The 52883-nt window shown below is 47.3% G+C and overlaps 3 protein-coding genes across 11 annotated transcripts; 2 read left to right on the forward strand and 1 right to left on the reverse strand.

The window, feature by feature from the left end:
- Positions 1–2572: 2572 nt before the first annotated feature.
- LOC119961469 (zinc finger protein 79-like) lies at positions 2573–9249 on the forward strand. 2 transcript variants are annotated; one of them, XM_038788842.1, is made up of 2 exons: positions 2573–3258; positions 7182–9249. In XM_038788842.1, the coding sequence occupies exon 2, from the start codon at positions 7494–7496 to the stop codon at positions 8313–8315; it is 822 nt and encodes a 273-aa protein (XP_038644770.1). In that variant the 5' UTR covers positions 2573–3258; positions 7182–7493; the 3' UTR covers positions 8316–9249. The 2 variants fall into 2 exon arrangements, with proteins under 2 accessions (XP_038644770.1, XP_038644772.1); XM_038788844.1 differs by lacking the exon at positions 2573–3258 and adding an exon at positions 6956–7013.
- Positions 9250–13760: 4511 nt separating this feature from the next.
- Positions 13761–32625, reverse strand: LOC119961456 (BTB/POZ domain-containing protein 17-like). Of its 8 annotated transcripts, none has more exons than XR_005459662.1 (3): positions 32308–32559; positions 29308–30806; positions 13761–15444 (listed from the first exon to the last, which is right to left on the reverse strand). XR_005459662.1 is itself a non-coding variant. In XM_038788827.1 (3 exons), the coding sequence occupies exon 3, from the start codon at positions 25641–25643 to the stop codon at positions 24330–24332; it is 1314 nt and encodes a 437-aa protein (XP_038644755.1). In that variant the 5' UTR covers positions 25644–25666; positions 29308–30806; positions 32566–32625; the 3' UTR covers positions 23871–24329. The 8 variants fall into 8 exon arrangements, 6 of the variants coding, with proteins under 6 accessions (XP_038644755.1, XP_038644753.1, XP_038644756.1 ...); XR_005459661.1 differs by having other exon boundaries at positions 13761–15456; XM_038788827.1 differs by lacking the exons at positions 13761–15444; positions 32308–32559 and adding exons at positions 23871–25666; positions 32566–32625.
- LOC119961457 (zinc finger protein 239-like) lies at positions 16354–20670 on the forward strand. The gene is made up of 2 exons (XM_038788831.1): positions 16354–16471; positions 17810–20670. Exon 2 carries the CDS (start codon positions 18169–18171, stop codon positions 19132–19134), a length of 966 nt encoding a protein of 321 aa, XP_038644759.1. The 5' UTR covers positions 16354–16471; positions 17810–18168; the 3' UTR covers positions 19135–20670.
- Positions 32626–52883: the final 20258 nt, after the last annotated feature.

A 52883-nucleotide genomic window follows, 5' to 3' on the forward strand; every position in this document is an offset into this window, starting at 1 on the left:
TCTCTCTGTAGGAAAAGATTTTCTTTTGAAAAAAATAAATTTAGAGTGCCCAATTTTTTTTCCAATTCAGGGGCAATGTAGCCTGGGCAATTTAGCATGACCAATCCAGCTACCCTGTACATCTTTGGGTTGTGGAGGCGAGACCCACACAGACACGGGAAGAATGTGCAACTCCACACAATGACCTGGGGCCGGCATCGATACCAGATCCTCAGCGCCATAGGCAACGCTGCTAAACACTATGTCACCGTGCTGCCCCTAGGGTTGTGCTCCTGACCTGGGTCTCTGCGTGACTGAACAGAGCCGCACATGGGGTCAGATATCCATCGCGTTACTGGGATCCATGGGGCACAATTTGCTTGTTTCTTTACTTCTCTGTTGCTACTCTGATCAACAATTAGATATCTGCGTCTGTGCAAACCGGGGTAAAGGGAGGTCAAGTACCCAGGGCAAAAACTAATGCAGTTTGCTGGCCAGGCTGTCTCCATTCTGAGCAATGTGAAATAAGCTTCTCCCAGTCATTGAAAATGTTGCCCCCAACAAACATGGCGCCCGCACATGCGCTCTGCTGCTCATTGTCCCGAGTAAAGATGGCGGTCGTTACCCCGAACCGATCACTGAACCCTCGCTTCCTCGCTCCGTGAAACGAGAAAACAAGGAAGTGGTTTTTCCGGGTATGGGCTTGCACAATATGTTTAGAAAACTTTTCCACCCACCAGCCAGATCCATCGCTCCCGCGTTCCACAATATTCCTCTTACCCTTTGTGGATCCGAGATGAAAGTTTCTCTCCATCGCCATTACCTGCACTGCGCATGCTTCAGTCGAAGTCCCACCCACCCTCACTCACTCCGATTGGTTGGAGGACCAGCTGCTCCCGCTAGGTCCTCCAGACTCTACCTATTGGTCCGGAGCTGCCGTCAATCACTCCCTGGGCATTGTGATGTGGAGCATGCGCAGTGCGGCTCATGTTCAGGGACAGACGCTTGTTTGTTTCATCTTCAGGCGGGAATGAGGCGGATAAGCGGAGGCAGCGTTAGGGGCAGTGGGTGGGAGGGGAGGCTTCACAAACACCCAGTGGGGGCCTCAACACCCCCAATAACAAACTAGCCGCACCGCCTCAACACCTAACACAACGGCAGCTGCCGCTTTCACCCGGTACAAGGCCCCAGTGGACAAATGTGGCTTCAGGAAGGAAATGCAGCAATGGATTTGTTCAGGAGAAATTATCTTTAACTCACTTTACTGATCCTGGAGCAGGAGGAGAGAATGGGGGCAATTTCTATCCTGCTCTCACACTGATGGATTTGTTAATGCAGATAGTAGAATTTAAATTCAAGGGATAATCTGGAATTCAAAGCTGCACTCTATTAATGACCTTGAAACCATTGTGGTGAGTGTGTGGGAAGGGGAAAGTGTGGGGCTGGGATTTGCAGCTTTAGGAAACGAGAGAAACAATTATTCCCCAGAAACTAGAATTATCTGTTCTGAATTTCTGACCTGTGTAAACTGGTTTTACAGGGTTGCAAGAAGTGGATCGATAAAGAGGAAACTCAAATCAATCATCACATCAAGATCTGACTGTTACTCAATTGATCAGGATCTGAATATCATTGCCTTTTGAATATGGAAGGAGGAATGTTTGTTCTGTCTGTGGGAAAACATTTCAAACATCAGTGTGACTAGAAAAGCACCGAGAGGCACACACACCTGACTGAGAGTGTTCCAGTGAACTGAATGTGGAAAGAGCTTGAACCAGTTACACAGCCTGACAAACACCACACAATTCACAGCGAGGAGAAACTGCACGTACTGTGTGTGGAAGAAGCTTCAACTCATGTCCAACATGAGATTCACAAGGACGCTGGCATCATTGAGAAACCGTGGAAATGTGGGGAATGTGGGAAGGGATTCAGTTACCATTCTGAGCTGGAAACTCATCAACGCAGTCACACCGGGGAGAGAGCATTCACCTGTTCTGAGTGTGGAAAGTGACTCACTTGACTAACACATATGACTGCACACCAACTTGTTCACTCTCACATGAGACCTTTTAAACGTTCAGATTGTGAGAAGAGCTTTTAAAACAAATTTAATCTTCTGACACATCAGCGGGTTCACACTGGGGAGAGGCCGTTCATTTGCTCCGAGTGTGAGAATCAATTCACTCAGTTATCCAGCCTTTCGGCACACCAGCGAATGCACAGCGAGGAGAACCATTCACATGCATTGGCTGTGGGAAGGGATTCGCTAAGTTATCCAACCTTCTGACACACCAGCGACTTCACACTGGAGAGTAACCATTCGCCTGTCCTAGTGTGGGGTGACATTCGCTCAATTCTGCAAACTTGCATCATCAGCGGATTCACACGGGGGAGAGACCATTCACCTGCTGTGTGTGTGGGAAGAGATTCGCTCAGTCATCCACCCTGCTGAGACACCAGCGCATTCACACTGGGGAGAGACCATTCACGTGCTGTGTGTGTGGGAAGAGATTCGCTCAGTCATCCACCCTGCTGAGACACCAGCGCATTCACACTGGGGAGAGACCATTCACCTGCTGTGTGTGTGGGAAGAGATTCGCTCAGTCATCCACCCTGCTGAGACACCAGCACATTCACACTGGGGAGAGACAGTTCACCTGCTCTGAGTGTGGGAAGGGATTCACTCAGTCTGCCCAACTCACTTCACACCATCGTGTTCCCTCCAACACAAGACCTTTTAAATGTTCCTGTGAGAAGAGCCTTAAAGGCAAAATAGATCTGCAGATTTACCAGCGCAGTCACACTGGAAAGAGGCCGTTTACCTGCTCCGTGTGTGGGAATGGTTTTACTCAGCAGTCCCTCCGACTGAAACACCAGCGAATTCATGCCAAAGACACATTACTGAAATGTTCTGTGAGTGGGAAGAGATTCACTCGTTCACTCACCCTGCAGAAACACCAGCGAGTTCACAAGTGATTATAGGGATTGGATTCTGTTACTGCTGCTGTTAATCACATCCAGAACTGAACCGTGTTCATTCTGACAGTTGTCAGAGTTTGTTTCAGTTGATGTTAATCATTCCTGTGACTCGGCCGGAGTTTAATATTCTGTAGATTAATTAAATTAGCTCTATGTTGACGACAGTGTTCCAGTCCTTGATTTCTCTAAGATAAGAGGAGACTGATTGATGTCCTGTTACCGACTTTTCCATTGTTGGATCTTTTCGGATTTGTTTTGGAAGATGTGGTAAAGCAAAGCGTAAGACAAGAGAGAAAGGTAAGAATATGGGAAATGATAAACAGACTGTGGCAGGAAGAGACAGAGAGAACACATTTAAAATTACATCAGATAAACGCTACAAAAAGAATAAAAGGACAAAACTAAAGGATCTGTATGTGAAATTTAGGAAGGCTAGAAATCTAGGAAAAGGTGGAAGAGCGGCTCTGTTAATTATTGATGCTGTTGGCACATTAGACAGGGATGACCTAAGCTCAGGAAACCAGGATGTAGGAGTGGTTTGAATTGAGATAAAAAATGATAAAGGCAAGAATTTACTTCTGGGAGTGGTGTGCAGGCCTCCTAATTATAACGACACAGTAGGACAGAGTGTAAAGGAAGAGATAATGGGAGTTTGTCAGAAAAGGTACAGCGATAATCAAGGGGGATTTTAGTCAACTTATAGACTGGAAAAATCAGATGGTCGAAGGTAGCATAGGTGAGGATTTCACAGAATGTTCTTGCAATAGTTTCTACAATCAGCACATTTTGGAGCCAACCAGAGGTCAGGTTATACCAGATATGTGACATGTGGTGCAGTGGATAGCACTGGGACTGCGGCGCTAAGGACCCAGGTTCGAATCTCGGCCTTAGGTCACTGTCCATGTGGAGTTTGCACATTCTCCCCATGTCTGCGTGGGTTTCACCCCCACAACCCAAAAGATGTGCAGATTAGGTGGATTGGCCATGCTAAATTGCCCCTTAATTGGAAAAAAAAAATTGTGTTCTCTAAATTTAAAAAAAGATTATACCAGACTCGGTATTGTGGAACAAGGAATAATTGATAACCTCACGGTGAAGGCGTTCCCCAGGTAACAGTGATTATAAAATGATTGAATTTGACATGCAGTTTGAGGGGAAGAAGATTGAATCCAAGACGAGTAAGTTAAGATTAAATAAAAGCAATTACTTGGGCATCAATGCAGAGCTAGCTAAAATGAACTTTCAAATTGTCAGGTCAATAGAGATTCAGTAGCAGACATTGAACGGGATATTTCAGTATACACAGAATAGATACATTCTCGTAAGAATGGAAAATGCCAAGGTGAGGACACAGCATCTGGCTTTAACTAAAAAAGTTAAAGACATAGCAATGTTTTTTAAAAAGCACGTAACAGCGCAAAGGCAGATTTCAGGTCAGAACATTAGGCAGAATATAAAGAATAAAATATAAACACAAAAATAATAATAAGACGGGAATAATTAGAGTGCCAGAGAAAGCTGGCTAGAAATATAAAGACAGATAGAGTTTCAATAAATTACAATCACCAGGGAAGTGTTAATGAGCAATGTTTGAGTCTGCAGGCTGATAAAACCCTGGATTCGGGTCGACTTCACCATAAGATCTTGAAAGAAGCAATGAATGAGAGAGTTGATGCACCCGTTTCAGTGTTCAAAATTTGCTCGATACAGGGAGGAATCCATTAAATTGGAAAATAACAAAAGTAACTCCTTTATTCACAAAGGGAATAGCTGGACAAAGCAGATAGCTGGAAACGACAGGCCAGTCAGCAAAACATCTGTCATAGGGAACATGTTAGAAAAATTCAAGGTAATCAGGCAGATTATGGTTTTGTGAAAGGGAAATCATATTTACCCAATTTATCAGAGTTATTTGATGGAGTCACATGTACTGTGGCTAAAAGGGAACAGGTGAATGTACTGTCCTTAGATTTCCAGAAGGCATTTGATAGGTTGTCATATCAAAGGTTATTGTAGAAAATAAAAACTCAGGATCTAACACCATAAGATATAGGAGCAGAATTAGGCCACTCGCCCCATAGAGTCTGCTCTACCATTCAATCATGGCTGATATTTTTTCATCCCCATTCTTCTGCCTTCTCCCCAGAACACCTGATCCCCTAATTAATCAAGAATCTATCTATCTCTGTCTTAAAGACACTCAGTGATTTGTCCTCCACAGCTTTCTGCGGCAAAGTGCCACAAATTCACCACCCTCTGGCTGAAGAAATTCCTAAATCTCTGTTTTCAAGAATGGTACCTTTAGTCTGAGATTGAGCCCTCTGGTTCTAGTTTTTCCTGCAAGTGGAAACATCCTCTCCACATCCACTCTATCCAGGACTCACAGTATCCTGTACGTTTCAGTAAAATCCCCCCCCCCCCCCCCCCCCCGCCCCCCCCAATCCTTCTGAACTCTCAACTAGTGCAGACCCAGAATCCTCATACGACAAGTTCTTCATTCCAGGGATCATTCTTGTGAACCTCCTATGGACCCTTTCCCAAGGCTGGCACATTGTTCCTTTGATACGGGGCCCAAAACTCCAAACGTTACCTGCCTTATACAGCCTCAGAAGTACAGCCCTGCTTTTGTATTCGAGCCCTCTCGACATGAGTGTTAACATTGCATTTGCCTTCCTTGGGCAGCACAGTAGCACAAGTGGATAGCACTGTGGCTTCACAGCGCCAGGGTCCCAGGATCGATTCCCCGCTGGGTCACTAAGCGGAGTCTGCACGTTCTCCCTGTGTCTGTGTGAGTTTTCCCTGGGTGCTCAGGTTTCCTCCCACAGTCCAAAGACATGCAGGTGAGGTGGATTACCCTTGCCATGATAAATTGCCCTTAATGACCAAAAAGGATCGGTGAGGCTATTGGGTGATGGGGATAGGGTGGAGTGAGGGCTTAAGTGGGTCGGTGCAGGCTCAGTGGGCCAATCGGTAGGCTTCATTGAAGGGTTTATTTTAAGTCACAAGCTTTCGGAGCGCTGCTCCTTCAAAAGTTTCTGATTTGAAATAAACCTGTTGTACTTTAAGCTGCAGTTGTGACTTAGAAAAGGGGCAAACGTGGATTTCCTCCGATACAATCTCCGCATTGTGACGTCATAATGTAACCTTCCTGAATCAGCCAATAGGAATCACTCTGTTCCGCGGCGACGTCTGCGGCTTGCAGAGCGCAGGGCCGGGACTCGGAGATAGGAGCCCCGCCCCTCTGAGACAGTGGCCTCGCCACTCGGAGCCAGGAGCACCGCCCCCCGCAGACGGCCGGGGGGGGGGGGGGGGGGGGGGGGGGGGGTGCGGGGCGGGGGGGGGGGCGGGGCGGGGGGGGCGGGGCGGGGGGGGGGGCGGGGCGGGGGGGGCGGGCGGGGGGCGGGGGGGGCAGGGATCAGAAAGGCGCGAGGATGCATGCGCCACCATTCAGGCTCAGAAATCAGGAAGAGAGAAATTTGCGAATTGATTCCTGGACATTTTTTAAATTCGTTGTTGGGATGTGGACGTCGCAGTCTGTGCCAGCATTTGTTGTCCGTCCCTAATTGCCCTTGAGGGAGCATTTAAAGGTCAACCATATTGCTGTGGGTCTGGAGTCACATATAGGCCAGACAAAAATGGCAGATTTCCTTCCTTAAATGACATTCGTGAACCAGATGTTTTTTTTTTATAACAATCATCAATGGTTTCATGGTCACCATTAACCTTTTAATTCCAGATTTTTATTGAATTCAAATTTCACCATCTGCAGTGGCAAGATTTGAACCTGGGAACCCCAGAGCATTGTTCTGGGGGACAATACCATTACGCCACCACCGCCATTAACTAACATGGATTCTGGAAACTCCTATACAGGTTGAGAAGGGGAAAAGATGTGCACACAGCAAACTGAAACCAAGAAGAATTTTGGTCTTTTCTGAATGTCTATCTGGGACTGACAGAACTTCCTTTTTCAGGGTGTTTTGGAGAACTTAACTCAGGCAGAGGAGAGAGAGGGAGAAAACTTGGAGTTGAGGAAAGTAACGGAGAAGATGGTGAGATGGGTTTGGATTTCAGCCCAAGGAGGAGGGAGAGTGTGCGGGGCGGGGATTTACTGTTTTGGGGGAACAAGAGAGGGAAAAATATACCAGAGAAATTAAAATTGTCTGTTTAGAATTTCTATCCTGGACTGACAGTGATGACTTTTGTAACACCTTTTACAGGATATTAGAAGGTGAGGAGAATTTGCCATCGGAAATCTCAAACAAAACATCAGATCAACATTCAACAGAATAACTCTATTCTTCAGGACCTGAATATCATCAGCTTCTGAATGTGGAAAGAAGAAGGTTCTCATTTGGAAAAAGATTTAAAATATCAGTGTGACTGGAAGAACACCAAGAAACACTAACACCCAAATGTGTGTTCCTGAAAACTGACTGTAGCACTTACACAGCTTGAAAAAATATAACTTAATTGCTCTGGGAAGAAACTGTACACTTGTCTGTGTGGAGAGACACAAGGACACTGGCACCATGGAGAAACTGTGGAAATGTGGGGAGGTATTCACATTCCCCTCCCAGCTGGTAACTCATCGACGCACTCACAGTGGGGACAGGCCGTTCACCTGCTCCTTGTGTGGGAAGGGATTCACTCGGTCGTCAAACTTAGCAATACACCAGCGGGTTCATACTGGGGAGAGGCCATTCACCTGCTCTGTATGTGGGAAGGGATTCGCTCGGTCAACACACTTAGCATTACACAAGCGGGTTCACACTGGGGAGAGGCCATTCACCTGCTCTGTGTGTGGGAAGGGATTCATTAACTCATCCAACCTAGTGTCACACCAGCGAATTCACACTGGGGAGAAACCATTCAGCTGCACTGACTGTGGAATGAGCTTTAGGCTTTCATCCACCCTGCAGAAACACCAGCGAGTTCACACTGGGGAGAAACCATTCAGCTGCACTGACTGTGGAAAGAGCTTCAGGCATTCTAGCAGCTTCATCGTACACCAACGAATTCACAGAGGGGAGCAACCATTCACCTGCTCTTTGTGTGGGAGGGGATTCACTCAGTCATCTAACCTAGCATTACACCAGCGGGTTCACAGTGGGGAGAGGCCGTTCACCTGCTCCGAGTGTGGGAAGGGATTCACTGATTCATGCCAGTTGCTGAGACATGAACAAGTTCACACTGGGGAAAGGCCATTCACCTGCTCCGAGTGTGGGAAGGGATTCACTGATTCATCCCAACTGCTGAGACATGAACGGGTTCACACTGGGGAGAGGCCGTTCACCTGCCCCGAGTGTGGGAAGGGGTTCATTGATTCATCCCAATTGTTGAAACACCAGTGACGTCACAAGTGACTCAGGGATTGGATTCTGCTGTTATTGCAGCTGCTACTGACAACCAGGCCCGAATAACATTTGTTCTAACAGATGGGGTTTGTTTCTGCTAATGTTAATCCACTGTTTAACTGAGCTGGAATTAATTATTCTGGATCTATAGCTGATTGTGTTCTCGGGGCTGCAGAATTCTGGAAACGCTGTCTGATCTTTCCCCATAATTCAGAAACTCTCATTGGAAATTAGTTCACAACAATGTTCTGGACTTTTCCTTCAATCACAAAATGACCTTTGGTACAATGATTTGTTCCACTGATTAACATTTCCGATTAGAAAGTGCTGATCAGCCCTTGCTGCCAATTCTCAGTGATTTGTACATTACACACAGTGAAGCCTCCGTTATCGCCCAGAAAGGGAATGGGAATTGGTGGAGAATTGAGAGTTCAGAATGTTATCCTTCCCATCTCCCATCTTGTCCAGAAATCCCCTCAGACCGGGAATGGAGACAAGTTCAATCCAAGTAATAGATTGTAAGAAATCACAGTTTAATCGACTTATGTAAAATCATCAGAAATTTATGGCATATTCCAGAAATAGCTCTCCCTCTGTATTCTGCAGAAAGCTTCTCTGTCAACTTGCTGACTGACAAACACAGGACAGACCTGTTATCTCAGCCAAGGACAATGTCTTGAGCATAGCCCCTGAAAGAAGACATTTTTAACACTTATACAATTGGACATTATGAGCCAGTCGTTACCCAACTGTGTGCAACAATTAACAATGGCTCTCAAGAACAAGGAGATTTCAAAGTGATTGGCTTCATCCAAACATCGAAATCTGGCTCACACCAGTGAACCGTTCAGAGGAGACGGCAGCCACCAGCCATAGACACCAACACGAGTGAACCGTTCAGAGGGCACTGCAGCCACCAGCCATTGACACCAACACCAGTGAACCGTTCAGAGGAGTCGGCAGCCACCAGCCATGGACACCGACACCAGGGAACCGTTCAGAGGACACAGCAGCCACCAGCTATGGACACCAACACCAGTGAACCGTTAAGAGGAGGCGGCAGCCACCAGCCATGGACACCAACACCAGTGAACCGTTCAGAGGCGGCAGCAGCCACCAGCCATGGACACCAACACCAGGGAACCGTTCAGAGGCGGCAGCAGCAGCCACCAGCCATGGACACCAACACCAGGGAACCGTTCAGAGGACACAGCATCCCCAAACAGGCGCCGGAATGTGGCGACTAGGGGCTTTTCACAGTAACTTCATTTGAAGCCTACTTGTGACAATAAGAAATTTTCATTTCATTTCACACTGCAGCCACCAGCCATGGACACCAACACCCAGTGAACCGTTCAGAGGACACTGCAGCCACCAGCCATGGACACCGACACCAGTGAACCGTTCAGAGGACACTGCAGCCACCAGCCATGGACGCCAACACCAGTGAACCGTTCAGAGGACACTGCAGCCACCAGCCATGGACGCCAACACCAGTGAACCGTTCAGAGGAGACGGCAGCCACCAGCCATGGACACCGACAGCAGTGAACCGTTCAGAGGGCACTGCAGCCACCAGCCATGGACACCAACACCAATGAATCGTTCAGAGGACAATGCAGCCACCAGCCATGGACACCGACACCAGTGAACCGTTCAGAGGAGACGGCAGCCACCAGCCATGGACACCAACACTCACTCGGCACCATCCTTCTGTTTGTCCTCCAGGAGTCAGAAACCATCCTCACCTAAAAAAGTGTTCACTATTTCTGTCCATTTAACTCAAGTTTGTTGCTTCCCAATCAACTGTTTTAAAATCGTTCCTGAGCTCAATCCTCTTTTCGGGTAATGATTCCTCACTCTGGATCTTTCAAGTGGTGTTAGGAGTGGAATCACATCGCCTCTCGGCCTTTTGGCTAAGGTCAGCGTGAGGTCAGGTATAATAAGCCCACAAGACATAGGAGCAGAATTAGGCCACTCGGCCCATCGAGTCTGCTCTGCCATTCAATCATGGCTGATATTTTTCTCATCCCCATTCTCCTGCCTTCTCCCCATAACCCCTGATCCCCTTATTAATCAAGAACCTATCTATCTCTGTCTTAAAGACACTCCGTGATTTAGCCTCCACAGCCTTCACAGCAATGAGTTCTACAGATTAACCACCCTCTGGCTGAAGAAATTCCTCCTCATCTCTGTTTTAAAGGATCATCCTTTAGCCTGAGATGGTGTCCTCTGCTTCTAGTTTTCCTACAAGTGGAAACATCCTCTCCACGTGCTCTCTATCCAGACCTCACAGTATCATGTAAGTTACAATAAGATCCCCCCTCATCCTTCTAGTGCCTGGATCTGGGATGTCGCTCTCGTGGGGACCATGAATTGGATTCAATTTGAATTGGTTTTTGGAGCAGGCAAGGAGCTGGATTAGGGGTTTGCTCCTGTCCACATTCTGAGATCTGGCTTTGTAACTCTGATAAAGTAATAAAAAGAAAACAATTTAAAAAAAGGAGTGGGATCACAGTGGTCGGGATCAACGACTTGAGAAACAACAGCCTGAATTAAATGTAAATGGAGAATTTGAGTCTGGACTCGTGGAGTTTACAAAGCAGATATTTCTGTAGGTGTGTAGATAGGAAGAGATGAGTGAAAGTAAACTTGCCCCCATGAGAGACAGATAAAGAGGAAATTATAATTGAAATAAGGAAATAACAGACACAAAACAAATACTTTTTAATCATAGAATTTAAAGTGCAGAAGGAGGCCATAAGGCCCATCGAGTCTGCACCGGCTCTTGGAAAGAGCACCCTACCCAAGGTCAACACCTTCACCCTAGCCCCATAACTCAGTAACCCCACCCAACACTAAGGGCAATTTTAGACACTAAGGGCAATTTATCATGGCCAATCCACCTAACCTGCACATCTTTGGACTGTGGGAGGAAACCGGAGCACCCGGAGGAAACCCATGCACGCACGGGGAGGATGTGCAGACTCCGCACAGACAGTGACCCAAGCCGGAATCGAACCTGGGACCCTGGAGCTGTGAAGCAATTGTGCTATCCACAATGATACCGTGCTGTCATCGTCGTAGGAAACCGAAACATTCTAATTACAAGGGGGAACTAAGGGTTCAGTGCAGGGGGCGGACGGCAACCTTAATACATGGAAGAGTCAACTTTAAAAAAATTGGTCAACAATACAAATGTTTTATCAAATGCCAGTAATTATGAAAAACCAGTCAGACACACGTTTCAACATCAATTTGTAGAATTTTACAAAAAAGTTGTTGATTGAATGATGCTTTCTGACAATTATAATGTGAATAAAAGTTTAAAAAATGAAAAAGACCATTTAATTCCCATTGAAAATGTGTATGATTGATGAAGAGTGGAAGCTGCATGAATCCTGACTGAGCTGCAGACAGCTTTGCAGATGCAGGTTACAGATTCCCTTATCCAGTCCGAATGAGGAACCTATAGAAATAGTGTCATGTGAGAGTACCTTTAAGAAATGGGTGATAACTACTGCAGTGATGTCAGAGAGTGGGTGGAGCTAGGCTGTCTGTCACTTTCGTTTTTGAGCAGGCTGCAGGGTGTGTTTTAGTTTTGTTTTCAGTGTTGGAGCTAAAGCCAGACCAAGTAGGTGTTCTGCTGTTCTCTCTGCCATCAAAACACTATCTCTTGATCATTTGGTGAATTCAGAATTATAAATGTTTTCAGTAGTGACGTTAACCTGATCTGCTTCTTTTAAAAAGGTGTTTCTTTTGTAAGTTTTCTGGATGTTAAAAGGACAGCGCAAACATTACTTAGTGTTGTATTCTTTGGGAGTTGTATTTGAATTAATGGTTGCTAAGATGTTCACTGTATGTTTCAAAAAGGTTAACTTGAGTTCATAGAATAAACATTGTTTTGCTTTAAAAAAAATACTTTTCCATTTCTGCTGTACCTTTAGAGTGGGCCGTGTGCTCCCCATACCACAATCTATTAAAAGTTGGGGGTCAGGTGAATTCCATGATACACTTTGGGATTCTCTAAACCCTGGCCCATAACAATAGAGAGTGGAGAAATTAATGGGATTAAATGGTGACTATATCCTCTGGTCCAGACACCCTACTTCCTTACTTTCCAAGGACTGGAAAGTAGAAAACATAGCCTCACTATTCCAGACTGTAGAAAGAGATAAAATGGGAAACTACCTTCCAGTTAGCCAAATATCAAGTGTAAGCGAAATGCTAGAATCTATCCTTATTATTCGGGACTGGGTGCTGATAAAATCAGACTAGGCCTAAATTTTGTGGTGGTTAGAAAAATGAGAGGAGATCCCATTAGAACATACGATTCATAAAGGTCTGGAGAGGTTAGACGCTGTGAAGATGTTTTATTTTCCTGACTGGGGAATCTGGGACACTGACTCTCAGTCTCAGAATAAAGGGTTGCCCATTTCAGATTGTGTTGAGCAATTTCTTCACCAAGGTTGTGAATTTCTGGAATTCTCTCTCCCAGAGAGCAATGGATGCTCAGTCAGTGAGTGTAGTTAAGACAAATTGATATATTTTTGTGTATAAAGGGAATTGAGAGCTATGGGGAGAGTACAGGGAGATGGAGTTGGAGTAGACAATCAGTGATGATCGAGGAGGCGGTGGTGTAGTGGTATTGTCACAGGGTCAGTAATCCAGAGACCCAGGGGACTGCTCCTGGGATCTGGGTTTGAATCCCACTATGGCAGATGGTCAAATTTGAATTCAATAAAAATCTTATGATGACCATGAAAACAATTATCAATTGTTGTAAAAACTATCTAATGCCCAACAGGGAAGTAAATATGCCACCATTATCTGGTCTGGCCTACATGTGACTCCAGACCCACATAAATGACCTCTGAAATGGCAAATCAGTTCAAGGACAATTTAGGAATGGGCAACAAATGCTGGCTCAGCCAGTGATAGACACATCCCCTGGACAAATAAAACAAGAATAGCAGGACAGGCTCGAAGGACCGAATGGCCTATTCCTGCTCATTATGTTCATTAAACCTCAGTCTGGTTCCCCTCAAGCTGCTGAGTGAGTGAATTAAATCTTTCCTCACAAATCACAAAGGCGCCAGACGACAAGTCAGGACATAAACATTGTTTATCGGCTACAAATTACCAATTTATCTCGGCACACAGACCCTTCATTGGCACAGAATCAGAAGGAGGCCATTCAGCCCATCAGTCTGTACCGACCCTCCAAAAGAGCATCTGACCTGGTCCCACTACCCTGCCTTATCTCTGTAATCCCACCCAACCTTCACATCCTTGGACACTAAGGGATAATTTAGCAGTGCCCATCCAGCTAACCTGCACACCTTTGGACACTAAGGGATAATTTAGCATAGCCAATCCAGCCAACCTGCACATCTTTGGACACTAAGGGATAATTTAGCATAGCCAATCCAGCTAACCTGCACATCTTTGAACTAAATCCAAATCATGGCCAAGTGCAATCGGAGTTATCCAGCAGTTCAGCACTAATGGGGAGAGATATTTCACAAAACAAGTAACATCCAGTAATTCACTGTAAATCAGCACTGATGGATGCTGAGTGTTCATTACAGCAGGATCAGAGTCTGAGGTTAGAAATTGGTGAGTTTACTTTCAGAGTAATTCCATCAATATCTGACAAGTTAACAGCTTTGAACAGCTCCTTTATCAAATAGCTCGAACCTGATGATTACAAACATTCAGAGCTTACACAGCCTTATCCTCGAGTTTCAGAACAGACTTTCCCCTGTCAATATACTGCTGCAGGATTGGATTGAGATTTGTTTATTGTTCATGTTCAGTTCAATGCAAATTTAAAACAAGGTTTGCAGAGATGATGTTCTATTCACGCATGAATGAGACATGCTGTGGGGCACACATCAAGTCCAATAAGGCTGCTTTACATCAGAAATAAATTCCTAACTATCAGAATAAACAGTCCTGGATGTGATTAACAGCAGCAATAACAGCAGAATCACACCCCTGTAATCACTGGCGAACTCGCTGGTGTCTCAGCAGGTTGTATGACTGGGTAAATCCCTTCCGGCACGTGGAACAAGTGAATGGCTTCTCTTCGCTGTGAACCTGCTGGTGCCTCAGCAGAGTGGATGACCGGGTGAATCCTTTCCCACACTCAGTGCAGGTGAATGGTCTCTCTCCAGTATGGAATCGCTGGTGTACAGTGAGGTCGCTTGATCTCCTGAACCCAGTCCCGCATTAAGAACACGTGAACGGTCTCTCATCAGTGAACACGTTGATGGTGCCGCAATTCCTCAGAACTTTTATAGCACTTCCTGCAGTCTGGGCATTTAAACAGTCTCTCCTCACTGTGAACACGTTGGTGTTTCTGCAGGTTGGATGATCGATTAAATCCCTTCCCACATTCACAGCACATGAACGGCCTGTCTCCAGTGTGAATGTGCTCATGTGCCACAAGGTGGAAAGATGTCCTGAACCCCTTTCGGCAGTGAGAGCAGCTGAACGGTGTGGAACCGGTGTGACTGTACTGATGCTCCCTCAGTGTGCGTGGACTTTTAAAACTCTTTCCACAATCAGTTTAATCAATTAAACTCTTTCTTGTCTGTGTGAACTCGCTGGTGTTTCTGCAGAGCAGAGAAATCAGTGCTTCCCTTCCCACACACCGAGCAGGTGAATGGCCTCTCCCCTGTGAATGCGCCGACGAGTAAATCCCTTTCCACATTTGGAGCAGGTGAACTGCCTCTCCCTGCTGTGAATGCACTGGTGTATCAACAGGCCAGCCAACTGTGTGAATCCCTTCCCACACACTGAGCAGGTGAAAGGTCTCTCTCCAGTGTGTGTGTCGGTGACATTCCAGGCCAACTCGATAATTGAATCCTCTCCCACAGTCTCCACATTTATACAGTCTTTCCCCATTATGACTGCACTTGTGTCTCATCAGGCCAGATGAACGCTTGAAACTGTGTCCACACACAGAACACATATGCAGTTTTACCCCACTGTGAACGGCACTTTTTCCTTCCATGTTCAAAAGCTGATGATATTCAGATCCTGAAGAATCGAGTGATTGTGTCAGATCTTGACCTGGTCTTTGATTTACGATTGTCTGTAATTTCTCATCTTCTAATACCCTGAAAAATGAACTGAAAACTGAAAGAGGGAAACATGAGAAACAAGCCACAAAAACACAAAGGCAAGTTGTGAAATTCAGCTGAACACATCTGGTAAATTGTGGGGTTGGAACTAAGGTGAAGTGGTAAGAAAGTGGCTGGAATTGTTCCAAATGTTCACTAACGTCCTTCCAAAGATTTTATTTTTAAAATCTATATAAGACCTGCAATAAAATAAAATCCATGACCGCTGCCACCGAGAAGGATGAGGGGTGAAGACACTTGGGAAAAAACACCACCTGGAAATTTCCCTCCAAGCCACTCACCACCCTGACAAGGAGATATATTGCAATTCCTCCAGGAAATTCCTGGAATTCCCTTCCTAACAGCACCGTGAGTGTTCCTAAACTACATTGACTGCAGCAGTTCAGGAAGGCAACTCACCAGCAACTTCTCAAGGGCCACCAGGGATTGGCATTAAATGTTGGCTGAACCAGCCACACGCACCTTCCATGAATGAATTATTAAAACTGACCTGGAATATCCACGCAAATACAATCCTGACAGTTACTAGGATAATGAAGGGTCTGTGCACATGGGTTTATGTATTACTTGGTTCCTAATTTTATAAATTTCCCATTTTCCTCCAATATCCACATCACAGCAAAAAAGATCACGACTAACTAATTAGTATTTTCGATTAGTATTTCCAGCTTTGACAAAGGGTTATCTGGACTCGAAACGTGAGCTCTTTTTTCTCTCTACAGATGCTGCTAAACTTGCTGATATTTTCCAGCATTTTCACTTCATTTTAGTATTTTCGACGGCGATTTCGTTACCCAGCATTCCCCGCGCTTGTGAATGTCCCCTATTCACACCAGAGCAAGGTACTGCACAGGCGCAGTATCGCCCACTATGGGAGCATGCGCAGTGTAAGTTATGGCGATGGGGAGAGTCGCTCTTTTGTCGTCTGTGCAGCGGGAAGGATGCGGAATCTCTGAGGGATCGATGGGGACGGATCTGGATAGGGAGGGTTTCTAAACACCTGGTGAGGGCCTCAAACCCCGAATGAGACTCTGCAGGTCCCGCGTTTCCAGCTCCGCGGATCTTTTTTCCCCATGATGTGGAGATGCCGGCGTTGGACTGGGGTGAGCACAGTAAGAAATCTTACAACACCAGGTTAAAGTCCAACAGGTTTGTTTCAAACACGAGCTTTCGGAGCACGGCTCCTCCTCACCTGAAGAAGGAGCCGTGCTCCGAAAGCTCGTGTTTGAAACAAACCTGTTGGACTTTAACCTGGTGTTGTAAGACTTCTTACTTTTTTCCCCAGACACAGCTTATGGCTAACGGTCACCATTTTGGTTCAGCGCGGAGCGCATGCGCTGTGTCTTTAAGACGCAGCAGAGAGTAGGCGGAGCTTCAGGTTTCTGTTCTCACCGGGTCCTCCAGGACAGCACGTTTTAAAACATATTCCCCACTTTCGGGTTGGGCATGATGTTCGCGGCCTGGAGGGGTATTTGGGTCATATAATTTTATTTTAAAAAATGAATTTAGAGCATCCAGTTTTATTCCAATTAAGGAGCAATATACCGTGGCCAATTCAGCTCCCCTTTCTTTTGGGTTGTGGGGGGAGACTCACAGAGACACGGGGAATATGTGTCAACTTCACACGGACAGTGACCCGGGGCCGGGTCTTTGGCCGGGTGAGACAGCAATGCTTCCCAATTTGAGCCTTATATTTATTTTCAGTGAAAGGTTAGCCCCTAATAATAATAACCTTTTATTGTCACCAGTATGAAGTTTCTGTGAAAAGCCCCTAGCGCCACATTCCGGCGTTTGTTTGGGTAAGCTGGTACGAGAATTGAACCCATGCCGTTGGCCTTATTCTGCATCACAAACCAGCTATCTAGCCCACTGAGCTAAATCAGCTATATAGCCCCTGTATACCTGAAGGAACTGCTTCTCCATTTGGTTTACATTTCAACCCCACACTCCGAATCAGTGCCTGCCAAGTGTGGAGGGACTGAATAAGTCAGACGATCTGCTCCCGGGCCTGATTAAAAGAACAATTTACAGAGCGGCAGGGGGTAACTCTGGCTGTCGGCACATCTTCTGTGGTCTTGTCAATTCCCGGGTGGTCCTGGAGAGGGGGCGTGCGATGTCTTCCGGAACACTTGAAACCTTCCACACCGGTGGACACCTCAGGGTATAGAATGCCTCATAGACACTGGAAACAACATTCTGGTTTAGTTGAGAAGGAAGTTTGATTGGACCATAAGTTTGGGGAAACAAGAGAGAGAAAAAATCATAGAAACTGTAATTGACGGTTCTAAATTTCTATCCTGTACAAATGGTAATACTGACACTGTCGATGTCTTTTACAAAGTACAAGAGGATGATGATTTGCTGATGGGAAACTCAAACCAAACATCACATCGAGATCTGACAGAGTTACTCAATTCATGAGGACCTGAATACCATCCGTCTTTGAATGTGGAAGGAGAAATGTTTGTCTGTTCTGTCTGTGGGAAAAGATTTCAAACGTCAGTGTGACAGGAAAAGCACCGAGACACACACACAACCGAGTGAGAGTGATCCAGTGAACTGACTGTGGAAAGAGCTTTAACCAGTTACACAGCCTGAAAAAACATCACCCCATTCACTGCCAGGAGAAACACGTGTTGTGTGTGTGGACGAGGCTTCCACTGACCATCCAAACTGGACAGACACAACAACACTGACACCATGGAGAAACCGTGGAAATGTGGGGACTGTGGGAAGGGATTCAATTACCCATCCCTGCTGGAAATGCATCGACGCAGTCACACTGGAGAGAGGCCGTTCACCTGCTCCACGTGTGAGAAGGGATTCATTCAGTCATCCCACCTGCTGACCCACCAGCAAGTTCACATTGATGAGAAGCTGTTTAACCAGTCAGACTGTGATAACAACTCTAAAAGCTCCGAGGACCTGGTCAAGCACCAGGTTGTTCGCACTGAGAGACAGTTCAGCTGCTCTCACTGTGGGAAGCTATTCAAACGATCACAGAATCTCATTGAACACGAACGCACTCACACTGGGGAGAGACCATTCACCTGCTCTGTGTGTGGGAAAGGATTCACACGATCATCCCACCTTGCTACTCACAGACTGGTTCACAGTGATAACAGACCTTTCAAATGTACTGAATGTGAGAAGAGTTATAAAACCACAAGTGATCTGCTGATACACCAGCGAGTTCACAATGAGGAGAGGCCGTTCAGATGTACAGTGTGTGGGAAGGGATTTACTCAGTTATCTGGCCTCCAGAAACACCAGCGAGTTCACACTGGGGAGAGGTCATTCACCTGCTCCTTATGTGGAAAAGGGTTCATTTATTTAACTAGCCTCAGATCACATAAACTTGTTCACTCGGATAAGAAACCTTTCAAATGTTCTGAATGTGAGAAGAGCTTTAAAACCACAAGTGTTCTGCTGAGACACCAGCGGGTTCACACTGGGGAGAAGCCGTTCACCTGTTCTGACTGTGGGAAGGGATTCACTCGCTCATCCAACCTGCTAACACATCAGCGAGTTCACACCGGGGAGAGGCCGTTCACCTGCTCGGACTGTGGGAAGGGATTCACTTACTCATCCCACCTGCTGACACACCAGCATACTCACACCGGGGTGAGACCGTTCACCTTCTTTGAGGATGGGAAGTTCATCTGACACAGCAACAGGTTGATAAGTGTCTGCAGGGTTTGGATTCTGCTGTTATTGCTGCTGTTAATCACATCCAGGACTGAACCATGTTCATTCTGACTGTTGGAGTTTGTTTTTGCTGATGTTAATAATCCCAATAACTGGGCTGGAGTTTATTCCTCTGGATCAATGTCAAATGAACTAATATTGTTTCAGACACACAATCGAGACCCTCATTTCGCCAGGATAAGAGGAGATGAATTGATGTCCTGTTACTGACTGCTGCATTTTTATGGCCTTTCCTCCTTTCTAACTCCAGACTATTTCAGTTCTCACACCGTCAGTTACTCTCACAGCCATGTCCCAGCTCCCCATCGCTTCCAGTGTGTCTGTCTTAGCTTTGTCATCCAGGGGAGGTATTGGTAACAAACTCAGGATCACTAAACACAAACCCAGTCATTTGTACTGATGTACTTGTCTCCCCAATCACTGAGGATGGTGATGTTTGTGGGGCCTCCTCCTACTGTGATTTGTTTAATTGTTCACCACCGTATAGATGTAGCAGGACAGCAGCTTTGATCTGAACCGCTGTGTGTGAGATCGCTTAGCCTTGCCTAGAGCATGCTGCTTCACTGTTTAGCAAGCTTATAGTCTCCTGTTATAGGGTCACCAGATTGGAATGTGTTTTAGGGAAACCTGGTGCTGCCCCTGACATGTTCTCCTCCACTGCATGTTGAACCAGGGTTGGTCCCTTGGCTTGATGGTACTGGTAGAGTGAGGGATATGCCAGCCTATGAGGTTACAGATTGTGTTTGAATATAATGCTGCTGATGGCTCACAGCACCTCATGGATGCCCAGTTTCATTTAGATCTGTCCTGAATCTATCCCATTTAGCACAGTGATAGGCAGGACTATGGAGGCTATATTTTATATTCCAGCCCCCTAACAGAAAAGGCTTCCTAATTACTCGCGGTTCCTGCATGTTACCTTTCTGGGATTATTTTAGGACACACAGTCCACTCTGTCCTGCATCATTCTGCACTCTCTCTCCATTTAAATAATGTTGTTTTTTCTATTCTTGCTGCCAAACATTTTCCCACATTTACTCCATCTGCTAAAGTTAATGTCCAGTCAATTGAACATATCTGACGCTTTTCAGACTCTGTATCCTCCTTAAACAACTTGCCTTCCTACCTATCTCTGTATCAACAAGAAGTTTGGCGCAAACACAGTTGGTTCTTTCATCCACATCATTGATATTGGTTGGAAATAGGTTTTGGCCCCGGCACTGATCCCTGCAACACTCCAATAGTTACAGTTTGCTGACCTGAAAATAGACACGGACCGCACAGTGGTCCCAATATAATTATGGACAGATGAATCTGCGACCGTTAGGTTGGTGAGGATGAGGTCAAGTGTGTTTATCCCTTCTTGGTTCCCTCACTACCTGCTGCACACCCAGTCCAGCAGCGAGACCTCCTTCAGGACACAGACAGCTCAGTGGTGGTACCAAGCGAGTCTTGGTGATGGGCATTCCCCCACCCACAGTACCTTGAATGCCCACCCCCTCCCTCCCCCACCCCCCCAGTGCTTATTCCAAGTAATCATAGAATTTACAGTGCAGGAGGCCATTCGGCCCATTGAGTCTGCACCAGCTCTTGGAAAGAGCACCCTACCCAAGGTCAACACCTCCACCCTATCCCCACCCAACACTAAGGGCAATTTATCATGGCCAATCCACCTAACCTGCATTCTTTGGACTGTGGGAGGAAACCGGAGCACCCGGAGGAAACCCACGCACACACGGGGAGGATGTGCAGACTCCACACAGTGACCCAAGCCAGAATCGAACCTGGGACCCTGGAGCTGTGAAGCAATTGCGCTATCCACAATGCTACCGTGCTGCCCATGTTCAACATGGAGGAGTATTGATTCGGTGGCTGAAGGAGGGCAGTAATCAACATGAGATTTCCTTGCCCATGTTTGACCCGACACCATGAGATTTCATGGGGCTCAGCATCAATGTTGAGGACACCCAGGACCATCTGTCACACTGTGTACTTCCGTGCTGCTATCTCTACTCTGGTCTGACCTGCTGGTGGGACAGGACATTTTGACACGAAGAATAAAAGAGAAGCACATTATCTAAATGGTGAGAGAGTGCAGAGCTCTTGAGTTGCAGTGGAATCTGGGTATCATAAAATCTGTCGCACGGAGACAGGCCCTTCGGCCCAAACTGGTCCATGCAAGCCCATCTAAGCTCACCCCTTTGCCTGTATTTGGCCCATATCTCTCTTAATCTTCCCGATCCACGTACATGTCTTTTCAATGTTGTCAATGTCCCTGCCTCAACCACTTTCTCCGGTAGCTCATTCCACATACGTACCACTCTGGATAAAAATGTTGCTCCTCAGATTCCCATTAATTCTTTCCCCTCTTAACCTAAACCTGTGCCCTCTAGTTCTCAATTCCCCAACCCTGAGAAAAGGCTTAGTGCATTCACCTTATCCATGCCTCTCATGATCTTGTATACCTCGATTAGATCATCGCTCAGTCTCCTACATGCCAAAGAAAAAGGCCCTGGCCTGTCCATCTATAACTCAGTCCCTCGAGTCCTGGCAACATCCTTGTAAATCTCTTCTGCGCTCTCTCCAGTTTAATAACATCTTTCCTATAGCAAGGCGACTAAAACTGAACACAATACTCCAGGTGCGATCTCACCAACGTCCTGTACAATTGCAACATAACTTCCCAACTTCTGGATTCAATGCCCTGACTGATGAAGGCCAGCATGCCAAAAGCCTTCTTCACTGCCCTATCTACCTGCAACTCCACCTTTAGAGAACCGTGCACCTGAACGCCAAGGTCCCTCTGTTCCATGATACTCCCTAAGGCCCTCCCATTCAATGTGAAAGTCCAATCTTCATTTGACTTTCCGAAATGCAACACCTCACACTTATCTGTATTGAACTCCATTTGCCACTTCCCCAGCTGATCAAGATTCTGCTGCAATTTCTAATAACCTTCCTCACTGTCTACAATATCACCTATTTTAGTGTCATCTGCAAACTTACTGATCATGCCTTGTACATTCTCATCCAAATCGTTGATGTAGATAAGCAGATACAGCAGGTAATTGGGAAAGCTAACAGATTGTTGCCCTTTATTGTGAGGGGAAAATTGATTACATAAATAGGAGGTTGTGCTTCAGTTATCCAGAGCACGAGTGAGACCACATCTCGAAAACGGAGTACAGTATTGGTCTCCTTGTGAGACCACATCTCGAATACTGAGAACAGTATCGGCCTCCTTGTGAGACCACATCTCCAATACTGAGTACAGTATTGATCTCCTTGTCAAACCACATCTCGCATACTGAGTACAGTATTGGCCTCCTTGTGAAACCACATCTCCAATACCGAGTACAGTATTGGTCTCCTTATTTAAGGATGTAAATGTGTTGGAGGTGGTTCAGAGAAGGTTTACCAGACTAATACTAGGACTGGATGGGTTATATTCTCAGGAAAGGTTGGACAGATTAGGATTGTACCCCCTGGAGTTTAGAAGAGTCTCCTTGAGAGGCGACTTGATTGAAACATATAAGATCCTGAGGGGTATTGACAGGGTGGATGTGGAGAGGATATGTCGTGTTGTTGGAAAATCCAGAACTAGGGATCACAGTTAAAACATAACCTGTCACTCATTTAAAACAGAGATGAGAAGATTTTTTCGCTCTGAGGATCGTGCGTCTCTTCCTCAAAGGGCTGTGGAAGCCGAGTCTGCGAATATTTCTCAGGCATATTTTTGGATTCTTGGTCAGTAAGGTGGTGATAAGTTATCGGGGGCGGGGGGGGGGAAGGTAGGCAGGATGCAGGTTTGAGGTTATTATGAGATCAGCCACAATCTGATTAAATGGCAGAGTTGACTCGAGGGGCCGTGGTCTGTACCTGCTCCTTGTGTGAATGAAACATCGGCAATAAGGTGTGATTCACTGAGTATGACCATGTCAGCTTGTTACTGACTGGACTGTGGAGCTGTCGGCAAAGCCATGTTTAATAATTAGTTTTAGTTTATGTGTAACGGTCAGGTAATTGAATCATAGAATCTCTTCAGTGCAGGAGGCCATTCGGCCCATTGAGTCTGCGCTGACACTTGGGAAGAGCCCTACCTAGGCCCACTCTCCCGCCCAATCCCCGTAACCCCACCTAATCTTTTGGACACTTAAGGGCAATTTAGCATGGCCAATCCACCAAACCTGCACATCTTTGGACTATGGGAGGAAACCGGAGCACCCGGAGAAAACCCATGCAGACACGGGGAGAATATCTAAACGTCACATAGACAGTCTTCTGCCTCCCTCCCTTCTTAAACAGCGGTGTTACATTAGCCATTTTCCAGTCCTCTGGGACCCTCCCTGCCTCCAGTGATTCCTGAAAGATCACCACCAATGCCTCCACAATCTCCTCAGCTGTCTCTTTCAGAACCCTGGGGTGTAGTCCATCCGGTCCAGATGTGTTCTATTGAAGTATTAACCTGAGAAATTGTAATATAAAACAATGCAGAGTCTAGTATCATAATAACTAAGACGGAGCCCTGTGTAATATAAATGGAAACATGGTCTTCAGTAGTAATAACAAAGACAGGGCCTGGTAAACTAAATATGTGTCATGTAATAATGTCAGAATTATTTTTTTTAATGATCTGCAATTACAGTTAGAATTAAGTTTTAAAATGCTGAAAAATAAATTGTGAAAATAATTAGTAAACAATAATGGGTCTGTGCACAATCGGAGATATTAGTTTTATTTGAAAAGTACCAGGAGACAAGGGTTCAGTTATGTGGAGAGATGAGAGATTTGTAGAATCATTAACACAAAACAAGACCATTCGACCCATCATATCTGTGTTGTCTCCTTGAAATAGTTCTCCAGTTCATCCCACTCCAGGGCACTTTTCCTACACTTCTAATTTTGCCACTTTGAGTCTGGATCCAATTGCTTTTTGGAAGTAATTATTGAAAGTAGTGACCCAGTCAGGCAGTGCACACCAACCAGATCAAAACTGCTGCCTGAAATAAACACCTCCTCATCCGGCCTCTTGCTCCTTTGCAGATGATCTGAAATCTGTACATCCTCTGGTTCTGGCTGGTTGGAAATTTCTCCCCATCCGCTCCATCAAAACCCTTCATGAGCGAAAGACCTCAATTCAATCTCGCCTGGATCTACTGACATTTCTCCCAGATGGTTTGTCCAATAAGATGCAGCTTCATTGTGTCATTGCTGACGTATTTCTCCCGCTCCGACAAGGGGATCAGATCTTTGATCTGGGCGTTCCCGGAGTGCGGAACCTCTAGGCTCTTCGTGTCATTCACAAACCACACGCCATTGACACATCGGTAAAGCAGAATGCTCAGCTTGTGAGAATGTGTCTTACCAGCTGGGTCACAATTGCTCACCGAGGCAGAGAGAGTGGAAAAGTCATCGTCCTGCCAAACATTATCACAACGCATCCGATTGACATTTAGCCGCTTGATTAAGGTCCTTTGACCTTTTGGGGACAAGGTAACATACCACTGAGTCTTCAGTTTGAAATTGCTGCTCGATAATGATGCCGGAATAGATGTTTTACCCATATTGTCATATCCTTTGATGTCCCAGGCGTGGCTGAAACTTTCTGATGTGTACAGCCTCATGGTAAATGGGATGGTGGTAATATCATGGTGTTGGCTGATGGCATCCGTAGGTAAAAGGTGCACTTGGTAGACCAGCAAGCTCTCCCGGTGCAGATAGGTGGAGATTGCCTCGGGCAGGCTTCCTCTGGCTTGCAGATCATACAGTTTCTCTGGGGGCATCATAGGGTAGCGAATGTGCTGCAGCATTTCCTCAGTATGGGCAGGATGCAGGGACAGCCAACTCACCAGGGCTTGGAAAAGGACCACTTCATCTTCCACAACCAGGTCAGATCTTTGGAGGAGGGAAGAGAGTTGGTGGGGTTCCATCGATGTCCAGTCTGGGGACTTTATGATGGTGTCAATGTTCCAGGCTATAAACCGGAGGCATTTCTCTTCCAGTTGGGTCAGGCCAGTCAGCTTGGCATATCTCTGCCATGTGATGGCGCGGTTGGAGGAGCCCAGGGCAGCCACATTGGCCAACATGAACTGCTGGCAGCTTTCTCTCAGCTCCTGGACGTTGTACTTTTCTGACAGAAGGTGAAGAGGAAGCACATTCACAATGCTGAGGGTGACACTCCCGCTGTAGAGATACCTCAGGAAATCCTGGAAGTGATCCAGGCAGTCCTCTTCCTCAGTGAGGTGGACAGTCTGGTCTTTAGCATCCGACCAACGCTCAGTGTCCAACAGGGTCCTGAAGACATCGCTGCGCACGACCAGGATGAACTTGTGGGCGTTCAGTGTGAGCTTTTTGTTCACAATCAGTTTGATGTCGCTGAAATCCTCCTTGTTGAACAGGGCAGAGAGGGTATTAACGAAGCTGGTCTGGTAATCGAGACTCTCCAATGGCCCAGTGACATCCATCATCTGTCAGTGAAGTTCAGCCCTAACTAACCAGGAGCAAGGAGACAGTGAGCAGGGATAATGGGAACCAATGGAGAGCAGAATGTGACTAACGGAGCCTCCTCATCCCGGCCTTCAGCCAGGGATCTGTACTGGGGTCTCAGACACCCTCACCCCAGCCAGGGATCTGTACTGGGGTCTCAGACACCCTCACCCCAGCCTTCAGCCAGGGATCTGTACTGGGGTCTCAGACACCCTCACCCCAGCCTTCAGCCAGGGATCTGTACTGGGGTCTCAGACACCCTCACCCCGGCCTTCAGCCAGGGATCTGTACTGGGGTCTCAGACACCCTCACTCCAGCCTTCAGCCAGGGATCTGTACTGGGGTCTCAGGCACACTCACCCCAGCCTTCAGCCGGGGATCTGTACTGGGATCTCAGACACCCTCACCCCAGCCTTCAGCCAGGGATCTGTACTGGGGTCTCAGACACCCTCACCCCAGCCTTCAGCCAGGGATCTGTACTGGGGTCTCAGACACCCTCACCCCAGCCTTCAGCCAGGGATCTGTACTGGGGTCTCAGACACCCTCACCCCAGCCTTCAGCCAAGGATCTGGACTGGGGTCTCAGACACCCTCACCCCAGCCTTCAGCCAGGGATCTGTACTGGGGTCTCAGACACCCTCACCCCAGCCTTCAGCCAGGGATCTGTACTGGGGTCTCAGACACCCTCACCCCAGCCTTCAGCCAGGGATCTGGACTGGGGTCTCAGACACCCTCACCCCAGCCTTCAGCCAGGGATCTGTACTGGGGTCTCGGACACCATCACCCCAGCCTTCAGCCAGGGATCTGTACTGGGGTCTCAGACACCCTCACCCCAGCCAGGGATCTGTACTGGGGTCTCAGACACCCTCACCCCAGCCAGGGATCTGTACTGGGGTCTCAGACACCCTCACCCCAGCCAGGGATCTGTACTGGGGTCTCAGACACCCTCACCCCGGCCTTCAGCCAGGGATCTGTACTGGGGTCTCAGACACCCTCACCCCAGCCTTCAGCCAGGGATCTGTACTGGGGTCTCAGACACCCGCACCCCGGCCTTCAGCCAGGGATCTGGACTGGGGTCTCAGACACTCTACATTTCTGAACAAGTTGGGTAAAAGACTATTTTTAATATAAATTTAGAATACCCAATTCTTTTTTTTCCAATTAAGGGGCACTTTAGCATATCCAAATCATCTACCTTGCACATCATTTTTGGGTTACGGGGGTGAGACCCACGCAGACACGGGAAGAATGGGCAAGCTTTACACAGACAGTGACCCGGGGCCGTGACTGAACCCAGGTCCTTGGTGCCATGAGGCAGCAGTGCTAACCACTGTGCCACCGTGCTACCCTGGATGAAAGACTAAAGACCATATTTCTAAGTTTGCTGATCAGACTACGAGGGCGTAAAAATAAGTAATGGAGATGGGATAAGAAGCGGCCGCATGGTGGCGCAGTGTTAGCACTGCTGCGTACGGCAGTGAGGACCCGGGTTCGATCCCGACCCTGGGTCACTGTCCGTGTGCAGTTTCCCCATTCTCCCCATGTCTGCGTGGGTCTCACCCCTACAACCCAAAGATGTGCAGGGCAGGTGGATTGGCCACGCTAAATTTCCCCTTAATTGGACAAAAAGAATTAGATAAATTGAAAAACAGAAAGTAGATGGGATCAGAAGCTGGGAGAAAGTTACAAAGGGGCATTGTTGCAGGTTAAGGGAATGGACCAATCTTTAGTGGACGGAATTCCAATCTGAATGCTGGGAAACGAGGCGCGGATAAGCAGAAAAAGTTAAGCATCCAAATCTGCTCAACAGATAGAAAAATAATGTCACAAGATAATGGATTGTTGGCCTTTACCTGGAGGGAACTGGATTACAAATAGGTTGACCTTGTGTTTCAGTGATAGAGATCTGGTTCCACCCATCTGGAGGCTGTGCTCAGTCCCAGGCATCACAACACAGGAATAATATATATTGGCCTTGGAAGGTGCAGCACAGATTCATGGGAATGTTTCAAATAAAAATCCAGACTCACTGAAGAAGAGGCGTCAATCTCTTCTACAGTGCAGAAGGCCATTCGGCCCACTGAGTCTGTACCGGCCCTTGGAAAGAACACCGTACTTCAACCCACGCTGCCACCCTATCCCTGTAACCCAACCTAACCCTTTGGACTCTAAGGATCAATTTATCATGGCCAATCACCTAACCTGCACATCTTTGGACTGTGGGAGGAAACTGGAGCACCCGGAGGAAACCCACGCACACACGGGGAGAAACTGCTAACTCCACACAGACAGTCACCCGAGGCCCTGTAGCTGTACGGCAGCAGTGCTAACCACCATGCTGCCCTCCATACCTCCCTCGCTGTGCTTCTCTCTCTTTCCTGTCTGTCTCTCCAGCTCTCTGTATCTCTCTATCCCGGTCTCTTCCACTATCTCTGCTTCTCCTACTCCATACCTGTATTGCAGTAAAATGCTGCAGTAAAGTCAGAGTTCTCACCAATGATTTAAACGTTTGAACGAACGACACTCTATTAGAGCAGGCAGGAATCTTTAGCTCCTCACTTTCACTTCCTGGTTCTGACGAGATTTCTGTGGTCGGGAACAATAAATTCCACCCCTCCCACACAGGAGCCACCACCATAAAACCCTCAAAAACAAACTTAAAGATAGAAAGAAAAACTCCTGAGGGACATCACAGGTGGGCAATATCAGACAAAACAAAATGTTTACCAAGCCAAAGGAGGAGGTAAGAGCAGAATCTGGATCAGTGAAGTGGGTTTAACACCCAGCTCTCCCTCAACATCACTTCTCTTGACCCTCTCCACTGACTCCAAAATCCTCACACTGGGTGTCTGACACCCAATTGGAAAAATAAATAATAATACTCAATAGGGTAAGTATCTGGGGAAGTTCAAAATTAGTGGACATATTTTTTAGAGCTTCCTCTTAAAACAAGATGTGGAGATGCCGACGTTGGACTGGGGTGAGCACAGTAAAACGTCTTACAACACCAGGTTAAAGTCCAACAGATTTGTTTCCAATCACTACCTTTCGGAGCGCAGCTCCTTCCTCAGGTGAAAGAAGAGGTGAATTCCACAACCACATATATAGACAAAGTCAATGATGCAAAGTGATACTTTGAATTAGAGACTTTGCAGGTAATTAAGTCTTTATAGGTCCAGACGGTGCAACTGGAGAGAAGGATAATCACAGGTTAAAGAGGTGTGAATTGTCTCAAGCCAGGACAGTTGGTAGAATTTTGCAAGCCCAGGCCAGATGGCGGGAGGTGAATGTAATGCAACATGAATCCAGGGTCCCAGTTGAGGCCGTACCCGTGTGCGGAAACTGGCTATTACTTTCTGATCAGCGATTCTGCGTTGTCGCGCATCCTGAAAGCCGCCTTGGAGAACACTTACCCGGAGATCAGAGGCTGAATGCCCTTGACTGCTGAAGTGTTCCCCGACTGGAAGGGAACATTCCTGCCTGGTGATTGTCGCGCAATGTCCGTTCATCTGCTGTCACAGTGTCTGCATGGTCACAACCTCTGCACGACGTGTCAGATCATCGACATGGATACCACCATTACACGTGCGAACACCACCCACCAGGTACACGGTACATTCTTGTGCGACTCGGCCAACGTTACCTACCTCATACGCTGCAGGAAAGGATGTCCCGAGGCGTGGTACATTGGTAAAACCATCGAAAAAGTCTCTATAATCGGTGTGACTGCCTTGGTGTCTCAGCAGGCTGGATGAACAAGTGAATCCCTTCGCACACACAGAGCAGGTGAATTAATCTCTCCATTGTGAACTCGCTGATGTCTCAGCAAGTTGGATAAATCACTGAATCCCTTCCCACACATGCAGATGAAAGGCCTCTCCCCATTGTGAATGCGCTTGTGTGTCTGTAAGTGGGATGACTGAGTGAATCCTTTCCCACACTCAGTGCAGGTGAATGGCTTCTCCCCAGTGTGAACTCGCTGGTGTCTCTGTAGGTTGGATGAATCACCAAATCCTTTCCCACATACTGGGCAGGTGAATGGCTTCTCCCCGGTGTGAATTCTCTGATGTCTCAGTAGATCGTATGACATTTTAAATCTCTTTGTGCAGTGACAGCAGCTGAACGGTCTCTCCTCAGTGTGAATGTCTACCTGATGGTTCATCAGTGCAGGGTTTAGAAAGCAGCTCCCACAATCAGAGCATTTAAAATGTGTCTCATTGCTTTGGGTGCCTTGTTGTTGCAACAGACTAGACGACTGAGTGAATCCCTTTCCACACACGGAGCAGGTGAATGGTCTCTCCCCAGTGTGAATGTGTCGGTGTCTCACCAGGCTCGATAACTGAGTGAATCCCTTCCCACACTCCGAGCAGGTGAATGGTCTCTCCCCGGTGTGAATGTGTTGGTGTTTCAGCAGGAGGGATGAGTGAATGAATTCCTTCCCGCACTCGGAGCAGGTGAACAACCCCTCACCCGTGTGGAATCTCTGGTGATTCCGCAAGGCGGATGATCGAGCAAATCCCTTCCCACACTCAGGGCAGGAGAACGGCCTCTCCCCAGTGTGAACCCGCTGGTGTGTCAGCAGGTTGTATGAATCACTGAATCCCTTCCCACACTCAGGGCAGGAGAACGGCCTCTCCCCAGTGTGAAGTCGCTGGTGCCTTTGCAGGGTTGATGAATCAATTAATCCTTTCCCACACACTGAACAGGTGAACGGCCTCTCTCCGCTGTGACTGCGCTGATGGGTTTCTAGCTCACAGGGAGCACAGAATCCCTTCCCACAGTCCCCACATTTCCACGGTTTCTCCATATCGGTGGCTGTGTCTCCAGGTTGGACCATCGGTTGAAGCCTCGTCACATGTGAAGTCTCTCCCCGCTGTGAATGGTGTGATGATTTTGAGGCTATGTAACTGGTTGAAGCTTTTTCCAGTCAGTACATTGGAACACTCACTCGGGTGTGGGTGTATCTCGGTGCTTTTCCAGTCACACTGATGTTTGTTACCCTTTGAAGCAGACAGAACAGACAAACATTTTTCATTCTGGATGCAAAAGCCGATGATATTCATGTCCTGATGAATCGAGTAGCTGTCAGATCTTGTCAGGATGTTTGGTTTGAGATTTCTGTCTGCAAATCCTCACTTCTAATATCCTGTGAAAGGAATTTACAAAATTAATTCGTGAGAACAGATAGAAATGCAGAACAGACAATTCTAGTTTCTGTGGAACATTCTTCCCTCCCTCAATCTTCAAAATCTGCAAATCTCCAGACCATACGGTTTCCCTCGCTTCCCCCCTGCAATATATACACTCGCAATTCTCCTGAAGGTGCTGATTCAAGCTGATGGACAGATTCATGCTGACTACCTCCTGTCCTATGTTCTATGTCCTGGACTCAGAGATCACAGGAAATGGGATCAACGGTAGGGCACTTGCTCCATCAGGACTGCTTTGCCATTCAATAAGATTATGGGTGACAAGTTTGCCCCTTTGTCGTCCCTTTTCACCCCACCAGCCTCCGCTTTCAAAGGATAATTATCTGCAATTTCTGCCAAATCCAGCACGATGCCAGCATGAAACAGATCTACTCACCACCCCAGTCAGCATTCTGCAGGGACCGCTACCTCTGTGACACCCTGGTTCACTCCTCCATCTCCCTCAACCCCTACTGCATTTCCTTCAATGCATTCGCAGAAGGTGCAATACCCACCCCATTACTTCCTCCCTGTCCAAGTTTCCAAACTCTCCTTTCAGCTGAAGCAGCGTTTCATTGCAGCTCCTTCAATTTAATCTACTGCATATGCTGCTCCCCAATGTGGTCTCCTCTACACTGGGGAGACTAAATGCTGACTGGTTGACCAGTTTGCGAAACACCTTCGATCAATCCACAACCATTGTGTCAGTTGCCATTTTTTTTTTAAATTTAGATTATCCAATTATTTTTTCCAATTAAGGGGCAATTTAGTGTGGCCAATCCACGTACTCTGCACATTTTTGGGTTGTGGGGGCGAAACCCACGCAGACACGGGGAGAATGTGCAAACTCCACACGGACAGTGACCCAGAGCCGGGATCGAACCTGGGACCTCAGCGCCATGAGGCGGTTGTGCTGACCACTAGGCCACCGTGCTGCCCTTCAGTTGCCATTTTAACTCACCATCTTGCCTTGGCCTGCTGCAATGCTCCAGCTGGGCCCAATACAAACTGGAGGACCAACACTTCATCTTCGAATTCGGCACATTCCAGACTCTACATTTAGGTGAATAAATTTAAACTGTGAACCTTCCCTCTGAAAGAGGCCCACTCCCCCCGCCCTATCCCCCATCCAACATTTGAACACCAAAAGCAACGAAGCATGGCCAATCCACCTAACCTCCACATCTTTGGACTGTGCGAGGAAACCGGAGCACCCGGAGGAAACCTACACAGACACGGGACAACGTTCAAACTCCGCACAGTCACTTGAGCCGGAATTGAATCCACATCCCTGGTGCTGTGGTTAGCACTGCTGCCTCACATGTGCAATAAATGCCACTGAGGCAAATTCCTGCAACTCGAGATAAAATATGTCCCTGTCTGGCCGCGGGGGGGGGGGGGGGGGGGCAACCTGGATCTCCGGGGGTCGTTCCCTGCGCATGGCCCACCTGCACTTACCCTCAATAAAGATGGCGCCCGCACATGCGCCCTCCTTCAGGGTGCCCCAAATAACGATGGCGCCCGCGCATGCGCCCTGTTGTATATCGCCCAGTTTCAGAATGGCGGCTATCGATCCGGGCCTTTCACCGGAACTGCGAATGCAACCCGCTCGGTGCAAACGGGGTACCGAGAGTTTCATATTCGGGCTTCGGAGCCTCTATTCAGTGTTTATAAAGCCTTCCAACCTAGGCGCCAGCTCCACCGCTCCCTCCTTACCGGGTGATTTCTCAATTTAAATCATTGCTGATTTCAACCCAACTTCCACCTTCAGTAACCAGACTGCGCATGCTTTGCATCAAAATGTCCGGCTGATTGACGGAAGATCGCGACCAATAGAAAGAAGGGGCGGGGCTGGCAGACCGAGCGGGAGTGGCTGATCTTCAAACCAATCAGACTGAATGAAGGGCGGGGCTAAATTCGGATCTCCCTCATTGGCTGAAACTCTGCATCATTTTGAAGCTGATTTGTCTCAAATTCCAGAAGAAAAAACTGGACCTTCCTGTTTGTGACTTTAAACAGATGAAACCCTGTGGGTGTGGAGCAAACATTTCAACATTTGTTACTGAATTGTGGAAATCTGAAACAATTCACAAACAATTCAAGGTTGAGTGTCATAATATACATCTATGTATATAATGGAGTGCAGACAGGCCGTGATTGACACACAGGATGACCAGTAAGCACACAGAACACAACAGCCAATCACCAGACAGGGCACAACCACTACAAAGCCAGAGGGCACCAGTTTTCCCACTCTCTCCGGATCTAGCCTCTGAGACAGTTAGTGAGCTAGCCAGTGCAAACACCATGTGGTAGTCAGTAAGTCTGATCAGGCTAGCATCAGGTCTCCAGTCAAGTCAGCATAGTGTCAACCCATAGTTGAACATGTAAAATAGTTAGATGTTAAATAAAATCGTGTTGCATCTCATCAAGTGTTCGAAGTCTGTCTCTCGCTACACTGCATCAAATGCAGTCCACGTAGAACCAGCCTGCCCAACACACCACTGAGTTAAAGAATTAACTGGGTAGGCAGCACATGTCACAGGGAAAGCCCCTGGTTTCAATAAATAAACTGGCATGGCGATGGTGGCTGTGACGAGTAAACCAGAAAGGCAAATTCTGCAACTCGAGATAAAATATGTCCCTGTCAGAGACTTGGTTTACTAGATTGCTCTGCAGTTCCAGGATCAAATCCCGCCATTGCAGATGGAAAAACCTGGAGTTAAATAATTTCAGAACTGGTCCCTGTGATAGCTGATATCCCATTGCTAACTGTTGGCAAGACCGATGTACTTAAAATGGAGGCCAAAACTTGAATTATGCACACATGGAATTTGTGAACTAAGGATAATAGTGAGGAAGGGAAAGCAGCAGACACTTCATGTTGTTCCAAGACAAGTGGGGTCTGGCTGTGTCGATGTCAGGTTTTATAGGGCACGTGAATACATAGCCTGTAGCTTCACCCTGGATGGAAAATCTGTGAATGGTTCCATTCAAATCACTCGATTGGAGAATCAAAGAACTAATAATAATCTTTATTATTGTCAGAGTAGGCTTACATTAACACTGCAATGAAGTTACTGTGAAAATCCCCTAGTTGTCACACTCCGGCGCCTTTTTGTGTACACTGAGGGAGAATTCAGAATGTCCAATTCACGTAACAGCATGTATTTTGGGACTTATGGGAGGAAACCATAACACCCGGAGGAAACCCACGCAGATACTGGGAGAATGTGCAGACTTCACACAGGCAGTGACCCAAGTCGGGAATCAAACCTCGGTCCCTGGTGCTGTGAATCAACAGTGCTAACCGCTGTGCTACTGTGCCTAACATTGAGAGAGGAAGGTTTGTGTTATAACTGATGAGAAGCAGCTGCTGCACTCAGACACGCACATACACAGACCCATTCTATTTATCATACACATCGAAAGAGAGAAAATAGGAGCAGGAGAAATCCATTCGGTCCATCGAGCCTGCTCCACCATTCAATATGATGATGGCCAAACATCTAACTCAGTCGCTTTGTTCCTGTATCCTTTGATCCCTTTAGCCACAGGAGCTATATCTAATTCCTTTTTGAAAAGATACAATGTTCTGGCCTCAACTGCTTCCTGTGGTAGGGAATTCCACACGCTTACCACTCTATGGGTGAAGAAATTTCGAAATATCTCCTCATTTCAGTCCAAAAAGGTTTACCCTGTATTCTTAGACTACGACCTCTGGTTCTGGACACCGAGGCCATCACAAACATTCTTCCTGCGATTACCTAGTCTACTTCTGTTAGAATTATATAAATTTCTGTGACATCCCACCTCATTCTTCAAAATTCAATCCTAGCCGACTCAATCTCTCCTCATAGTCAGTCCCACCATCCCAGAAATAAGTCTAGTAAATCTTTGCTGCACTCACTTCAAAGAATCACAGAATAATGTAGCAGAGAAGAGTCCTTTGGCCCATCGAGACTGCCCCAATACGTGCAAACACCTGACCTGTCTACCTAATTCCATTTGCCAGCACTTGGCCCATAGTCTTGAATGTTATGACGGGCCAAGTGCTCATCCAGGCACTTCATAAAGGATGCGAGGCAACCCACCTCTACCACCCTCCCAGGTAGTACATTTCAGACCATCACCACCCTCTGAATAAAAAAGATTTTCCTCAAGACCCCCTTAAAATCACATCAGAGCAAGAACATCCTTCCTCAGATAAGGAGACCAAAATTGCACACAGCATTCCAGGTGTGGCCTCACCTGGGTCATGTAGAACTACAGCAAGACATCTCTGCTCCTGGGCACAAATCCTCTCGCTATGAAGGCCAACATACAATTTGCCTTCATTGCTGTCAGCTACACCTGCAGGCTTACCTTCAGCGACTGGTGTATGAGGACACCCAGGTCTCGTTGCTCATTCTCTTCTCTCAATTTATAGCCAGAGATAATAATCTGCTTTCCTGTTTTCTGCTACCAAAGTGGATAACCTCACATTTATCCACATTAAACTGCATCTGCCATCCACGTGCCCGCTCACCTGTTTATTCCTCCTCTGTTTAATTTAAATGAGTTAGCACCTATCATAAAATGACACATAATATAACCACCATAGTCATTTTTAATCTGGAAACTTAAAGCTGCCCTTTCACTCTCAGTCAGGGACAGATCCCAGTTTTACACCAATCTCAGATTTAACAGCACATTTCCAGCATTCACCATTGTTCTTCCTGACTCTGAACACAGTTGTAAAGGAGCTTCTGTGCCGTGTCTAGTAGCTCTGAACCATGGTAGAGAGAGGTTGGGACACATTTCTTACACACCTCAGGATTAACCCACACGGGGACTTTGCTGCCAGTGACGAGAGATGAGAGAGACCAAAGTGCTGTTTGTCCCTCTCAGTGTGAAACTGAAGGACTGTGTCCAGGGTGAAGGTCTATTCCTGCCGTGTGATCCTCCCCCAGACTGTCCTTTCTGAGCGACAGACAAATGATGTTAAACACTCAGGTGGGAAAGATAAAAATCTACAACAATATTTTTAAAACAAAGCTGATTTATTTGATATTTATCCAGAATATTAAATTCCAGCCAAGTTTCAGGGATTATTAACATTCGCAAAATCAAACAGCAACTGTCAGAATGACCATGGTTCATTCCTGGGTGTGGTTAACAGCAGCAATTTTTTTTCTTTTAAAAAAGTTTTTCCAATTAAGGGGCAATTTAGCGTGACCAATCCATCTACTCTGCACATCTTTGGGTTGTGGGGGTGAGACCTACGCCAGCCTGGGGAGAACGTGCATACTCCACATCGACCCTGACCCAGGGCCGGGATCAAACCTGGGTCTGGGGCGCCGTGAGGCAGTAGTGCTAACCACTGCACCTCCATAACAACAGCAATAACAGAGAATACAACCTCTGTAATCACTGGGAATTCGCTGGCGTGTCAATAGGTGAAAAGACTCAGTGAATCCCTTCCCACACATGGAGCAGGTGAACAGCCTTTCAACAGTGTGAATGTTGTGTGTCAGTAGACAAGTTTTGCTTTTAAACCCCTGCTCACGCTCAGAATTTTGAAAGGTGTGAATAAGTTGATGTGTATTGAGGTGGGATTACTGAACAAATCCCTTCCCGCACGTGGAACAGGTGAATGGTCTCTCCCCAGAGTGAGTGAACTGCTGGACATGGAGTTCACCTGAACCCAGTCCCACAGAGATCCTGAACCCAGTCCCACAGAGATCCTGAACCCAGTCCCACAGAGAGATCCTGAGCCCAGTCCCACAGAGATCCTGAACCCAGACCCACAGTGATCCTGAACCCAGTCCCACAGAGATCCTGAACCCAGTCCCACAGTGAGATCCTGAACCCAGTCCCACAGAGCGATCCTGAACACAGTCCCACAGAGAGATCCTGAACCCAGTCCCACGAGAGTTCCTGAACCCAGTCCCACAGAGAGATCCTGAACCCAGTCTCACAGAGAGATCCTGAACCCAGTCCCACAGAGATCCTGAACCCAGTCCACAGAGATCCTGAACCCAGTCCCACAGAGAGATCCTGAACCAGTCCTCAGCAGAGAGATCCTGAACGCAGTCCCACAGAGAGATCCTGAACCCAGTCCCACAGAGAGATCCTGAACCCAGTCCCACAGAGAGATCCTGAACCCAGTCCCACAGAGATCCTGAACCCAGTCCCACAGAGAGATCCTGAACCCAGTCCCACAGGAGATCCTGAACCCAGTCCCACAGAGGATCCTGAACCCAGTCCCACAGAGAGATCCTGAACCCAGTCCCACAGAGAGATCCTGAACCAAGTCCCACAGAGATCCTGAACCCAGTCCCAGCAGAGATCCTGAACCCAGTCCCACAGAGAGATCCTGAACCCAGTGTCCCTCAGAGAGATCCTGAACCCAGTCCCACAGAGATCCTGAACCCAGTCCCACAGAGAGATCCTGAACCCAGTCCCACAGAGAGATCCTGAACCCAGTCCCACAGAGAGATCCTGAACCCAGTCCCACAGAGAGATCCTGAACCCAGTCCCACAGAGAGATCCTGAACCCAGTCCCACAGAGAGATCCTGAACCCAGTCCCACAGAGATCCTGCACCCAGTCCCACAGAGAATCCTGAACCCAGTCCCACAGAGAGATCCTGAACCCAGTCCCACAGAGAGATCCTGAACCCAGTCCCACAGAGAGATCCTGAACCCAGTCCCACAGAGAGATCCTGAACCCAGTCCCACAGAGATCCTGAACCCAGTCCCACAGAGAGATCCTGAACCCAGTCCCACAGAGAGATCCTGAACCCAGTCCCACAGAGATCCTGAACCCAGTCCCACAGAGAGATCCTGAACCCAGTCCCACAGAGAGATCCTGAACCCAGTCCCACAGAGATCCTGAACCCAGTCCCACAGAGATCCTGAACCCAGTCCCACAGAGAGATCCTGAACCCAGTCCCACAGAGAGATCCTGAACCCAGTCCCACAGAGAGATCCTGAACCCAGTCCCACAGAGATCCTGAACCCAGTCCCACAGAGAGATCCTGAACCCAGTCCCACAGAGAGATCCTGAACCCAGTCCCACAGAGAGATCCTGAACCCAGTCCCACAGAGAGATCCTGAACCCAGTCCCACAGAGAGATCCTGAACCCAGTCCCACAGAGAATCCTGAACCCAGTCCCACAGAGAGATCCTGAACCCAGTCCCACAGAAATCCTGAAACCCAGTCCCACAGAGAGATCCTGAACCCAGTCCCACAGAGATCCTGAACCCAGTCCCACAGAGAGATCCTGAACCCAGTCCCACAGAGAGATCCTGAACCCAGTCCCACAGAGACCCTGAACCCAGTCCCACAGAGAGATCCTGAACCCAGTCCACAGAGAGATCCTGAACCCAGTCCCACAGAGACCCTGAACCCAGTCCCACAGAGAGATCCTGAACCCAGTCCCACAGTGATCCTGAACCCAGTCCCACAGAGAGATCCTGAACCCAGTCCCACAGTGAGATCCTGAACCCAGTCCCACAGAGATCCTGAACCCAGTCCCACAGAGAGATCCTGAACCCAGTCCCACAGAGAGATCCTGAACCCAGTCCCACAGAGAGATCCTGAACCCAGTCCCACAGAGAGATCCTGAACCCAGTCCCACAGAGAGATCCTGAACGCAGTCCCACAGAGATCCTGAACCCAGTCCCAGAGAGATCCTGAACCCAGTCCCACAGAGATCCTGAACCCAGTCCCACAGAGAGATCCTGAACCCAGTCCCACAGTGAGATACTGAACCCAGTCCCACAGAGAGATCCTGAACCCAGTCCCACAGTGAGATCCTGAACCCAGTCCCTCAGAGAGATCCTGAACCCAGTCCCACAGAGAGATCCTGAACCCAGTCCCACAGAGATCCTGAACCCAGTCCCACAGAGAGATCCTGAACCCAGTCCCACAGAGAGATCCTGAACCCAGTCCCACAGAGAGATCCTGAACCCAGTCCCACAGTGAGATCCTGAACCCAGTCCCACAGAGAGATCCTGAACCCAGTCCCACAGAGAGATCCTGAACCCAGTCCACAGAGAGATCCTGAACCCAGTCCCACAGAGATCCTGAACCCAGTCCCACAGAGAGATCCTGAACCCAGTCCCACAGAGAGATCCTGAACCCAGTCCCACTAGAGAGATCCTGAACCCAGTCCCACAGAGATCCTGAAGCCAGTCCACAGAGAGATCCTGAACCCAGTCCCACAGAGAGATCCTGAAACCCAGTCCCACAGAGAGAGCCTGAACCCAGTCCGACAGAGAGATCCTGAACCCAGTCCCTCAGGAGAGATGCTGAACCCAGTCCCAGGGAGGTCCTGAACCCAGTCCAACAGAGATTCTGACCCCAGGTCCCACAGAGATCCTGAACCCAGTCCATCAGAGATCTGAACCCAGTCCCACAGAGAGATTCCTGAACCCAGTCCGTCCTCAGAGAGATCCGAACCAAGTCCCACAGAGGTCCTGAACCAGTCCCACAGAGAGATCCTGAACCCAGTCCGTCACTCAGAGAGATCCTGAACCCAGTCCGTCCCTCAGAGAGACCCCTGAGCCAAGTCCCACAGTGAGATCCTGAACAGTCTCCAGTCAGTGTGAACATGTTAGATCCACAGAAACTTCATACTTCCCACAATCCAAACCATTAAAGATCTTCCGTCAGTATGAATTACTAGTGTTTTGACAGGTTGAATGACTCAGTGATCCCTCCCAACCCATGGAGCAGATGAATGACCTCTGTGCGGTGTGAACTCACTGGTGTTGCTGCAGGATGGACAATCGGCTGAACCTCTTCCTGCACTGAGTGCAGATGAATGGAGTGGAACCAGAAGTGACTGCCACTGGTGAACATCAGTGAATGTGGGTTTACAGCTCCCGTCACAGCCTCAGCATTTAAACCCTCTCTCTGCAGTATCAACTCACTGGGGTCTGGGGGACAAGGAGAACATTTGTCCAGGAGGGTTCGGGGAAGGGAGGACAAGCAGCAGAGGTAGCTATCGGATGCCTCAATCTTTCATTATAAAGATTACTCCACAAGCTCCTCACACTTGTTGGAGGTGAGGATGGAAGAGACAGGGGAAAGGCAGAGAACTTCAAAAGGAATCAACTGGTGTTCGAGGTCCGGCGCTGTGGACCGGGTTCGATCCCGGCCCTGGGTCATGGAGTTTGCACGTGGCTGCGTGGATTTCACCCCCACACCCCAAAGATGTGTCGGGTAGGTGGATTGGCCACGCTAAATTGCCCCTTAATTGGAACAAAAAAATAATTGGGTACAAAAAAATAATTAGAGATATTAAAATGATTCAACACCACTGTGTTTCACAAAAAAACAATTTATTTCACTTTGATTCACAATATTAACCACTATAACTGTGCTGGGGTTTATTAACAACAGCAGAAACAACCCCCAATGAACATGGTTCAGTCCTGGATGTGATTAACAGCAAAGTTCAATCACTGTTGTTACTCGTGAGTCGCTGGTGTCTCAGCAGGGCGGATGAGTGAGTGAATCTCTTCTCACACACAAAGCAGGCTGAATGGCCTCTCCCCGTGTGAACTCGCTGGTGTGTCCGCAGACTGGATAAGGTAGTGACTCTCTTCCCACACCTGGAGCAGGTGAATGGGCCCAACGCAGTGTGAGTGCGCTGGTGTATCAGCAGGGCGGATGACTGAATGAATCCCTTTCCACACGTGGTACAGGTGAATGGCCTCTCCCCAGTGTGAGTGCGCTGGTGTACCAGCTGGTTTGATAAGGTAGTGAATCTATTTCCACATGTGGAGCAGGTGAATGGTTTCTGCCCAGTGTGAACTCGCTGGTGTGTCAGCAGGTGGGATGAATGAATGAATCCCTTCCCACACTCGGAGCAGGTGAATGGTCTCTCCCCAGTGTGAACGCGCTGATGTACGGTAAGTTGAGATGACCATCTGAACCCAGTCCCACAGTGAGAGCACCTGAATGGTCTCTTGTCACTGTGAACACGTTGATGGGACTTCAGTTCACTGGAGCTTTTAAGGACTTCTCACAGTCTGAGCAAGTAAAGGTGAATGGCTCCCAGTGTGAATCCGCTGTGTTTTAGAAGGTTGTTTGACTTTATAAATCGTTTCCCACACACGGGGCAGGTAAATGGCCTCTCCCCAGTGTGAGCGCGTTGATGTGCTTCCAGCTCTGATGGGTAATTGAATCCCCTCTCACAGTCCCCACATTTCCAGGGTTGCTTCCCTGTGTAACTGCGCTTGTGTCTTGACAGGCCAGATGAATGGCTGAAACCTCGTCCACACACACAACACGTGTACGCTTTCTCCCCATTGCGAACGGTGCTTTTCCCTTCCATGTTCAAACTCTGATAATATTCGGAGTGTGATAAACTGAAACTTCATCAGATCCTGATGTGATGTTTGGTTGGCGTTTCTTGACTGTAAATCCTCCCCTTCTGATACCCTGTGAAATTGATTTAAAACAGAAAATAGGGAGTGATGAGAGAACCCACAAAAACACAAAGGCAGGTTGTGAAATTGAACTGAATGAATCTGGTCATTTGTGGGGCCGGCACTGGGAACAAGCGACCATGAAAACTGCTGGATTGTTATAAAAACCCAACTGGTTCACTGATGTCCTTCAGGGAAGGGAACCTGCCACCCGGTCTGGATCTACAGACATCACTAACCTCATGTCAGATAGAGAGAGGGGATGAGGCAGGGGAATGGGGGCGGGGGGGGGGGGGGGGGGGGGGGGCTGATGGGGAGTATTTTATATTCAAGTACAACTCCATCAGAACTTTGATAGAATCGCCCAAACCCGGAACCTCCACCCAGAAAAACCAGGACAACAGTTTTTTTTTTTAAATTTAGGTACCCAATTCTTTTTTTCCAAAAAATGGGCAATTTAGCGTGGCCAATCCACCTGCCCTGTACATCTGTCGGTTGTGGGGTAAGAGTGACCCGGGGCGGGGATTGAATCTGGCTCCTTGGCGCCGTGAGGCAGCAGCGCTAACCACTGTTCCACATGCCACTCAGAACAGGTGTATGTGAAGACCATCAGCTCTAAGTTTCCCACAATCACATTCGCCCTGACCTGTCTGGCATCCAGAATAGAATGAGCAGACATTTCCTTAAATTAAATATTGAGAAGATCAAAGCCAATGTCTCAATCCCTTCGGCCAACTCCACTCCCTTCCCACTGACTCCATCCATCTCCCTGGAAACTGAACCAGACAGATCACAACGCCAGTATAATATGTGACCCTGAGATAAGCTTCCAACCACAATCTACACCATCTCCACTCCAGCTCAAATTGAAACAACAAAGGCTTTCCACAAGGGAATTGGACAGGGCACCTGAAGAGAATAGAAGTGCTGGGCTACTAGGGAAGGTTTGGGGAAATCGGACTTTCTGATTTGCTCTTGCAGAGAACTAGCAGGGGCACAATGGATAATGGCCTCCTTCTGTATTGTAATCATTCTATTGCAGCATAACATACAAATTAGGAGAAGTGGGTCATTCAGCCCCTTTAGCCTGCTCTGCCATTCAATATCATGGCTGATCAGAGAATAACTACAACTGGACATTTTGCCTACCCACAGTAATCTATCCCGGAGGCCAGGGACCAACCAGCACACACAATACGTCCCCCAATACAATTCAATGTTTAATTGGTCCATCTCTATTTCTAGAATAGATTCAGTGACCAATGGCTGCTATAAAATAAAAACAAAAGACTGTTGTTGCTGAAAATCTCAAATACATAGAGCAAACACTGGACAACTCAGCATGAAGTTAAGCAAGGATTCAGGAGGGCCTAAAAGAGGTTACAAAAAGTCATGGCAAACAGGATTAAGGAAAACCCCAAGGCTTTTTAGACATATATAGAGCAAGAGGGGAGCCAGGGAAGGGTTGACCCACTCAATGACAGGGGAGGGAATCCATGAATGGAGCCAGAGGAAATGAGCGAGGGTACTAAATTAGTACTTTGCATCAGTATTCACCAAAGAGAATGACTGCGTGGATGATGAATCTGGGGAAGGGCGTGTAGATATCTGGGTCACATTGAGATCAAAAGGCAACCATCCAGCTCGATAAGTCCCAAGGGCCCTCTTGGGATCTACTCCAGAATACTGAGGGAGGCAAGGGAGGAAATTGCTGGGGCCTTGACAGAAATAGTTGTATCATCCCCGGCTACTTTGAGGTCCCAGAGGGCTGGAGCATACCTAATGATGTTCCTTTGTTCAAGAAGGGTAGCAAGGATAATCCAGGATATTACAGGCTGATGAGCCTTACAACCAGTGCCAGGGAAATTATTGGAGAGGATTCTTCGAGACAGGATTTACTCCCATTTGGAAGCAAGTGGACTTGTTAGCGAGAGGCAGCATGGTTTTGTGAACGGGAAGTCGTGTCTCACTAACTGATCGACTTTTTCGAAGAAGTGACGAAGCTGATTGATGAGGGTAGGCAGTGGATGTTGTCTACATGGACCTCAGTAAGGTATTTGACAAGGTCCCTCTTGGCGCTCTGGTACAGAATGTGAAATCACACAGGATCAGAGGTGAGCTGGCAAGATGGATAGAGAACTGGTTAGGAGTAGCAGGGAAGGGTGGCTTTTCTGATTGGTGGCTGTGACTCGTGGTGTTTTGCAGGAATGAGTGCTGGGACCTTTGCTGTTTGTAGTATATATAAATGATTTGGAGGACAATGTAACTAGTCTGATGAGTAAGCTTTGGATGACACAAAGGTGGTGGAATTGCAGATAGTGATGAGGACTGTCAGACGATGCAGCAGAATATAGATTGGTTGGCGATTGGTCAGAGATGGCAGATGGAGTTTAATCCAGACAAATGTAGGGCAGCACGGTAGCACACTGGTCAGCACTGTGGCTTCACAGCGCCAGTGTCCCAAGTTCGATTCCTCGCTGGGTCAATGTCTGCACTTTCTCCCCGTGCCTACGTGGGTTTCCTCCAGGGCTCCGGTTTCCTCCCACAGTCCAAAGACGTGCAGGTTAGGTGGTTGGCCATGCTAAATTTCCCCTCGTGTCCAAAACCGTTAGATGGGGTTATTGGGTTACATGGATAGGGTGGAAGTGAGGCTTAAGTTGGTCGGTGCAGACTCGATGGGCTGAATGGCCTCCTTCTGCACTGTCTGTTCTATGTCTATGACTTCCTTACTGTGTATTCAATGCCCCTATTAATAAAGCCTACGATACTTTCTGTTTTATTAACTGCTCTCTCAACAGGCACTGCCATGTCCATTAGCAAATTTAGCTACATACAATTTGTTCTATCATCCAAAGATGTGCAGGTTATGTGGATTGGCCATGTTAAATTGTCCCTTAGTGTCCAAAGATGTGTGGGTGATGGGGATAGGGTGGGGGATTGGCCTAGGTAGGATGCTCTTTCAGAGAGTTGGTGCAGTCTCAGTGGGCTGAATGGCCTCCTTCTGCACTAGAGGGGAGAGGGAGATCCCTTCAAAAGGAACAAACTTGTGTTGGAGACATGAAAAAGACCTAACACAGTGTGCTTAGCACAAAACTGATTTGACTGTTAACCAGAATATTCATTCCTATAACAGGGCTGGACTTTCTTAAACTCTGAAACAAACCCTAAAGGACAAATGGATAAACAGCAAAATCCAATCAAAACAGTTATTTGTGAGCTCGCTGGTGTCTCAGCAGGGTGGATGAGTGAGCAAATCCCTTCTGACATATGGAGCAGGTGAATGGCTTCTCCCCAGTGTGAACTCTCTGGTGTGTTTGCAGGGTTGATGACTGAGTGAATCTCTTCCCACACGTGGAGCAGCCAAATGGTCTCTCCCCGCTGTGAATACGCTGGTGTTCCAGCAGGTCGGTTGACCCTGTGAATCCCTTCCCACACACAGAACAGGTGAATGGCCTTTCCCCAGTGTGAACTCGCTGGTGTTTCAGCAGTGCTGAAGAATTAGTGAATTCCTTCCCACAAACAGCGCAGGAGAATGGTCTCTCTCCAGTGTGAATTCGCTGGTGTGTCATCAGGCGTGACGACCGACTGAATCCCTTCCCACACTCGTTGCAGGTAAATGGGCTCTCTCCAGTGTGAATTCGCTGATGTACAGTGAGGTCAGATAATTGCCTGAACCCAGTCCCACAGTCAGAGCACCTGAAAGGCCTCTCGTCACTGTGAATACGTTGATGGCGCATCACTTCCCCAGAACTTTTATAGCAATTCCCGCAGTCTGGGCATTTAAAAGGTCTCTCATCAGAGTGAACACGCTGGTGAGCCAACAGATTGCAAGACAGACTGAATCCCTTCCCACATGTGGAGCAGGTGAACGGTCTCTCCCCAGTGTGACTGCGCCGATGAGTTTCCAGCTCAACTGGATAATTGAATCCCTTCCCACAGTCTGCACATGTCCATGCTTTCTCCCCATTGTGTCTGCACTTGTGGTTCCAGAGGTCAGATAATTGGCTGAAGTCTCGTCCACACACAGAGCACGTGTTCAGTTTCTCCCAACTGTGAATGGTCCTTTCTCCTTCCATATTCAAAATCCAAAGATATTCAGGTTACGATAAATTGGGCAACTCAATCAGATCCTGATGTGATATTTGGTTTCAGTTTCCAAACTGCAAATTGTCCCTTTCTAATACCCTGTAAAATTGATTAAAAATAGAAAATGGTGTAAGAGCAAACCTACAAACAGACAAGGGCAGGTTGTAAAACTGAGCCGAATGAATCTGGTCACTTGTGGGGCTGGCTCGAGGAATAAGTGACCATAAAAACTGCTGGATTGTTGTAAAAACCAAACTGGTTCAGTGATGTTGTTCAGGGTAGGGAACCTGCCAAACTTGAGTTCATCCAAATATCTGCTACCATGTCCTCTGAACTGAGTCCCACTAACTCATCACCCAAGGTCTCACTGACCTACTGGCCCCGGTTAAGTAACATCTTGGTTTGTAAATCTTGCTCCACCCTATTTCCAGCTGCACAAATGTTTAAATCTTTAACCTTCTGTAAAACAGAAACACTTACATTTGGGTACTGATGAACTAAGTGACTCTCAGTTTTTTAAGTGAATCTTGGGTGAGCTTTCCACCTTAAAATTCTGCTCTTCTAATGCCCTGTAAAAAGTCATCACTGTCAGTGTAGGATTAAAAATTCAGAAGAGAAAATATTTCTCTTGGTTTGAGTTTACTGTGTGTAAATCCTCCCCTTCTAACCCTCCTGTAAAAGTGGTTTCCAGAATCCATCCCTGTCAATCGAGGAGAGAAATTCACAACATTCTCTCCTCCGGCTGACAGGACAGGGAGCACCGCGCATGCGCAGTCCCCTCCCCAAACAATGGGTCCAGTCTCCTGGATGTTGTCCCGCAGGATTGAACATTAGATTCTTAATCTTATCCTGGCATCTCCACAGTGTGTTTATGGAGCCTCCACATCCATACCGCCACCTCAATTACCCCCCCCCCCCCCCTTTAATAAGCCGTTATTTACCGCTTGAGGCATTTCCCATCCATTAGCAGATTTAGATAAAGATCAACGAGTCAAAAATTTTCTCTCCTGGTCACTGGGATCCTGAAGCCCCGCCCACTCCAGCTACGTGAACAAATAGTCCCGCATGCGCACTGCTCCTGCTGAAACAAGATGGTTTTTAAACCTGGGCCTATTCTCAGGAAAAAGCCTCCGACCTACAAACTCCGGACCTGCGGGGTTATATTTGGGCTTGGGGCCTACCCCGGGTATTTATGAAGCCTCCGCTCCCTCCCCACCCTCATCTCCCGGCTCCATTCCTCCCTCCGCCCCGCCCGCTCTCTCCCATTATCAAAAACCCGCACTCACCCGCCTCTGGGCAAGGTGACACTGCGCATGTTCCAGAGAGTACAGCACTGCGCCTGCGTACTGACCTCCCGCAGAGTGAATAGGGCACGTTCACAAGCACATGGAATGCTGGGTAACTGCAGCCCCATTGAAGCATCCAAACAGAAGGAAACTAATTTTGTTCAGCGATTGAAGCAAATTAATAAATACAACACATAAATTCTTGTGAATATCTGCGCTGCTATATTCCATTTCTAAAAGACCTCTATTTTCCTATCGGTACACGATGAGTTTTAAAAACTTTTTCCAACTTTTCCCTGACTCCTTCTCTCAGGGTGCTTAGTCTGTCTGCGTCAATCTCACAGTCACTGGTTCCTCTCCTTCTCTATTTACTGATGCTGAACTGCAATTCAATGAGGGAAAATGTGAGATTGTTCATTTTGGAAGAATGAATGAGAAGGCGGATTCTTGTTTAAATGGTGAGACTGCAGAAAGCTGCAGCACAAAGGGACTTGGGGTTCTAATTCATGAAACTCAGAAAACTAGCATACAGGAGGAGAAGGTAAGAGGGAAGGCAAATGTGATGCTGCTGTTTATTTCAAGGGAGATTTGGTCCCCTCATTTAAGGAAAGATATAATATAATTGGAGGCAGTATAGAGGAGATTTACACCAATGATCCCAGGTATGGAGACATTTCCATATGAGGAAAGATTAAACAAGTTGGGTCTGTACTCCGAGGAGTGCAGAAGTATGAGAAGTGATATGATTGAAACATACAAGATTTTTAGAGGGTTAGACAGGATAAATATTGGGTGGATGTTTCCACTCATGATAGAATGTAGGACCAGAGGACATAGTTTCAGAATAAGAGGATTTGAGGAAGAATTTCTTCCAAAGAATTATTTACCCCTGGAAGCTTTGGAGGTCGTGTCCTTGAACATTTTCAGGGCTGAGATCAATAGGTTTTTAATAATTTAGGGAAATCTGGGTTATAGAGAGAAGGGAGGAAAATGGACTTTGTGTTGGATCAGCCATTTTCTTATTAAATGGAGGAGCAGGCTTGAAAGGCTGAATGATCTACTACTGTTCCTGTTGAATATTAATTATTCTATGGAACGATACAGCACAGATGGAAACTATTTGGCCCATTATACCAGTGCTGGCTCTTTAGAAGATTCCTTCAATTAATTCCACAGTCATAATAATGATATGATGTGGAGATGCCGGCGTTGGACTGGGGTGAGCACAGTAAGAAGTCTTACAACACAAGGTTAAAGTCCAACAGCTTTGTTTCAAACACAAGCTTTTGGAGCACTGCTCCTTCCTCAGGTGAATGGAGAGGTATGCCTCTCCGTTGACCTGAGGAAGGAGCTGCGCTCCGAAAGCTCGTGTTTGAAACAAACCTGTTGGACTTTAACCTGGTGTTGGAAGACTTCTTACAATAATAATGATCATCTATATTATTGTCACAGGTAGGCTTACATTAACATTGCAATGAAGTTACTGTGAAAAGCCCTGAGTTGTCACATTCCGGCGCCTGTTTGGGTACACAGAGCGAGAATTAAGAATGCCCAATTCACCTAACTAGCAGGTCTTTTAGGACTTGTGGGAGGAAACCGGAGCACCGGGAGCAAAACCACAAAGGCATGGGGAGATTGTGCAGATTCCACACAGTGACCCAAACCAGGAATTAAACCCGAATCCCTGGCGCTGTAAAGCCACCGTGCTAACTCTGTGCTAATGTGCCGCCCATTGATTAACTATGATAAACACAAACTGATTTGACTTGATTTTTATTCAGAATTTAATTTCTTACAAAAGGGTTGGAGTTTATAAACATAATAATAATAATCTTTATTATTGTCACAAGTAGGCTTATAGTAACACAATGAAGTTACTGTGAAAATCTCCTGGTTGCCAAATTCCGGTCCCTGTTCAGGTACACAAAGGGAGAATTCAGAATGTCCAATTCACCTAACAAGCATGTCTTCCGGGACTTGTGGGAGGAAGAGACCCCAATGAATATGGTTCAGTCCAGGCTGCGATTCCCAAAACAATCCAATCACCGAAGTTGCTTGTGAACTTACTGATGCATCAGTAGGTTTGAATCTGAGTGAATCCCCTCCCATACTGGGAGCAGGTGAATGGCCTCTCCCGTGTGTGAAGACGCTGCTGTACAGTGAGGTGAGATGATTGTCTGAACACAGTCCTTTGATTGGTAAGCTGCTGATTGGGCGGCACAGTAGCACAGTGGTTAGCACTGTTGCTTCACAGCTCCAGGGTCCCAGGTTCGATTTGCGGCTTGGGTCACTGTCTGTACGGAGTCTGCACATTGTCGCCGTATCTGCGTGGGTTTCCTCCGGGTGCTCCGATTTCCTCCCATAGTCCAAAGATGTGCAGGTGAGGTGGATTGGCCATGTTGAATTGCCCTTACTGTCCAAAAGGTTTAGGTGGGGTTACTGGTTTACGGGGTTAGGGTGGAGGTATAGGCTTAAGTCGGGTGCACCTTCCAAGGGCCGGTGCAGACTCGATGGGCCAAATGGCCTCTTTCTGAACTATAAATTCTATGATACACTGAGAGCATCTGAATGGTCTCTCTTCAGTGTGACCATGTTAATGGGACATCAGTTCCCCAGAATCTTTATAACACTCCTCAGTCTGGGCATTTAAATGGTCTCTCCCAGTGTGAACTCACTGGTGTCTCAGCAGGTTGGAGGAATGAGCCAATCCCTTCCTACATTGGGAGCAGGTGAACAGCCTCTCCCCAGCGTGAACATGTTGGGTTCTCTGCAAGTGGTATGAGTGTGTGAATCCCTTTCCATACTCAGAGCAGGTGAAAAGCGTCTCCCCATCGTGAGTGCGCTGATGAACTACTGGCTGGGATGGGTAATCAAATGCCTTCCCACAGTCCCCACATTCCCACGATTTCTCCCCAGTATGACTGCATTTATGTTCTGAATGGCCAGATGATTGACTGAAGCTTCGTCCACACACAGAACACATGTACGGTTTCTCCCCACTGTGAACGGTGCTTTTTCCTTCAAAGTTGAAAATCCGATGATATTCAGTTTACGATAAATTCTGTAAGTGTTAGATGCTGATGTGATGTTTAGTTTGTGTTTCCTCACTGCAAATCCTCCCTTTCCAAGACCAACGATATTAACGCCTATAACTGAGCTGGAGGTATTTTTCAATTCAGCAGAAACAGACTCAAATGAACATGGTTCAATCCTGAACATGATTAACAGCATAATCCAATCATAACAGTTACTTGTGAATTTGTTGGTGTTTCAGCAGGTTGGATGACTGACTGAATCCCATCCCACACACTGAGCAGGTGAATGGCCTCTCCCCGGTGTGAATGTATCGATGTGCAAGCAGATGGGATGATTGTGTGAATCCCTTCCCACACTGGGAGCAGGTGAATGGCCTCTCCCCAGTGTGAACTCGCTGGTGTCTCAGCAGATTGGCTGAGTGAGTGGCGCCAATTCTCCTCGGAGCGGAGGGGCGGCGTGGTGTGGTTGCGGGGATTCTCCAGCCCGGGACTGGGAGAATCCCGCCCAAAGTACAATTTGGGGAAAAAGTGAAGTTGTCCCATGTTGGGCATAATAATAATTTAAATAAAGAGACTGCAGAATACCAGTCGAGAAAGATCTGTGTGTCCTTGTACACGAATCACAAGTGTATTTATTACCTCACACTCCTCCAGATTGATCTCCATTTGCTTCTTTGCTGCCCAGCTGATCAGTCTACCGATATCTTCCTGTAGTCTCCAACTTTATTCCTCACTGTCAACCACAACACTGCAAATATCTCAACCATGTCCCTATGCTGAAGTCTAAATCATTCATATATAACACACAAAGCATGGAATCTTGTGCTGAACAATCCAGAACTCCGCTGGAAACAGTCTTCCGGTCACAAAAATACCTCTGGACCAATCCGCTCTGCTTCCTGCTGCTCCAGCTGATGACATTTCCAGCGCAATGGAAGTGCCCTGGTTTTCCCACAAGGAACTGGATGTGTATTCCACTGGGCTGGGATGTCCTGCCGTGTCTTTATTTATTTCATTATTAACATTATTAACCTCTCATTATCTAAATTTCCATTTACCACTTTTTTCTCCGCCTGACCCAGTCCATGGCTTTCTCCTTCATTGTCTAAAACACATCAGCAACTTTTGTATAATCCTGGTGCATTCATTTCAGTTTAAATCATTGATAAATACCAGAAAACTGTGGAGCCCCACTGAAAACAGACGTCCAGGCATCATTCAGTCCTGGATATGACTAACAGCAGCAACAACAGCTGAATCCAAACCCTGCTGTTGCCTGTGAACTGATGTCTGTGCAGGTTTTTTGACTGAGTGAATCACCTCCCACACGCGGAGCAGTTGAACAGCCTCTCCCAGTGACTCCCCAGTAACGTTCCCATGTGTGGGCAGCATGGCAGCTCAGTGGTTAGCACTGTTGCTTCAAAGCTCCAGGGTCCCAGGTTCAATTCCCAGCTTTGGTCACTGTCTGCACGGAGTCGGCACGTTCTCCCTGTGTCTGCGTGGGTTTCCAGCGGATGCTCTGGTTTCCTCCCACAGTCCAAAGATGTGCAAGTTACGTGGATTTTCCAGGCTAAATTGCCCTTAGTGTCTAAAAAGGTTAGGTGGGGTTACGGAGTTATGGTGGAGGTGTGGGCTCAAGTAGGGTGCACTTTCCAAGGGCCGGTGCAGACTCAATGGACCGAGTGGCTCCTTCTGCATTGCAAATTCTATTATTCTGTTTCAGTGTGAAGTCGCTGGTGTTTCAGCAGATTCGGTTTACTTTTAAATCTCTTTTCACAGTCGCAACATTTAAAAGGTTTCTGAACAGTGTGAACAAGTTGGTGTGTAGTCAGGTGGGATGACTGAGTGAATTTCTTGTCACACATGGGGCAAGAGTACGGTCTCTGTCCAGTGTGAACTCGCTGGTGTTGCAGAAGGTTGGATGAATCATTGAATTCCTGCCGACACATAGGGCAGCTGAACGGTCTCTCCCCAGTGTGAACTCGATGGTGTCTCAGAAGGTGGGCTGACCGAGTGAATCCCTTCCCACATTTGGAGCAGGTAAATGGCCTCTCCCCAGTGTGAACGCGTTGGTGTTTCAGAAGATCCTTTTTGCTTTTAAATGTTTTCTCACAGTCAGAACAATTAAAAGGTCTCTGATCAGTGTGAACAGATTGATGAGTCAGAAGCTGGGATGAACAAGTGAATCCCTTCCCACACACAGAGCAGGTGAACGGCCTCTCCCCAGTGTGAGTGCGTTGATGTATCATTAAACACCTTTTACTTTTAAAGCTCTTCTCACAGTCAGAACATTTAAAAGATCTCTTATCAGTGTGAACATGTTGGTGTGTCCGGAGATTCGATGACTGAGTGAATCCCTTTCCACACACGGAGCAGGTGAACGGCCTTTCCCCAGTATGACTGCGTTGGTGGAACAGTAAATCCTTCCTGCTTTTAAAGCTCTTCTCACAGTCAGCACATTTAAACGGTCTCTGGTCAGTTTGAACATGCTGGTGTGTGATGAGGTTGGATAACGTAGTAGATCCCTTCCCACACATGGAGCAGGTGAATGGCCTTTCCCCAGTGTGAATACGTCGATGAGTTTCCAATTCAGACGGGGAATTGAATCCTTTCCCACAGTCCCCGCACTTCCATGGTTTCTTCATAGTTATTGACAGGTTATCAGGTGTAGGTGGGATGCAGATTTGAGGTCACTATCAGATCAGCCGTGATGTTATTAAATGGTGGAACAGGCTCACGGGGCTGAATGTCCTATTGCTGCTTCTTGATTCCTGTGGTGCGAATGTCCTTATGTCTCTCCAACTTGGATCATCAGTTGAAGCCAGAGTATGGTGTCTCCCTGATGTAAATGCTGCAATTTAATTTCATGCTGTGATTGTTTGAAACTCAGTTCCAGCTAACTGTGGAAAATTACTTAGATGTCTGTGCCTCGGTGCTTTTCCAATCAAAGCGATTTTTAACATTTTTCCCCAAAGTCAAAACAGCCAAACATTTCTCCTTCCACATTGAAAGGCCGGTCCTGATGAATCAAGGGACTCTGTCAGATCTCGACATTATGATGCATCTGCAAATATTCTGTAAAAGGTGATTACATTGAATTACTGTGAATATATTAAGACACAAACAGGCCATTCTGGCACAGATTCTGCTGCTGTCCATACTTGGCACAAATCTCATACTGTCCCACCTATCTCACCTTTCCAT

The sequence above is a fragment of the Scyliorhinus canicula genome, unplaced genomic scaffold (assembly GCF_902713615.1).
Source record: "Scyliorhinus canicula unplaced genomic scaffold, sScyCan1.1, whole genome shotgun sequence".
In the NCBI taxonomy this organism is placed as follows: Eukaryota; Metazoa; Chordata; class Chondrichthyes; order Carcharhiniformes; family Scyliorhinidae; genus Scyliorhinus; species Scyliorhinus canicula.

Excerpts from the sequence above, each read along its gene's own strand:
- LOC119961469 (XM_038788842.1), top strand. The coding sequence starts at position 7,494 with ATGGAGAAACTGTGGAAATGTGGGGAGGTATTCACATTCCCCTCCCAG.
- LOC119961457 (XM_038788831.1), top strand. The coding sequence starts at position 18,169 with ATGGAGAAACCGTGGAAATGTGGGGACTGTGGGAAGGGATTCAATTAC.
- LOC119961456 (XM_038788827.1), bottom strand. The coding sequence starts at position 25,643 with ATGATGGATGTCACTGGGCCATTGGAGAGTCTCGATTACCAGACCAGC.